Source organism: Cavia porcellus, unplaced genomic scaffold, assembly GCF_034190915.1.
Source record: "Cavia porcellus strain 051 isolate PalLab524CR breed Dunkin Hartley unplaced genomic scaffold, mCavPor4.1 scaffold_6, whole genome shotgun sequence".
In the NCBI taxonomy this organism is placed as follows: Eukaryota; Metazoa; Chordata; class Mammalia; order Rodentia; family Caviidae; genus Cavia; species Cavia porcellus.
This window is the reverse complement of record NW_026947489.1, coordinates 56753734-56824892: the sequence shown is the minus strand read 5'-3', so window position 1 is coordinate 56824892 and position 71159 is coordinate 56753734. Positions and strand designations below refer to the sequence as shown.

General features: G+C 42.2%; 2 protein-coding genes across 6 annotated transcripts; one reads left to right on the top strand and one right to left on the bottom strand.

Moving 5' to 3' along the window:
• Positions 1-33682: 33682 nt before the first annotated feature.
• On the bottom strand, positions 33683-37543 carry Tmem176a (transmembrane protein 176A). Of its 2 annotated transcripts, none has more exons than XM_005003487.4 (7): positions 37370-37543; positions 36770-36959; positions 36350-36460; positions 35222-35278; positions 34865-35074; positions 34271-34381; positions 33683-33961 (listed from the first exon to the last, which is right to left on the bottom strand). In XM_005003487.4, exons 2-7 carry the CDS (start codon positions 36947-36949, stop codon positions 33887-33889), a joined length of 744 nt encoding a protein of 247 aa, XP_005003544.1. In that variant the 5' UTR covers positions 36950-36959; positions 37370-37543; the 3' UTR covers positions 33683-33886. The 2 variants fall into 2 exon arrangements, with proteins under 2 accessions (XP_005003544.1, XP_003469808.2); XM_003469760.5 differs by having other exon boundaries at positions 36770-36955; positions 37370-37521.
• A 227-nt stretch (positions 37544-37770) lies between these two features.
• On the top strand, positions 37771-46333 carry Tmem176b (transmembrane protein 176B). 4 transcript variants are annotated; one of them, XM_063250733.1, is made up of 9 exons: positions 37796-37938; positions 38073-38166; positions 38570-38692; positions 40496-40704; positions 42600-42710; positions 43046-43102; positions 43432-43638; positions 44023-44142; positions 44527-46333. In XM_063250733.1, the coding sequence occupies exons 4-9, from the start codon at positions 40501-40503 to the stop codon at positions 44617-44619; spliced, it is 792 nt and encodes a 263-aa protein (XP_063106803.1). In that variant the 5' UTR covers positions 37796-37938; positions 38073-38166; positions 38570-38692; positions 40496-40500; the 3' UTR covers positions 44620-46333. The 4 variants fall into 4 exon arrangements, with proteins under 4 accessions (XP_063106801.1, XP_063106804.1, XP_063106803.1 ...); XM_063250732.1 differs by lacking the exon at positions 38570-38692; XM_063250731.1 differs by lacking the exons at positions 38073-38166; positions 38570-38692 and having other exon boundaries at positions 37771-37938.
• Positions 46334-71159: the final 24826 nt, after the last annotated feature.

Here is a 71159-nt window from a genome sequence, read left to right as displayed (position 1 = left end):
AGTAGGAGCTGTGGGCATCTGGAACACTTTGTGTAATTAGTGTACATGTGTCAAGAGGACCTGCACGGACCCTACCACATACACACTACTTCTGTCTGATGGTGGGCACTGCTGTGCACACCCAGTCTATGGCTTGGAGATCACATAGCCCTCGTTTAAAATGCACAGCTCAGGTCATATGGTAACTGGTGGCCTGAGGTCAAACATCCAGTTTCTGCCGGGTCTTACTTACAGGCAGAGAGGTATCCTTTAACAGGATAATGCAGGGCCTTGTTCCCAAACCGTAAAGGCCTCTGCCTCAGTTTACCTGTAGGGGCCTGCCAAAGGCTCTACGTGGTGTCTCATCTGCTGTGGACATGTCAAGAGCTGCTGGATGGTTTGGTCTGAGGGAAAGAGAAGCTTGGACAGTGGGCTGTCCCTGTTGCAGAGCTGTCTCCTGTTCTGGTCCCACTCAAAACAAAGCGCTTCTGAGTTACTGGGTAGGTGACTCAAAGTGGTAAACCTAAAGGAGGAAAGTGTTGTCTCCAAAATCAAACCACACCTGCTGGGCAAGGTGTTTCTTCTCTTGTTTGTAGGAGTGGGCAGATGGAACAGCTTATCTTTTACCATTGAGGAGATATTTTTATGCTCCACCTGACTGATCTTCTAGACATTTCATTGAATTTTAAAAGTTCCTGAACTTTCGATGGGTTTATTTCCCACTCTCTGACCCTTCATGGCTTGCTAATCAGTACATCCATCACTTCACGCTACCTTCATTCCGGGTCACGTCATCAGTGTGACAGTGGACCTGTGTGACAGCCTGTGGAAAGGAAAGGCGACCAGATCCCTGAGCACTCAGGCTAAGAGGTGATAGAAGCCCGAGGTTGGGTAGCGAAAGTGTATCGCTGGCTTCACTCACTGAAAGCAAACTGCTTCTAGCAAGCTCTGCGGACAGGATAAAGAAAGAGGCGTACATATCAGTAGCTGTAGCCTGGTACCAGGGATGTGATGATCAGCTTAAGCAATGAAATCACATCTGGCACAGCAGCTGCCATGGGAATCATGGCCGGTTAAGCTCGTGGTAATCCCCTGTCCTTCCCCAGAACCCATCTGTCTTCCCCACAGGCCAAACAGGAGATCTGAATGGGGAAGGGGTGGAAATCACCACCATGCACTTTTAAACCCTCAGTGGTGGTGCTAATCTCCTCAGTCCTTCGGGGATGCAGTTTTATTTTTGATTTGCTATTTTCCTAGTTACAGGCAGCTCTAATGAGTACTGTGTGGCTTTTAAATAGCCAAAAGTCAAAGAGCCAATGTTGGGATTTTGTGAGTGGCTAAAAATGTCTATTCTAGTCACGTATGGAAGAACTGGACAGATGCAGAGTGTTGCAGTGATATTTTGGCCTCCTAGAATCAGTGTCGGTTCAGAGCCAGAGTCAGGTACTTCCCAAAGCTCTGATTATTCCTCCCCACTCCCACCCCAGTTATCTTGGTGAAATGCTGTAGGTCACTTTAGGGAAGGCCAAGAGGGTGGCATGTGTTGGCACTGGGGTCCTTGCACTGGACGGGTCTCAGGTTCCCCGTTATTCAAAGAGTTCTGGGTCTATAAAGTGGGTCCAGTCTGGATGGAGGGGGAGTGATCTTTCCTGTTTTTATGATTTGAGTTCCACTTTGGTTGACTTGGCTTGGGACATTTCCGCTTATACGGATCAGGCAGTGGTTTAGTAGGCTTCCTGTTTACTTCACCCTGGTAACCCCAGGTACTTGTCAGTGATGCAGGTCTTCAGAAATTAGATAGTCAGACTATTCTGATTGTTCTGTTGCCTTGGGTGACCTGACTATTTCAGGGTTACTCTCCTCCAGCAGTCCATGGAAAGGGGAACCCCACTGTAGGAGAGGAGGCCTCCGATATGGGGAGAGAGGGATCACTTATGTTTGGAAACAGGGCTCATCAGAGCTTAGCTCTATCTCCAGCCGCGTCAGCATCTTCCCACATATTTCCACCCACAGCCAGGATCCCTTTTTTCCCAGCCAGAGTTCTCACTTTGACAGTGTGCATCCCCAGAGGTTTAGAGTTCACCCCTCATTATCATCCAGTCCATGACATGATGAGGTCTTGTGTTTGATTTTCAGTAATCTCAACTCCCTGAGAGAAGATCCTGACTCAGGATTCACTTAGAAACTTTTAGAGTTTTTATTTGGAGCTGGAGCCAGAAACTGAACCTTTGAGTTCCTTTTTTTCTTTAACATTGTTGTGTGATGTTAGAAGCAACCAATCAATGCTGCACTGTTCTTTAATTTTCTACAAATATTTGAAAGTACCATATGTAATCGACTTCCTTGTTGTTTGTAAGCAGTAAATTCAGAATATTTAATACACTTACATTGCATCTCTATAAAGAGTTCATATCATGGACTATCATTCCTTATTATTTTCAGGTCAGATGAAATTAGGACAGCCTGTTCCAGAAACCCTAAAATGAATTAGGGAAACTAATAATTAAATTTGTCTTCCTCTAGAACTCTGTTGGTACCAAAATCTGCAGTAGTTAAGATTTATCAGAGAGGTCTATCTACTCATCCATCCAGCTATTTACCTACCTGACTACCACTATTAGAAGGAATCACATAAAAACATTAACGCTGGTTATCCTTGAAGTGTGAAATTATCCGTGATTTTTGTCTTTTGTATTTTCCAACTTTCTTCAATGGGTCTGTATCTTTTATTTTTATAATAAGAAAAATGCAATAGAAAGTCTACAACAAAAACACTGCACTTCTCACACAATCAAGATCAAGCAATGCAAGTTCTTAATGAAAATTCTACTCTGACAAAAATGGTGTGAATGTGCCCCAGAGCTCCTGAGTGGCAGGAGTGGTCCTGGCTGATGCGCTGCTGGAAGGCAGAGCCTGGGTGGGCAAGCTGCTCCCTGAGGATGCTATGATCTTGAGTAGTCTACTAGGGCACCAGAGGCTTTCCTCTCTCTCTCTCTTTTGCTTCCTGGCCATGATGGATGCTGCTGTGCGATGCCATGCACCTCCTGCCATTCTGTTTCCTTGACACAGGCCCAGAGTGACAGGGCCAACTGAGCATGGACTGAGACTCTTTGGAGTTATTTATCTTAGGCACAGTACTGTGTCATGGTGGTGGAAAGTTAACAGATACTACATATGAAACATGGGAATTACATCGGGATATTCTTCATAGTTGTTGCCAGATTGTTTATAAGAAATAAAAATGAGAGCAAAGGAGGAAGACTTGCTCAAGGACAGGCTTTGTTTGAGACAGAGACTCTGAAAGGCCAGCACAGCAGCTCTCTCACAGGGTGAAGGGCTGATAAGGAGGAGCAGAGGACAAGGGAGGTGGAAACTTTGGAACCACTCATCTGTCTTAGTCAGCGGCCCCTGGGTCCATTTCCGGTGTCTATAATGTTTGCAATTTCTGGAACTGAGGGCCTGTTGGTCTGGAATGGTCTATTGTACACATAGGACTCAGGCCAGTCAGTGCAGTAGGGGTTGTGTTTTTACAGGGCTGAAACCCTGTGGGGAAGGGTCAGGACTCAGAGGAGGATGCCCTCTGGACTTTTCCTGACATAGTTAACCTCTTTAGGCTCCAGATTAGCTAAGAATGAGAAAATGTAAGAACCTCAAGATCTACTTTGGAGTGAGTCTGACACTGAAAGTCGAGATGCCATGCAGCAGGTAAGGACTCTGTGCTGAGTGGGAACAGCGATACTCAGAGAAGCCAGCTTCGATTCTCTTCCTGGCCTGCTGGTTAAGGTTTCTCAGACATTGATCTAACTCTGCTCTTTATCCAAAGAGAAATGGGTTCCACGTTACCAAACAGTGACCCAAATAAGATGTGAATAGAAGTCATGAGCTTTAGCTGAGCATGGTGGTGCACACCTGTAATCCCCACACTTGGGAGGCTGAGGCAGGAGGGTTAGGGTTAGGGTTAGGGCTAAGTAGAGTTCAAGTCCAACCTGAACTGCATGGCAAGACTCTCTCAAAAACCAAAAAAGGTATCAGTTGTGAAGTAGGGAGCTGAGTCACTCCCTGTATGTCCCTTGGTCCTGCTCAAGGGATTTCAGAACAAAGCAATTGTCTGCCTCCAGTCAGCACAGGAAGAAACCAAGGCTTTGCAGGCCAAGGGCCAATCAGATCATACAGAACAAGTTCCTCCAGTTGCTTCTTCTACAGCCAAACATTAAGACTGAGTCTCAGCCCTTGCTCTGTGCCAGGGACTGCACAGACCACATCTCATGTCTGGTTTATCTATCCCTTGTCACCGCCCTACTAGAGCCATCCTTTCACAGATGGCAGTGCCAGACCTGAAGTGTGCAGACTGAGAACCAGACCTCCCTGATTCTTGCCAGAAAGGCCACTAAATCCCAGAAACAAGAGAGGGCTTCAAAATGGCTGGGGACAGAGAGCCATGCCTGTACCAGGCCTCGAGGACAGAGTGGTCCCCTCGCCCAGCATGGGGCAGTGGTTTGTAAAGTGCTTCCCAGCAGGGTGGCCTTGTATTGCACCCCATGAGTGGGCCTGTGAATGTGACCGATTGTGAGTGGGAGAACAGACCCTGGGTGCAAGGAGGTTATTGCAGATCACGGGAGAGGGGCAAGAGCAGGCTCATGAGCACAGTGGTTGGACAAAGGGCAGAGTCCTTAGGCAGAGGAAGGTGGCTAAGCAGACTGGTTTATCCAGCTGGAACATTATTCAGCCACAAAAAGCACAAAGGATCAGTAAACAAGTTGATACCAGTACATGCAGCCTGGCCAAGTCCTAGGCACTTTGTTCTAAGTAAAAGAAGCCAGAATCAAAAGGTGAAGCGCTATGATTCCATTTATGGAATGTTCTGAAGAGCAGAAGGGACAGGGGTTGTTTCTGGGGATGGGAGTAGAGAAATGTTCTACATCTTGATGACATGTTCCTGTACCATGTGCTGTTTTGTGTGACTGCGTTGGATAGTGTGTGTCACAATTTTCCATATACCACAAACATTCGCCAGTGCTAAATCCCAAAGTTACAAGAGTGCTTTGGATAACTAGTGCTATTTTAAATCAACCTGTCGGAAAACATTGTGATCCTGCCTTTCTTGGGGACAAAAATTTTACTGAAGCCAAAAATGGAAATGAATCTCTAGATAGATGTATGGGCAGAGTTATAATTAAAATACTGCCCTCAATGCTCAGTTTAAAATGAGACACAAAGCAGCAGAATGCACCCAAGATAGTTCCGAGTTATCAGATCTCCACTGTTAAATATTAGCGAAAAAGAACATTCCTGTGGAATTATTCATGAATTCCATGTTCCTGGAGCACATCCAGGACACACACACTCATAGTGCTCACTAAGTGTGAATTTGAACACAGAGCACATATTCTACTGCTCCACTGCTCCACAGGTCACATTGTGGCTGCTCCACAGCCCAGTGACAAGTGCTGTTTTACAATGTCCAGAGGGAGGTGAAAATGCCCTGTCCAAGATGCCCCTCTTTCAGCAATTATAATAAAATGTATTTATGAGCTGACTCATTCACTGAGGAGCTCTACTATTTGCTGTAGAATGTCACTTCAGGACATTTGTAAGGTTAGGCATTGTACAATATAGTGTAAACTTTGCACAATAAACCTAAGTACTTTACAGGAATGCCACACACAGATCTATGATTATGATCTAAAACCGGCTTCCAGACATGGAGGAGCTAGCGAAGAGCCCTTCCTCTCCCCTTCCCTCATTGTCTGTCCAGTAACTATGTTCAGGACCAGGTGTAGCTCACCAAGAGGCTTTAACAGAGGTGACTTCCAGAGCACAGTTCTTCCTAAAACTAACAAAGAACATTCACATGATCATAATTGACTGCTTCTAGCATAACTTGGGTGTTAAGGCTTATTTTTTAATACACAGCAGTATTAACTAAGATGTACACAGAGAACAGTGGCTGATCTGATCGCACATAATGGCGAAGAGCACAGCTCTCCGTGCTCCCACCCACCTCATGAGGTGTTAGTGTTCTCCCTGAGACACCAAGTTTAATCACACCATTCTCAAAATACAGTTGTTCTTGTAAAATAACCCAGAATACTTAAAGGGTGTTACTTTTGTCCTTGACTTTTACTTGTGTGCCTTTAAACATCTAGAAAAATGAGATGTTTCCAACAAAGACTTGAATTTCCTATAATATGAGTAAATGGCACACATATATTTTTAACAAAGGCTGCAATCTGAAAGCATCTTCTAAACAGGAATACTCTGGCCTGGAGTTCTTCCTCCTTCATATTTCTATCAACTCAGAGGACAGACGTATGCAAAGGTGATGCTTAGAGGGTACTTCAACACTCTCCATCCTAGGTGGTTTTAAGGACCGTTTAAGGGTTGGAGAGTGTAATGGTCCATGCACTGTGTCAACCGGAGACACTCAGAAGTTTAAGAAAGTGACTCAGCTGTGAGCTGGGGTCCTCATTTTGTAAACATCCCCAGCCTGTGCAAGAGGAGGACATGGAGGTGGTGTGGGTGCTGCACCGGCCCTGGGGGCGGGTGGCCTGCTTAAAATACCAGGGAGGAAAAGAGGTTTGCTTTTGTGGCCTTGGCTGTCTTTTGCTGCTTTGAGGTGTTGTTCCTGTGCTCTACCACCCTGCCTTGAAACCAGCTGTTTACGGATGGAAACCTCTATAAACTGTGTGTCAAATAAACTTTTCCTCTAACTTTGGGTGTCAGATATTTTGTCCTAGGAGCAAAAAAAAGTAACCAAGACAGAGGGAGAGAACAAAACAAGAAAAAGAACTAGGATGTGTTATGTACATGTATAAATTCCCCACAATGAATGTGATAATTTTGTACTGCAAATATGTACTAATAAAAAAAAAGGAAAAAAGACAATCTTTCCTATGGATTTTAACACAAATGTACCAGCAGGTTAGTTTATTAACTACCTGAGTCACATACTGGTAACCCCTTTAATATCTAGAAAGATGGGGTAATGTAAATTAGGATTCTGTTGTTCTTTACATACAACTGCATATTTGCAGCAGAGTTAAAAAACGAACAGGCATAAGGGATAGTGGTCAGTCTTGCACTTTGATGAGAGTTCTTCCCACTTCGGTTTCTACTTGGAGGGTATCTACAAAATGAATCATTTCCTACTTCTACTGTTAACGTATTTTATGGCTCTAAATGTCTAGAGAGATTAGATTTTTTGAGTATGGGTTCGTTGGTCCATGATCTACACAGAAGAGTTGAGTAAACCACATACAAGTAATGATGGTTATATCTGAAACTGTACCCTAAGAAGGAACATTTAGGCCGCAAACCCTTCGTTTCTTCTGGTTCCTTCTTGCTTATGTAACATCGGATGCAGGCACGTGTGTCACTAGACGTGAAGTTACGATTGCACTTGTAAAAGTGCTTTTCCGAAGAAGCCTTTCTGTGGATTTCAATACAAAGTGTGCTTAGTTTGTTACTTCGATAGCTCTACTCTTGTCTTTGATATCTAGTGACTAGATATTGTAAAATTAGGACTCATTTGTCCATCATGTACACAACCCGTGCAGTACAGCAAAGTCAAATGGATTACATGTAATGTAAGGGAAATGAATAAGCTGAACTTTTCTAGATAAACGCCTTTTGTAATTCCTCTCTTCTTACTTCCCTCGCCTCGCTAGAGGAAATTTAATGATTCTCTTTCCAAACACAACAGTTCCTGTCAGTTAAAAGCTATTTGCGAAAAGTATCTGTATAGTACTCTTACTTTTAAATGTACTAAGTATCTCTAAATGTCAAGAGCAAGATTTTTCATATAATTCCTAAACACATACTATACAAAATACAGTGATACCACAGTATCACTGATGCTGGTTGCAAACCAAACTGGAGAACTGAATCAAAGTCAGTAGTTAGGTTCAGTGTTGACCTTACAGGGAAATTTGATTCAGTTTGAGACTAGTTTGGTTTTCAACCGGAATCATGGAAAGAATTAAGTTTTTGTTTTTTTGTTTTTTTTTTTTGGTACCAGGGATCGAACTCATGACTGTGCGCTTTGCAAGGCAGGTGCTTATGCTGCTGAGCTAAACCCCCGCCCACGAATTAAGTTTTTGAAACAAGGTACCACTTGTATGCTGATTTTATTGACTACTGTGTCCTTCAGTGCCAACCTTCTTAACATCTAGGGAGTAGATGTTTTCAAATTTGGATTCATTTGCCCATGATGTATACTACATACACAGCAAAACAAAACCCATAAAACATACAGAAAACTGTCTAAATATGTCCAGCACGAATGCCCCGACTTACTACCTTTTATAATGGCTCTCTGTCCTCCAAGCCATGGGACTAATACTACGACATTGGTCCCAGAGGCACTATAGCAATTGCATTCCCAAAAGACAACATTCTGTGCGAATGTTAGCAAAGCAGTCTTTCCACAATGACATTTTGTTACCTTTATGTTTAACATAAGGACTGCTAAAATATAGATGAGACTGACTGTTTCAAGGAAGCAGTCTGACTGCCTGTTACAAACTGCACAGAGCAACAAGAGTTATAATTTGAGCGTCTCCAAAATAGGAACGTCCTGACCTACCCCTGTGTTCTTCTTCATCAACCCCCTGGAGGCCAGAAGGTTCAACCTGCCACAAGACAGCCTCTCCTGGGAACTTTAATCCAAAAGGTTGCATTCATCTGTTTGGAGTTATTGTTACAGCATCACTGATACTTTCATACAAAATGTACCGAATTTATTAGTTTATTCACTCTACTCTTGTTGAACAGTGACAATCTCTTTAATATCTAGGAAGACTAGATGGTATCAGTTAAGACACGTTGTCTTTTACATGTACCACACATACAACAAATTAATACTTCCTTTATTTTTATGAGACAGAGTCTAACTATGCAGTTCAGGCTGGCCTTGAGTTCATCCTGTACGCCAGGCTGGTCTCAAACTCGTGGCAATCCTCCTGCTTCAGTCTCCTGAGTTCTGGGGTCACAGGTGTGCAGCACCATGCCTGGCTCCTGTGAGTTTTAACAAGAGAAAATTGACTAAATGTATTGCTTCACTGCTTCTATTTTTAACCTACTTCAGGCACTTGAGAACACTGAGAAAGACTGGATATTTAAAAAGATACAGGACTTGGGATTTAGTTCAGTGGCATAAGTGCCTGCCTGGCAAGCGCAAAGTTGTGAGTTTGATTTCTGGCACCAAAAAAATAAAAAGGTACTTGGTACTGTTAAGATATAATAATGGGGAAGTGATAATGAGGATACGGTGAGGATATGATGATGAGGAAATACGATGCATTGTCCCAAATGAAGGTTATAACACCAAAAACGTCTTCTGTCAGCCTGGTACAGGGGCTTCTCTTTCATCTCGCAGTTTTCTGTTCCAGGTTCTCTGAGCCTCTGAACGAGCGTGATGAGTATGTAGGGATAGTGGTATTCTTAGCTGCTTCACATTAGGGACTGAGCCCTTTCAGAGGCCTCTGCATCTCAGCAAGCAGCAGAGAGTTTGTGGCTTTGCCGCCTGCCTCTGTGCAGCTACATCGTTATCCCTAAGCCCCTCTTTAGGCTACTCCTCCCTAAATGAAAGAAAGAAACAAATGAACAAAAATTTCCCTTCCAAGTGCCCTGTCAGCTCACTTAGCCTGGCCTTTAGAAATGAGTTGAGTAACCAAGAGTCAAACCTCAAGGGGGTGGAGACGGGACCCCTATCCTATAAAACAGGACCACAGCCCCCAGTTCAGCCCTGTCTCAACCCTGAGCACCCTGCTCCCTCCCTGGTGTGGCTTTGGGCTGTTCCTTGCACTGCAGTACCTGCAGTAAAATTTGCATTGTCTTCTCCGACTCCCTCTCTTTCTGTATTAGAGAGGCAAGCCCAGTGAGGGTAGTCTGGGGACCCCTAGACCCCAGACCCACTGGACATAACAAGTGTTGCTTCTAGAGAAGATCTAACAATTGCATTTCAAAAAGTCACTTCCAGATTTTTTTTTTTTTTTTTTTTGTATTAGGGATGGAACCCAGGGCTTTCACATTGAGCTATGTCTTCAGCCCTTTTTACTTTATTTTTCATTTTTGGGATTGTGTCTGCTAAGTCTCTGAGTTGCCTGGGCTGGGCTCTGCGATCCCCCTGCTTCAGCCTCCTAGAGGGCTGGGATTGCACATGTGTATGAACGCACGGGCATTTATAAGATGAGTGATTTTTCTAACTGTACATTAACATAGGTGAGCAACCTCTTCACATCTACAATGTCTAGATGTAGTGAAAGTTTTAAAAGGTTGGAGGAAAGTTGAGAGCAGCTTTGAAATATCTTTATATCTTGATCTCGACCTCTATCTCTTTCTATCTCTATTTTGTACAAATGACCAGGCAATCTTCCCACAGGGCAGATGTATCATGTCACACCAGCTTTCCCCTCTTTTTTTTTTTTTTTTTTTTTGTCTTTTTCGTTTTTTATCGGTACCAGGGATCGAACACACGACTGCCTGCTTGCAAGGCAGGCGCTTATGCCGCTGAGCTAAATCCCCAGCCCCTTTTCCCCTCTTTTTGAGAAGACCAACCACTGACACCCTGCTGTTCGTCCCACCATGGTCCTCTGGGGCTCGACTCAACTTTTGGGACCAGGAAGGCATTAGTTCAGGCCGTGGGAAGAAGTGGCTTCCTGCAAGTGGGACAGGACAGTCCCCCTGGGATCCACATCTGTGCAGCACCGTGACTGAAAGGGGCGGCCCAGCTTCCCCGTGCAAGACCACCACCTTCTCTATATTTAATGGGAAGTGAACATTTAGTGCAAATTGTTTTGCTTGTTTGTTTTTCTTGTTTGAAATCTTTCGTGTAAAATGGAAGGGGAGAAAGGCAGAAGGGTGCCCCTCAGTGGTGAGTTTAGGACTTGCATGAAGTGGACCCTGTGTGCCGCTAGAAGCATGCAGGAGGTTGAGAAGGAGATGGGGGATTCACACTCCATCCTGCAGGGAACATGGAGCCGGGGGAGCATTTTAACTGGACTTACATAACAGCACTTCTGTATTCACTTCTCAGGACACGTGTGCCACACTAGACTGACAGCTGCTGACGTGGATCATTTGGAATGGCACACTAGAGTCATTAGTCAAAGAGGCTCCTAGTCGTTCCCCAGAGGTAGGAGAAAAAGCTCAGGGATCTTTCAACAACAAACAGACCTGAGAGTGGACAGGTGGCAGAGAAAGTTAATGTGAGCTTGTTTTTAAGTGCAATGGCAAACAGAAACACTGAAACAACACCCAGGATTTGGAGGGAGATTTATTTCACATGGATAAGCACTGATGGGGTCATTCCCCAAATATCAGGCCCTGAAGGCTCAGGGATGGAAGTTTTTATGGAGTTGCAAAGTGGGAAATATAGAGATAGAGTACTTGCCTGACTTTGACTGGTTCTTACAATCTGCATTATAGTGACCAACTGTAGTAACAGGAACTGTAACAGAACTGTAATTTGGGCAACTAATGGACTGGCTGGGGGATATTTTCTGCTACAAAAGGACTACCTGCTGTAAAAGGAAAAATAAAGCCCTGCTATAGGCTAAGTAGCTGAGGTGTTTATTCACTGAAATGATGAAGAAAAAGCCCAGGATCAAAAGTTAAGATTTTCCAGATTCAGGTCTCAGGAATGACATTTCATAGCCATGTGGCCCTGGGACAAGTGACTGAACTCTGAGCCAAAGGTTCTTGAACCAGAGCCTCCTAGGATGCCATGAGGCTGTAATAAATGAGGCCAAAGTGTTATAGGCAGCTGAGTTAATTAGAAGTATTATAGGCAGTCAGCCAGGGCGGGGCCGTCAAAGGAGCCAGTGAAGAAGATCAGATCCTTTTTTTTTTTTGGTACTAGGGATCGAACTTACAACTTTGTGGTTGCCAGGCAGGCACTTATACTGCTGAGCTAAATCCCTGGCCCTAGACCAGATATCTTGTAACCTTGGAGGAGACAGAGGGTCAGACCTCAAAACAAAAGATCAAACAAATACACCTAGTTCTAAGGATTGATATTTTAAATAGGTCTTTATTACCTTGAGGAAGCCAGGAGTCACCATCCCAATCCCCTACAGAAAGTCACTGCTGATTTAATCAGTTTTACCTGAACAATTTATCTTATTGGTTGACAATAGTTCTATCCCACCTCATTCCCACCTGCCTTGGGATTCCCATTTTCCCCCACTTTGGATCCACCTCACCTCATGGTTTTTGCTCTATAAAACTTCCTAAAAAAAGATAGTCTTTGGCAGCCTACTTAGGACTCCTTCTGTTTTTCTCTCAGATAGAAACTTACTTCTTTTAGTAAGTATATTCTGCTCTTAACCTCCATTGCTCCTGAAATTTATTCTTCAATTTTAGAGAACATGAACTCGTACCAGACACCTAATAGGCTGGGAGTTTCATTCCCCTGCAACAAAACTGTTCACCATGAAATACCAGGTTGGGTGCCCAGCAGTGCTCAACAATGGTCAGCATTATCACGGCTACCTGTTGACCAGCTTCACGAGTAGCTTGGGGATGCTGGGAGATAATCTGCACTCTATGTCATTGTTCCAGCATTTGAAAGTGGGGATTCAATGCATACCTTTCGTTGCTAGACCCCTCTGAGCTCCACTCCATGACATTTTCCTCAGGCTAGTTCTCCTTCAGGTCCTCAGCTTCAGCAAACCCTGAGCAGAATATCTTGAGTTTACAGGGCTCTGTGTCCTTCCTGTACCATGGGGAATGCTACCAAGGCCCATTCTGACGGAACATCTAGGAGTCCTTCTTCCCTCCCAGCCACACACTATGATTTCCTCTATCTCCTCCAGGCCGCTGCCCTGTTGTTTTGGCTTAAGGATTCCTTGTTTGACCTAAATCCATGCAATGGACCCCACTGGCTTCCCTGCTCCCTAACTTGCCCCGTCAATCTCTCTATCCCAGCTGGAATGACTTTTCCACAGTGGAAGTCTCATTTGTGGCTGCCCTGCTCTGGTACCCAGGGACATGTTGGCTTACATAGGCCTTGGTGGCCTGCCTTGGCACCAGCCCTTGCAATGCCTGCTGCTTGCACCTCTGGTCCCTGCACAACCCTGTGGTCTAGAACATCTCATACTCCGCCCTTTCCTTCGGTCTCTGATGCTTCTGTTAATCATTTCCCTTCCTGGCTGGGCTCCCATCTGATGGTGACTGCTAATGACCTTCATCCTTGCCTGCACCACCCAGTGTGTAGATTGGCTGTAACTTGGGTTCTCCTCTCTGCGTCCTGGTGCTAAGCTTAGTGACCAGCATACAAAGCAATTCAGTTTGTGTTTGTACAATAAATGGAGGTGGTTCTAGGTTCAAAGGGGAAGAAGATTGAAGAGAAAGAAATAGATGACACTCTCAGAATGTCTAACAAAGAAAGTTAAAAGAAGCATGCATTAGTCACTCTCCTGTCACTAGGAAAAAACACTTGACACTGGCAACTTACAGGAGTAAGAGTTTCCCGTGGGTTCAATCCACAGGCAGAGATGGCAAGACAGAGGGGTTGGCAGAGGAAAACTGCTCACCTCATGACAGCCAGGAGACAGAGAAAGAAGGGAAAACCCAAGGGCAAGAATGCATCCTTCTAGGCCAGGCCCACCTCCAGCCTGGCCCCACCTCCTAACAACACGTGCTGCTATAAACTCATCTGTGGTTGGATTCAATGATGAATATAGCACCATGATCCAAACATCTTCAAAACACAAGATGTTAGGGACACCTTTTGGATCTAAACCCCAACGAAGACTCTATTTACAAAGATGAGGCCAAGAGCAGTTGAAGTCATCTTCCTCACTGTATGGGAAGAGGCAGGGTGGTGGTGATGGTGGTGGTTACTAGCACAGATGAGACTTGCAGGACCTGATGAGATCTGTGGCTGCTGGCCACAGGGTCATGCTGGATGGCACAGAAAAAGACAGAGGAGTGAATATTTCGCTGTTATTCACCTGCCAAAGCCATTGAAAGCCTCAGCTGAACCCATGTCCATGAATCCAGCCCCCTAAGGCCAGCTTGCCTTGCGTGAGGGCGTAGGGCGTGGGGAAGCACCCCGCATATCTGTGTCTCTATGTGAGCATGGAGGAAGACAACCACACAAGTGGATAAGAACAAAGCACCTCCCTTGTCCTGGGGTCACCTCTTCAACTGGAAAAGTTGAGTTTGGAGTTAAGGATGTTGGGGTACACTCATGCTTTGGTACAGATAATTTCTGGCACTCTGCTCTTCTCAGCTTAGTCCATAGAGATCTAACTCCCAGTGCTCCTCTCTGTAACCAGAAGCTTCGACTGGGTCCTTTTGCTCCTGATGGTCACAAGTGACTATGTCTGCTGAAACTTTCTCCCAACTTTCTCTTGTTATTGTCCTCCAGTCTGCCCACATGCTCTGTTAGGAAGAAGGCTCAGACACAGAGTCCCCAGGGCACACTCTAATTGCTCTCCACATCTTCTATTCTGAGCACATAAATTCAATCCATTTGTTCAATCCATTTATTCTGCCTTCAGGCAGGAAGCCTCGGTATAGAATGGTGGGCAAGACTGCCCTGACCAGACTCTAGTCCCAAAGGAGTTGTGTGTCACTTGCACACAGCAAGACCCTTTCCCAGGCTATAGGAAGCTCATTTCTGCTCTGGACCGGAGCAGAGAACCGGCCTGACTTAAGGGTCAGGCTGAGCTGAGACCCATTAGTCAGGACGTTTCCAACAGGGAAGGCTGGGGCAGGAAGCCTGCAGGGAAATGCAAACGCTTTATTTCAAGGGGTCTGCAGCTTGCTCGGCTGGGAGAGTCAGGCTGCCACAGACAGCCAAGTACACACGGTGCCTCTCCGGGGAGCACATCGCTGCCCCACAGATCAGATGGGGCGATCTGTGTCCGCGGGGACGGAGTCTGAGTGACAGCACAAGCTAATGGCAGGGCGACACCTGGTCACTAGGGGGCAGCTGCGGGGTGGAGAGATCGCACCTCTCTCTAGCCCGATCCTGAGACGAGAGAAAGAGTGTTCAGGTCAGGTCCTGCCCAGCGGGCGTCACCGGGGAGGGCAATAGGGTCCAAGGCACCAGTGGGGGCGTCACTTGAGGCCCTGTCCTGTGGCATCTGGATCAGCGCCGCTTCGCCTCTGGGTCCCTAGCTCCCGCCTATGGCCTCAGGGTTAGGGGATCAAAAGTCCACAGTGTTTTGGGAAGTGTCTTTTCTGTAGGAGTAGCCATATCCTCGTAGCTAATGGACAACCTTCCTGCCGCTCATGCTCTATCAGCCAATGAGAAAGGAGCTAGGCTATTAGCTCTATAAGTCCCGCCTCCCGCCCTCTGACTACAGACAGCGCCACCTCGTGTCCTTGTAGTGCAACTTCTATGAGATTGAAAAACCTACCAGTCTGATTTGGGGTTCATTGGACAAATATACTGTAATGCGTATTTACTTTAGGCAGGCACAAGGCCATGTGCTAACCTCCCCCTCAGTGGCATGACGTGTGTCCCCTAAGCGCACAGAGCGTAACACCAAGTTTCTGAATTCCTCCTGTCTCATCTCTAGACCTCGAGATCCTTTATGGATTCAGCAGTGGATGTGGATGGGAATTGAAACTTCCCCAAAGGTTCTGTTCTTCATTTGTTAGTCTTTATGTCTGGCCTCAGCTTTATTTACCGTACTTTCTATTTTCTGGTTTTAAACCTTTGTGGTATAAGTGACATCCCTGATGTTGGTTTTACTTTCTTTTCCCTAGAAGTTCTGCTCCACGACCATAAATTGTGGTGTTGCGGGAAAATTCCCAAGCCAAGCCAAGCCAAACCGAAAAGAAGGCTCTTTGCACCAAAGAGATAAGAAGGCGGCATTTCATCTTCACACCAGCGGACTGTTGGATCACATCAATGGACTGTTGCAGAGATGATTCCTCAAAAGCAACCACCCTAAATTTAGGAAAAGTTATATAGAATTTAGAAGTGGGAGGTACAAAGCAAGTGACAAAACTACGTAATTGGTTACGTATATTGAGTCATATAGTGACAGGCAGGCTGGTCTTGAAACAATAGAAATACTCCGGGAACCAGGGGAGGGGCCCTTGAATCAGCCCAGGATTCCTTAAGGTGTAGGCAATCACTCTGACTCTGTGCTCTTCAGAGGTGTGCAGTTGGGCTGCAGACACTGTCAAAGTCAATTGAATTTAGCAGAAAATGCAGACCAGTAACTTGGTCTGAGACCTTTAATTGATCATGAAATATCTGTCAGTATGTCATCTCATAAATGTGTTCCTACCCAGTAATTGTGCACCAACAGTAGTTTCTAATTTGGGGGACTGTGCTAACCGCTTGCTGAGTTTCTTAGAGTATGTGATTGGTGCTTGGAGTATGCTTGTAGTACTACTAGGACACCAAGAACACCAAGAAGACTTGAATCATATCATTTTGATTTTGAGGTCAGGTTATGATCCATGACCTCCTACTGAGATACTGCACCACACCAATGGAATTTTCATTTTCTGTCTTTAAGATTTGTCCACAGATCTTTATCCTGACCAAATTTTGAGTTACTTTTCAACTGTCAGATGTAACATAAATATGAACATTAGACATATAAGTATGGTTGTATGAATAATTACAAAGCAAGTATGTATATCAGCAAGCCAAGAAATGTTCACTGGCCCAGTTAACTGAATCTCTTAATGCATCTCCTCACTTTCTCCCTTATACATAATGACCCACACAGTGACCCCTGTATAGCTATTTCTTTGCTTTTCTCTAGAGTGGATTTTGCCCTCTATGTTTGTATTCTTGAAGAGTATAGACTGGTTTTGCCTGTTTTGAACCTTAGTGTTTTATGGATATTTTGATGAATTACTAGGGATTGTCCATTGATCTGTGATTTTCTACTCTGGGATTTGTAACTTGTATAGCTTGCCTACTGATGTTGGATATTAAGAATGTTTCTAGCTTGGGAATTTTATAAATAATATATCTGTGCTCCTTTTTTGTGCATATGTGTACCTGAGTGCAATGAATTTGTGTACTCAGGTGCAATGGTGCAGGTATCAGTGGTGTATTTCATCTTTATTATTATGTGCATGTTTTTCAAAATGGTTGAACCAGTTTAGAGTCCTACCAAAATGGAGAATTTTCATTGCTCCTCATCCTTACCAGCACTTAGTATAGTCAGACTTTTTAATTTTTTGCCAATTATGATGGATTCCACTTGTGTTGTCTTATTATGTTTTTAACTTTATGTGGATGTTAATGAAATTGAACACATTTCCTATATTTATTGGTCACTTAGATTTCCTCTTCTGTACATTATCTTTGGCTAATTGTTCTGTTATTTGCCATAATGATTAAAGAATATAAAATATTCTCACAGACATAAGAGTTCCTTCATGATTTATAGGAATCCCTCAAATTAAATTGCTGGTATTCAACTATCTTTGACATAAAAAAGCTATTTTCATATGATTTGAATCAACATCTTCTGGGCACTGCTCTTGTAAAGATGTGTTGACCAATATCTTATGACATTTTATGGCTTATCTTATTTGTCTTGCACATGCTTTCTCTTTTTAAAATTCATTTTATTTCAAGGATAAAAAGAAAGAAAAGAAAAAGAAGAAGAGGAAGAGGAAGAAGAAGAAGAAGGAGCAGGAGAAGGAAAAGGAGAAAAACTATGATAAAATTTTAAAACATGTCAATTAGGGGGCAATAATGGTACCTACACTGCACATTGCCATCCTCAGGTCACAAGGATGCATGTGACATCTGCCTCCAATTGTCCAAACAATACTAGAGCAACTCTTTCTCTTCAGGAAACTCAGAGAAATCAGTAGTATAACTTTTTATGTAATATACATATACATATATATATAGATATATATTTTTTCTTTCAGCTTCTCATACTAATGAAACAATACATATAATGTTTACACACATGTGTCTTATTTATTTCACTCATGAGTATGATCTCGTTGCATCCATTTACCTCTAAAAGTCTCCAGTTTATCCTTCTTTATGGCTGAGTACTACTCCATGGTATAAAAATACTACATCTTTTTTTATCCATTCTTCAGTTGATGGGAATTTAGGTTATTTCCAAAATCTGGTTATTACAAACTGTGTTGCTGTAAACAAGGGTGCATTTATATCACTGTGGTATGATGTTCGTAATTCTTTTGGGAAGATACCCAGAAGGAGAATAGTTAAGTCAAGTGAGACCTTTAGTCATAGTTTTTTGAGGAATCTCCACACTGATTTCCTCAGTGGTTGCACCAGGCTGCATTCCCACCAACAGTGGAGAAGGGTTCTTTTTTCCCCACAGCCCCTCCACCATTTGTTATTGCTCGAATTCTTGATAGTAGTCATTCTTTCTGGGATGAGGTAGCATCTCAGTGTTGTTCTAATTTGCATCTCTCAAGTGATCAGTGATGTTAAATATTTTTCATATATTTATTTGCTGCTTATATTTCTTCATCTGAGAAGTGTGTGTTCATCTCAGATGCCCATTTTTGGATTGGGTCTTCAAATCTGGGAGGACTTTTTTTTTTTTAGTTCTTTATATGTTCTTGATAGTAATCCTTTGTCTGAGAAACAGCTGGCAAAATTGTCTCCCATGTTGTGGATTGTCTTTTCACTGGGTTGATGGTTTCTCTTGCTGTGAAAAAGTTTTTCAGTAGGGTGAAATCCCATTTGTTGATTCTCTGTGACAGTTCCTGTGCAGCCTGGGTCTTTGCCTTCACCAATGTCTTCAAGAGTTTTACTTACTCTGTCTTTCAGCAGATTTAATGTTTCTGTTTTAATATTAAGATCTTTGATCCATTCTGACTTTAGCTTAGTACATGGTGAAAGATATGGGTCCAGTTTTAATCTTTGGCATGTGTAGGGCCATTTTTTGCGGTACCATTTAGTAAAGAGGCTATCTGTCTTCCAGTAAATATGTTTGGCACCTTTCTCAAAGATAAGGTGGCTTGGTGTGTCTGCAGTTGTTTCTGCATCTTCTAATCTATTCCATTGCTCGTCTGGTCTGGTTTTTGTTTTTTTAAATCACAGTAGCTTTATAGTGTAGTTTCAAATCAGGAATTGTGATGCCCACTATCTTGTCTTTGTTGCCCAGGACTGCCTTTACTAGTTTAGGTCTCTTCTGGTTCCAGATGAGTTTTAGGATTTTTTTCTCTAACTCTGTGAGATATGCTATTGGAATTTTGATTGAGATTGTACTGAATCTGTATAGCAGGTTTGTAGGTATGGCCATTTTCACTATATTGGGTCTTCCTATTCAAGACTACGAAATATCTTTTCATTTTCTGATGTCCTCTTCAATATCCTTTTTCAGACTACTGTAGTTTTCAATATAGAGGTCGTTTACATCTTTTGTTAGAATGATTCCTAGGTATTTCATTTTCTGGATGCTATTGAAAAAGATATTGTGTCCCTCATTTCTCTCTCTGGGAGTTTGTTATTGGTGTACAGGAAGGCTACTGATTTGTGAGCATTGACTTTGTAACCAGCTATGTTACTTAATGTTTATTAAATCTAGAAGTCTTTTGGTAGTTTTTGAGTTCTATGTAGACTATTATGTCATCTGCAAACACTGATAGTTTAACTTATTCTGTTCCTATGTTTATTTCCTTTATTTATTTCTCTGGTCTAATTGCTTCTGCTAAAGTTTCCAGGACTATGAATAAGAGTGGAGACAGCAGACATCCTTGTCTTGTTCCTGATTTTAGAGTGAAAGCTTTCAGTTTTGTCCATTTAGTATGATGTTGGCTGTTGGTTTGTCCTAGATGGCTTTTATCAGATTGAGATAAAGACTATTCCAATTTTCTGTAGGATCTTTTTTTTTTTTATCATGAATGGGTGCTGGACTTTGTCAAAAGCTTTTTGTGAATCTACTGAGGTGATCATAAGATTTTTGTCCTTGGCTCTGTTAATATGATGTGTTACATTTATGGATTTACATATGTTAAATCATCCCTGCATCCTTGGGATGAATCCTACTTGATCATGGTGTACAATCGTTTTGAGGATTTGCTGCAATCTGTATCTTATTGAGGATTTTTGCATCAGTGTTCTTTAGTGAGATTGGTCTTTAATTCTCTTTCTAAGTTGGGTCCTTCTCTGGTTTTGGAATCAGAGTAATGCTTGCTTCCAGGAATGCATTTGGGAGTATTGCTTCCCATTCAATTTCATTAAAGTGTTTGAGAAGCAGTGGTGTTAAGTCTTCACTAAATTTCTTGTAGAATGCAGCAGTGACTCCATCAGGACCGGGCTTTTCTTTGTTGATAGTTTTTTGGTACCAGGGATTGAACTCATGACCTTGTGCTTGCCAGGCAGGTGCTTATGCCGCTTAGCTAAATCCCTGACCCTTGTTGACAGGTTTTTAATTACATCTTTGATTTCATTTATTGATATTGGGTTATTTAGGATTTTTTTTATCTTCTTGATTCAGCTTTGGTAATTCATATGCATCTAAGAATCTGTTCATTTCCATCTTAATAGAATACAAGTTTTCAAAGTAGGTATAGATGATTTTCTGGATTTCTGCAGGGCCTGTTGTGATTTCACCTTTTTCATTCTTAATTGCATGGGTTTGAGTTTTTATTTCCTTCTTTTAATGAGGTTGGCTAAAGGTTTGTCAATTTTATTTAATGTTTCAAAGACCCAACTCTTTGATTCATTGATTTTATATATATGTGTGTGTATGTATGTGTGTGTATATATATATATGTATATATATATATATTTGTCTCTGGTGTGTTAATTTCTGCTCTGCTCTTTATAATTTCCTCCCTTGTACAAGCTCTTGGTTTAGTCTGCTCTTCTTTTTCTAGAAGTTTGAGGTTCAACATTAAGTGATTTATATGCGCTTGTTCTGTTTCCCTGATATGGACATTTACCGCTTAAGACTGTTTTCATTGTGTCTCATAAGGTCCAGTATGCTGTGTTGTCATTATCATTCAACTATAAAAACTGTCTAATTTCTTCTTTAATTTCATCTGTGACCCATTGGTTGTTCAGTAGGGCACTATTTAATTTCCATGTGTTTATGAAGTTCTTGTGGTCTCCTTTGGCATGGATTTCCAATGTCATTACATTGTGGTCTGACAGAATGTATAGGATAATTTCAATTCCTTTAAATTTACTTAATTATGTTCTAGGAATCAGTACATAATCTATTTTGGAAAATGTCCTGTGTGCAGCTGAGAAGATTGTGTATCCTGATGTTGTGGGGTGGAACCCTTTATAGACATCCACTAAGTCCATTTGCTCAAAAGTTTGATTTAGTTTTAATATTTCATTATTGATTTTTTTGTTTATTTAATCTGTCTTTTTGTGACAGTGGATTATTGAAGTCTTCCAATACAATTGTATTAGGGCTTATTTGATTTTTCATGTCTGTTAATAATTGTTTTATTTATCTGGGTGCACTGGTATTTGTTGCTTATGTATTAATGATTGTTATCTCTTCCTTTTAGATTGTTCCCTTGGTGAAGATATAGTCATCTTTACCTCTCTTAATCAATCTTAGCTTGAAATTCACTTTGTCTGCAAATACAATAGCTACACTTGTTTTTTTCTGGGTTCTTGTTGAGTAGAGTATTGTTTTTCATCCTTTGATTTTCAGGCTATGAATTTCTTTTTGAGTTAAATGTGTTTCTTGTATGCAGCATCTTGTTGGATCTTGCTTCTTGTTCCATTTTCCCAGTCTGTGTCTCTTAACTGAATTGAGACCATTAACATTGATGGTTACAACTAATATGTATTGACTTATTCTTGTCGTATTATTTTCCTGTTTTTGGCTCCTCCCTTTTTTTCCTTCCCTCTAATTGTTTGCTTTTCCTGGTGGATTCCTTCTGTTGGGGTTCATGGTGCTGTAGTCTCTTTCTAGAATATCCTTCAGAGCACTTTGGAGTGCTGGTTTGATGGTCATAAATTTCCTCAGATGTTATTTGTTGTGAAAGTATCTTATTTCTCCATCAATTTTGAAAGATATAAAAAAGAAACATAGTTTTCTGGAATATGTCAATTTGGGTTGAAAGTTGTTTTCCTTTAGAACTTGGAACACTTCAAGCTCTCTTTGACTTGAGAATTTGTGCTGAGAAGTCAGCTGTGATTCTGGTGGGCTTTCCTTAATAGGTGATTTGTTTCTTTTCCCTAACAAGTTTTAGGATTCTATTTTTGTGTTGAGTTTCTGGAATCTTGACTGTGATATTCCTGGCTGTAGATATTTTTGATCATTGCTAACTGGAGTTCTATATCCCTCATTTATATGCATGTCAAATTATTTTTCCTCTAGTAGGAAAGTTTTCTGTCATGATGTCTGTGAATATTAAAAAATGTGATTTGTGGTATCTCCTGCTTGTTCATTGATTCCAGTTAATCTTAAGTTGTTCTTCTTTGTCTCTTTTAGCTGGATTGATTTCTCATGATCCCTTGTTAGTTTTGAGAAATTTTTCTTTTCCTGGTCATTAACTGCAAACCTGTCTTCAATATCTAAGATCCTGTCCTTCAATCGGCCTAATCTGCTTCAAATATTTTCAGTGGAGTTTTTATTCTCATGGATATCTACTTAAATCAGCTTTATGGATCCCATTTCTTTCATATGCTGCACTTCCATAATTTGCTTAAGCTTGTCTATTTCTTTGTATCTACTCTAACATTGCTAAGCATGGGGTATATTTTGGTAATCTCCATAGTTATCTGAGAGATTATTTCTGATTTCATCTTTTCCAGAGCCTCACTGAATTGCTTTGTTGTTTGCACTTCAGAGAGACCTTGTGGGGGGATTTCAGATTGTCCCACCTCATTGCCTGTTGGGTTTTCCTTTGGTGAACTGGATGTCTAGGGTTGCGTCTTGTTTAAATGTCTTCTCATTTCTTTTCTTTCTTTAGTTTAACTCCTGGAGTGATGTCTGTGAGCTGCCTATGGTCGGTTGCTTTATTGGTAGTATTTAGAACCCTTAGGTGATGATTACTTCTCTGAGGTATTTTCTGGGTATAGCTGGCTTTTGGGTTTTGAGTCTTGGAAGATCCTATCTTTTCAGTTTGTTGGAGATGAGAAGTTGTTGCTTGTTTGGCCCAGTCCTTGGTTCTTTGGCACTGTGCCACTGTATTTTCTGTGACCCTTAGTTAGTCTCAGTTACGTATTATTGGGGCCAATAGCAATTTAGAACAATCATGTCAGTTTTGGCTATGGTGGTACCCCAATAGTATCAAACACAGCCTAGAAAACAACGAAGTGAGCTAACACTTCATTTGCAACGTTTTTTTTTGTCTTTTTCATTTTTATCGGTACCAGGGATCGAACTCACGACTGCCTGCTTGCAAGGCAGGCGCTTATGCCACTAAGCTAAATCCCCAGCCCCCATTTGCAACTTTTAACCATGTGAACTAGATTTGTGATGACAAAATGTAAAACAAACCAGGTAATTATATGCAAAGTGTAAGTCTATAATGTATTAATTTTTCCTTGAGAGGTTAAAATTTAAAATGAGTTAAGGAGTAAAGAGAGAAGTGGAAGAAGACAAAGAGATTACAAGTAAGATTGGAGGACAAAGATGGGTCATGCCAACTTGGGGAAACTGGTGCAGAAGACTGAAGGAAAAGAGAGTGGAAGAGATAAAGGAAGAACAGAATAGAACCACACCCACAAAGAGGTTAGGAACCACTTTCACACTCGTAAAAAACAATGAAGGAGGAAAAGTAAAGGAAAACAAAAACCTAAAAAGAAAATTTTAAAAAATAAAAAAGAAAAAGAAAACCAAATAGTCCACTTCCAGGATTCTCTCTGGGTTCACTAGGAGACAGTCTTGAACCGTGCCATTGTATCCCAGCAAGCCATTGCTTTATGGCAGAGTAGTGGATGATGACCTTAGCAGGACTGCCTGAGACCAGACCCTTTGGGGTTACCACAGTCCAAGCAATTTCTACCAGTCTGCACCCAGCTAGGAGCTGCTAGAGGAAGCCAGCAGTAGTCCTGCGTTCTGGGCTTATCTGGTCTGACTCCAAAATGGCTCCCGGTCTGTTGCTTTCTTCCCATGGCATGACCATGTGGCCCCAGGTTCGAACAGCTTCTCTCACATAGTGAGTCCCATCTCAAGGAGAAGACATCATCTGCTAACACCTTATTCCTTGAAGTTTTCTTTCTACTTTCTCTGTGGGATTCAGTTCCCACCCACTTCAGCTTCTTCCTGGGTCCAGGGGACACACTTCCTTCCTTCTTGTCTTCCTCGTGATGCCATATTCCAGCGTCTAGATGGCGACTCTTAGAGAGGCTGTTTTCTCTGCTGCTTATTGCTCTGCCATCTTCCATATGGCGTATCTTTTAATCTTATTCCTTTATTTGCTTTTTGAAAAGTTTTAAAGTACAACTGTATTTTTCAGTCATGTCTTTTGTGGATAGAACTTTCACATCTGGTGCTTTTGGTGACTTGTAGGAAAACTGTGTCTGTTGGGCTGCAGGTAACCACACTGTGCTGAGTGGCAGGGAGGGGGCTGCCTGTGGGCTCCATTTGAGGTGGTGCCCATGTTTCCAAGTTCATCCTTCAGGTTGTTTCCATGCTCTTCTTTGCAGTGTGTTTCACTGGACCAGTGTCCGAGCAGGTCTCAGCTGTGGTCACTGTGGATGCTTGAGCAGGGTGGGCTGTGATAGGAGTGATTCCAGCTCAGAACTGGAAATAGTGCTTCCTGAATGAAGTGGGGGAGAGGAGAGGAGAGAGAGAGAGAATGAGAAAGAGAGACAGGGACAGAGACAGAGACAGACAGAAGAAACAAGAGGAAGACAGTGAGCAGCTGGGAAAACCCTACTTCCAATCTAAGCCTGAAGTTGGCCCATAGAGGCACAGTTCTGAATAGCTGGCTCATGTGGAACAAGTGGTTGGGGCCACTCTGATGGATCAGGAGGATGACATCATGTCTCAGCCCTTTCTCCTTAATTATACACACTCTTCGTTTAACAACCAAGTTCCAGTTCTGTGGCCAGGTCATTAAATGAATCAGTTGCTAAGTGAGGAATAGTATATAGTATGTAAATTATAATATTCAGAACAAAGAAATGGCCAAAATGAAATCCAGCTGGATGACTTCGCTTTTATTTGTATAATCTTACATGCAGTCCTGTAGTGTATAACAGAAAATAAAACTATACTGCACTATACAGCAAATCAGCAAGAGTTACAGTTCTGTATAAACAATCTGTGCTATACAAAAACCTAGGCTCTATCAATGAGATTTACAGACCTGTGAAAAAAGATGCATTGTAAGTTGCAGAGGCTGATTGGAAGTCTGAACGATGCACCCTCGTTGTAGGTCTGGATAGTCATTAAGCAGGAAGATTGTTAAGAGGGGGATATGTATGTTAGACATTGTATTATCAAAATAGCTCAATAAAATGATTTGCTTTTCTTAAGAACACATATTATCCAATGATTTTAAAGAAAAAGTACAGCAATCATCAGCAAATCATCACATCTTCTGGATTCAGGCAATATCGACTCCTTCTATGTCAGGAAAGTCAGGAATGAAAATTGTTCAGGATCTATCATGATATAGAAAGTGCTCACCGATAATCATGAGTGCAAAACAGATGTAGCCCAGATCCACTTTTTAGGACATCAGTGAAACATCTTTTCCTGTGTTTCCTCACATGCCCTTTCCAGGCGTCCTAGTAGCAAACTCCTCAAGGTTACACTGATCGCACAGTTAATATTGCTGGAAGCTGTGTTTTAAATGTGCAATTTTGGCTCAGTGATGAAGCTTCTGCAAGGAACCAATGACACTAAAATATTACTTGTAAGATATCACAGAACCATGAACTTACCTGACTCTGTAAAAACCACTGGAAAGGCCAGAAATCCTTGTCAGTGAAACTGGCAGAAGTGGAGCCACTGCTCTGTCCATCTCTGGTGAATACCTTGGAGGATGAAAGGCATATATATGATCCAGTAAAGGAGACTGATACCCAGGAGTGTAAGATAAAAGTTAAACACACACAACAAGTCCAGAGCCAGAACTCACAGTGATAATTAATTTTTCGATTGTTTCCTGTGATCTTGAAGTGTATATACAACCATTGAGAAAATATGCATATAGAGAGCCCTTCCCAGACTGTGTCTCGGTCCAGGAAGTTTATATTTGTAATTTCATGGAAAAGTTACTGGAATTCCTGGAAGTTAATTCCAACCTACCATTTATACTGCAACCCATGGCAAGAATGAAGACACTAGGAAATGTTTATAGTCATGAGGGGCCAAGGAGGTCTTAAGTCCAGCCTAGGTCGTGGTTTGCCAGAACAAAGGCCTCAACCCAGGATCCAACTCAGATTTTATTAATTTGTGAAGAAGGGAGTGGCTTGAGGATGAGTGTCTGAGCAAGGTGGGAAACGTGTGAGTACTGTGAACTGGGCTAGGTGGGAGACCAGAAAGAGTAATCTGCATAATACAAATGAAGTAGCATTTAACATCTTGGGGCCAGTGCTCCAGTTCTGATGTGTAAACTTTTCTGCCCTGGGAAGTCAGAGCCTATTACCTCGAGACCCCATCCCATTGACAGCAGTAGCTCTTCATCCCTCCTGGCTCAACCATGTTTTTGGGAGTCTTGGGGCAGGGAAACAGTGACTGTCACCTCGCTCCAAAGATTACGCATCAGCATCTCAGCTAGCCCTGTTTACATTGCTTAGAGCCAATGGAGGGGATAAGGAAATGGCCCAGCCAGCTCTGGATATATCAGTACGTGGAGATAAGGCCAGGTCTAACCAAGCTGGAGATAAAACTGCTCTTTATCCAAAGAGACTCAGCCAAGCGGTCCTCCACATATGCCATCATATGATATAAGACATTTCTACATATCAAAACATTTTAAAGATAATGTCTCTTCTAAAGAGTTGCTTCTGTCTGAGAATTGATTTAACTTCAAATGAATCCGTTTTATTATCACTTGAGCAGCTGTTAGAAGCTTAGAAGTGAGCCCAACACAAAGTCCACTGATGAATCTTTCCAGCCCTTTTGCATAACTGTTGTGCCTGGATCCGATGTGATCAGTAGGTCTCCTAAGACCATGCTCGCAATCCCTCCCTTCTGCATCAAAACAGCCAAACCACCTATTTTTGGATATAGCTTATTTTCTCAAGTGTCAGACATAGAAACAGTAAACATTTTGAAGGCATTTGTCTTTTCATGTCTATTAGTACATCATACTTAGTGAATATGCTTAAAGTGCAATGGGATAAGGTCCCCTTGTCTAGTGACCGAGTTCCATTCCTGAGTCCAGGTCCTTCAGCGAAGTGGTTGTAAAATGAGGGTATGTGCATCGTATGAACATTACAGTATGCAGAAATGCTCAAAAGAAGCTCCGACCTGATGGCTTTGTTTTTCTTTGAGTAACTCTTACACGCGGTACTGTAATGTACTACTACATAAACTACAGTACTATACCGTACAGCAGAATCAGTGAAAGCATGGTAAAGCAAGGTGTGCTTTTCCAAACAAAGACATGCAGTTTTTATCAACAAGATGTGCAGAACTGGAAACTAACAAACAAACAACAATGGACCATTAGCCTGAGCGGTGTGTCCTCAGTCCAAACAGCATGCCTCAGTCTCAGGTGGAGACAAGTCATTTAGCAGGCAGAGGATGTCGGTACTGCGGGGACTAGCGGGCAGGAGGCCATCCAGCCTTTTCTCTGCTGCATCTTCGATACCGGCAGGGAGTGCCTGCCGCATGCGCAGTTTAGTAGTATTTGTTCAACTGAATATTCTCTGAAACGTTCCTTGGCTTTGGTTTGTTTTTTTCTTGAATTAAACTTTTTATAACCACTAGGTGGCGGGGCTCGTTTCTAGATGGTTTGCCAAAGAGAATTCTAATACGCAAGCAGGCCCTTGAATTTAATTTCAGCCTTTTTATAATTGTTTTTGAGCTGGTTAATCATGAAGTCTAAAAACCATATGGTTCTAAGAAGCACTGTAGCATAAAACTGAAATAAAGACAGTGGTAAATTTTTCCTTTCTCAAGCTAAAGGTGGTACAGATTTTCTTCTACAGTATTTCTAAATCAGTCCTTTTATGGCCAGATTGGATGTAAATTCTTTCCGCTCTTCATCCAGATAAACTACTGTCAACGGAGTTTGTCTTTCTGCTCAGAAGTGACCTTTTACTGTCAGGATCTGGCAATTTTCTTTGTTTATTGCCTCTGGAGAAGCTGAGTCTTAGAGAAAAGTTCCCCTCTGCCTGACCTGGCCACCCCACCCCACTCCTGGCCTCCACTCTGCCCTCTCTCTTATCTCTTTCTTGAAGGCAGCCTCAGAAAGGTCCAGATCTTTGGTGCTCTCTTCTGTAGTAAATAATATCGCAACAGCCCTCCTTTTCATTAAAAAAAAAAAAAGTAATTTATGTATTTGAAACTACAGCTAAAGCCGTGAATGTGGGGTTCCATGTGTTGGCAGGGAAAATGAATGTACACAACAGGAAACAACTTTTTCTTTTTCTTTTTTTGTGTATAATCCTGTGCATTTTAACATGTATGGATTTGTTTAACCAACACTATGGTCAGGATCAAAAACCACACCATCACCTCCCCCAAATTTCCTTTTTTAGTCGCAGCCTCCTCCCATTCCTAATCTCAGGAAACCATGGATCTCCAGTATTACAGTTTTTACTTTCTGAGAATATCATATAAATGGAGCATGAAATACATACCATTTTGAGACCAGCCTCTTTCAGCATACTGACTTTGAGATTCATTTACATTGTTGAGTGTAGTTTATTCTTATTGCTAATAGCATGCTAGAGTACAGGTGTTCTTACAGTTTGTTCATCCATTCATAGAAGGATATTTTGAGTTATTTCTAGTATCTGGTAATTATAAAGAGAAGGGTCAATCCCTCGTCTCTGAACGATCAGCATTCACATGAGTTTTAATTTTTAGTATAAATACCTAAAGATAGGATAGCTGAATGTATGTGTGGATTCAAATTTATAAGAAGTAGCCTGATCATTTTTCAATTTGGTTGTGTGTCACTTTGCTTTTCCACCGATTTCTGGTATTGTCTGTGTTTTCTATTTGACCTGCACTGACCGTAGTTTTGATTTGTATTTACCTAGCACCTAATGACTCTAAACATCTTTTCATGTATTTATTTGCTATCTATTATGGTTTATGCCTAGATGTCCCCCCAAAGACCCATGTGGTCATAGTCAGGACTTTTGAAAGGTGTTGGACTGAGAGCATTGAGGCTCAATCACTGTTAGGCAGAATCAGGTCAAAAGAGGTGGCCACTGTGGGTCTGACCTGGCAGGGTTTATCTCCCTATCCACCTCCCCCCTTCACTCTGCTTCCTGGGTGCCATGAAGTCAGTGGGCTATTCCTCTGCCATGCTTCTGTGAATGCCATCCTGCCTTGGGTCTAGCTACTATGGGCTAAAACCTCTCAGACTGTGAGCCAAAATAAATCTTTCTTCCTCTGGGTTGCCAGTGTTTGATATTGTATCTCAGCAACAAAGACAGTGATTAAAACCGATTTTGGTGCCAGTGAAGTGGGATCATCTGTGATGTCACCTGACCTTGTGGTTCAAAATCCTTTGGAACTAGTTTGAGGGAGAAGTTTAGAAAGATTTGGAAGTGATGGCTGGAGAAGCAGCCCTAGAATGTTGCAAGCTGAGCTGGATTCTGGTTGGAGATAAGAACACCAGAATGTGGACAGAAATGCAGATGGTAAAGACAAGGATTAGGAGACTTCAGTCCGTAATAAGAACTTCATTGGTAGCTGGACCCAGGCTATGTGTGTTATACTCCGGTGGAAAGTTGGTCTACATTTTGCTCATGTCACAAGACTTTATGGGAGACTGAGATTAAGGGTGGAAGACTAATCTGGGAGAGGAAATTTCAAGACAGCCCAAATGTTGAGGCCATGGCAAGAATATATTATTGGGAGCTTTTATTATTGCCCCATCTCTGTTGAGAATAAGGAACATATGGTATAGATTGGTTATTTTAAAAGTTTTGAGTTTTGCCATAAAGGAAGCTTCTATAAAGTCAGGGCCTGTAAATTGGATGTAGTGGTGAACACCTGTAATCCTAGCATTTGGGAGGCTGAGTTAGGAGGACTGTTGCAAGTTTGAGACCAGCCTGGGCTACAAAGTGAGCTCAAGGCCAGCCTGAACTGCATAGTGAGGCCCTGTCTTAAAATGATAAAAAAAAAGTCAGGGCCTGTAAACTTGGAGCAGAGGAGAGCTTGTTTTTTTTAAAAAGATGAAAAAGAAATCAAGTATTTTATGTCAGGACAATAAGAAGGATGCCTTACGGATGCGTGCAAGAAACCACCAAGGTCCTATAGGTTTAAAATTGCAAAATTGAAAGACTTTGCATTGAGAAGCTAGACCCCAGGGCCCTGTGTCAAGAATGTCTACCTGGGGAATTGGGTCCTAGGTTCCATGCAGCTCAGTTCATAGTGCTCAGCCATCTAGGCATTTTGATAGTCTGTGGCCATGATACAAGGGAGCCTGGCTACTGCTCAAGTTGTCAGTGGACTTTGCTGTCATCTACATGGTGCTGGTTTTACTGGCATACAGAAGCATGATTTGTGGGGTCACAGAGGCTTTTACCCAGAATTCAAAAGGTTTAGGAAGCCAAATAGTGTGCCCCTGAAAGGTAGTGTGTAGAACTGTAAAAGTAAAGCTGAAAGTGCAGTGAAGAAGTGGGAGAAGCCAGGAACATGGAAAGCTTGAGGAAAGCTGCAAAAAGTGAGCAAAGCCGGCCTAAGAGAGAAGTCACGAGAGCTACACCTACCGGCAATGCTGTGAGAGTGACCCAAGCCCTTTGGAGTTCACATCTCATCACAACTTATCTTGGTAATGGACATGGAACTGTGGGATTTAATGTTTTCCCAGGTGGATTTTGATATTGCTTAGGTCCCCCCTATTTCTTCCTTTTAGAATGGGAATGTTTATCCTCCACCACTGTATACATTTAACTTTCTTTTTTATTTTAAGAGGGGCTCACAGATATATGTTTGCCTTAAGTGTCAGAGGAAGCTTTAGACTTAGACTTTCCGGCAATGCTGACATTGTTAGGACTTTAGAAACTCTTAGAGATGGACTAAATGCGTTTTGTATAAAGAGATGTGCACAAGTCTTTTGGGAGCCAGGAGTAAAATGTTGTGGTTTAGATCTAAAAGGGCCCACAAGCCCTCTTGTGTTTGGAAGGTGATTAAATTATGGGAGTGGTATAGCTGGCTTAGTGTGGCTAGGGAAGACAGATCATTGAGGTCATGGTCCAGAAAGATTTATTTACCATTTCAACTCCTCCTTTGACTCTCTGTTTCCTGGCTGCTGTAGTGATTCAGATTTCCTTCCATCATGCCAGTGTGCTTTGCCATTAAGCCTCAGAGCCAGCCAACTATAGTCTAAAACATGAGCCAAATCTACACTCCTCTTTTTTCTTTTAAGTTTCGGGTGTCGGATATTTTGTCTCACTGATGAGAAAAATGACTAAGACACTCTCTCTATATGCTCTTTGCTAAGTGTTTAAGTCTTTTGCTCATTTTAAAAAGCTGGTTTTATGTTTTCTCTCTATTGATTTCTGAGAGTTCTTCACATATTCTGAATACAAGTCTTTTGGTAGATACATGATTTGCAAATTTTTTTTCTAGAGGTACTTATCTTGTACTTGTACAATTTTTGGCAGGCCAAAAGTTTTAATTTTGAGGAAGTCAAATTTATTAATTTTTTTCTTTTGTGAATTATGTTTTTAATGTCACATCTAGGAATTATTTGCCTTAACCATATGTCATGAAGATATTCCCCTATGTTTTCTTCTACAAACTTTATATATATATATATATATATATATATATATATATATGCTTTATATTTAAATCAGTTATATCTTCTGAGTTAGTAGTAGTTGGAATTTTACCTTGAGTTGCTAGTAATATTTCTTTAGTATCCTTTTAATGTCTATAGGACTTGTGATTTCTGTATTTCATTCTGTTGTTGGTGATGTGTGTTCTTCCTCTTTGCTGGAAGTTTATTAATTTTGACTTTTTTTTAATACACTAACTTCTGGCTCCATTGATTTCTCTCTCCTATGTTTTCCAGTTTCTATTTGTTTTGTCTTGTTTCCTTAAACTAGAGTCTTGCCGTGTTCCTTAGGTTAGTCTCAAAGCAAGCTTTTTGTTTCTGTCTCTTAAGGAGCTGGGACTACAGGCATGTATAACATCTGTATTCATTTTCTATTTTTTTTTTTTTTTGTCTTTTTCCTTTTTATCGGTACCGGGGATCGAACTCACGACTGCCTGCTTTCAAGGCAGGCGCTTATGCCGCTGAGCTAAATCCCCAGCCCCATGTATTCATTCTCTATTTAATCTATTTCTCTTATCTGCTTTGTTGTTCTTGGTGACTTTGAGCTCATTTTGCTCCTCATTTTCCTATTTTCAGAAGTGAAATTTGAAATGGTTAATTTGAGAACTTTCTTCTTTTATACAGGCATTTAATACTATATAATGTCCTTCAAAGTATTTCTTTAGTTTTATCTGTCAATTTTCAAGGATAGAATTTTCATTTTTGTTTTATTCAAGGTCTTTTCTAATTTTCTTGAGACTTCTTTGATCCATGAATTATTTAGGAGAATATTGTTTAACTTCCAAGTATTTGAAAAACTTCCCCCCCATTATCTTTCTGTTTATTGATTTATAAGTCGATTTCATTATAGTTAGAAAGTACATTCTGTATAAATTCAATTTTAAATTTGTCAAGATTTGTTTTATGGTCTCAACATGTGGTCTGTTTTGGTGAATGTTCAATGAGTGTTGAAAAGAATATGATTTTGGGATTATTGAGAGTATTATGAACAATTAGATCTGATGATATGGCTCAATTCTTTTGTGTTCTTGTTAATTCCTAAGTACTTAAGTTGTGTGTTGCTGAGAGGAGAATCCCTAAGTGTCTTCTACTATAACTATAAATTTCATGGTTTTTCCTTTCAGTTCTGTGCATCTTTGCTTCATGTATTTTGAAGTTCTGTTGTTAAATGCGTATATACTTAGTATTGTTGCATTTTGATAAATAAAAATTTTAATCACAATGTAATGACTCTGTTTATTCCTGGTATTTTGTTTGTCTTGAAGTCCACTTTGGATGGAATGAATATGCTCTCTCTCCCTCTGGTACTTTTCTAGTAAAATTATTGTTGGTACTAGGAATTGAACCCAAGGCCTTCCCAAAGAGTTATATATCTAGCCCCTTTTTACTCTGAGCCAGGATCTTGGTAAATTGCCCAACCTGGGCTTGAACTTGTGACCTATGATTTTTAAAAATGATTGCATCTTTGTGGGTTTTTTTTGTTTTTGTTTTGTGGAGGGATACTGGGAATTGAACTCATGACCTAGCACTTGCCAGGCAGGTGCTTATGCCACTGAGCTAAATCCCTGGCTTCTTGGCATTTTGTTGTCTATGTCTTAACATTGCCAAACAGTCAAAATGAAAGTCTATACTTTCACTTTCTTTAATCTGATGGGTAGGGAGCATGGCTGAGTCCCAGGCCCTTTGTAATTTGTACCAGGATTTTGGACCTGAAGCCACAGACCAGCTTTGAAGGGGTCTGGTTTTGGGGTCAGCAATTCCAGCTCCTGGTAGGCATTTGGAGCCATGGCAGGGATCATGTTAGGTCTGCTGTTGGCTCATGATCCACTGCCTCCTCTGTCAGACAAATTCCTTGCATTTGAATAATGAAGCAAAAACCTGGGGCCAATCACATAAACATTTATTGTCAAATTGTCACACAAGAAGGGCCATGAAGGAGGATGAAGGCAAGCAAGAGATAAGCAAGGTCAGATGGAGCAGGCAGTGGTCCTTAGGGAAAAACAGCTACAGCCACTGGAGGTCTCTTGTCCTGATCTGGTTCTTCAAGGAGGCAGATGCAGAGGCATTCAAAGCAGAAGGAGCTTCAGGTGTGAGTGCCCAGCAGAGGCAAGGCTAGTACCGGCTCCTTCCCAGTGGCTTCTTTTGGTTGCTCTCTTTTCTAAAGGAAGGGCAGGGCAAGACAACCCCGAATGGGGTGGGGAGAGAGAGAGAGAGAGAGAGAGAGAGAGAGAGAGAGAGAGAGAGAGAGAGAGAGAGAGCAGATTCTCTCCTCTAAGGCAGCTAAGTAGCCAGATAATACACCAACTACGTGATACTTGATATACTGACCCTGAAAGCTAAGTACAGATGTGGATCCCCCTGGCTCCCTGCAATCTTTGGCTGGGGTCCCTTGGTTGGGACCAGTGTCTGTCTGGGCTTCGGTAGAAAGACTGGCATGACTTGGGACCCCAAACACACAAGGGCTCACCTTTTTAATGGAAAATCTTCTCCAGCAGTACAGACACAGAGGGGCTAGCGATGCCAGAAGCAACAGGACCCACACACCCAGGAGCATGGACTGAAGGCTTACAATCAGGTTCTGGGGACAAAGGCGAAGGTCATGGGCACCAGAGTAATGGTCACTTTTGTGCCCTTTCCCATGCTCTTCACTGACACAGAACTCTGTCCACCCTTCATCCCTAAGGCTGTGGCTTCTGGAGGGGCATCACTGTGCTCAGTGTGCAGAATATAGCACCCTGTACTCATCTGCAGAGAAAGTTTGATTTGATTCCTTAATGGCTCCCTAGACTGGAGAGGATCGAGGAAGGGCACCATTTAACAGGTTGGTGCCACTTGGGCAATCTTGGCACATTGACAGTGAGGATTTCAGTGTTTGTCTTTCCCTCTCATCTCTAACATCTCCACTGCAGGAGCTGTTTCTGCCATGCTCAGAGCTGCAGCTTTAGTGACATTCGTCAGGCTGGGTGAGTGCAAGGGGCACCTGTTTTGATGGCGATCTTTCCTCTTATCTGTCCCCACCCCTCTTTAACCGGTTGCCCCACCCTCTCCCCTGCCCACTGACCTTCAGCATATTCATCTGGGAGATGCATAGGTGCAGCCTCTCAAGTTCAGGACGTGAGGTGCTGGGAGGCACGGTGGGCCAGTACGAGTCTTTACAGTTGTAATCACTGCCCATATCATAGCGGTACTCATGGAAGCTACCAGCTCCAATCTTGATGGCTGCAACGGCTGTGCAGAAAGCTGCCAATGTGAGAAGAATCTTCAACAGGGCCTGGAGGGGAGGCAGTGGAGGGAGACCTTAGTGACTCTACCTTTTCCAGAGTCTGGGTTTGGGCAAAGAGGGCAGTGCCTGGTAGGACCCATGTGTGACCCCCTAACATGTGAGCCTGATTTCTTCCCTCGCCTTCTCAGAACTTACCCAACAGATCCCACCTCGTTTATTGTACACAAAGGCAGCAGCTCCAGCCAGCACAGCCTGGAGGGAGACAGAGACAAGAGCAGGGTCAGTGGAACCTCAAGTCGCCTCCAATCACCTGCCTCTCTTTCCCGAGTGATCCCTTGCCAGCCATTAGGGCGACTCTCCCCAGCACACTCCAGGTATGTCCTGGGTTTTGTGCTTTGTTGTTTGTGGTAAAATAACTGTGGAGAGTGCTGAGCTTGGATCATACCCCTGAGACTGCAGGATGCTAGTATAGTGGCATCTAAAAGTAACTGTGGTTCATCTAGGTGTGAGCTCGCCCTCCCGTCTCCAAAACTTTTTAAAGCAATACTGAGTGCTTCATGAAAGTTGTAGGGATTGGGGAGGTGTGGTGGATCTTGTGGAAATCCCAGGTTGTTGGAGAACTTCTCAGTACAAGATGAGTCTTTGGGCAGTGTCAGGTCCAGATATCTGTCCTAACAGCTCTGTTTCCATCAGGCCAGCAGGAAGTCTGGGGCATCCAACTGAGCAGATGGGTCGGAATCTTGTTGGGTGTTCTGTAAGTGATCCACGTGTCTCTGCTGGGGGATGGATGAGGAGGGCTCCTTTTGTCTCTTTTTTCAATACATGCATATTTTGCTGTTCTGAGATAGTGGAGAGTATCCCACGGTTCCCCAGTCCCACCATGAACAGGTTTTCATGTATTCATCTGTACTCACCTCTACTCCCACTGTTATGCAGGGGACAAGGGTGGAAAACTGGGAGGTGACATTTCTTCTCTGGCACATTATCTTCCCACATACCCCCATCCCATCCCTGGGGCAGCGTCTGGTGGTGAATGGATCCTCAGACCCTTAGGTGCTGTTGATGGTGGGTACTGGTAGCCATCCCAGGGTGGGAGGGAACCCTAGGCAGGGGACCAGAAAGCTGACCCTATGACTTTGGGCATGCCACTCTTCTAGGCTGTTCTCTTAACTATATGAGCAAAGACATGGCCTACATCATTAGCATTTTCTTGGCTACTAACATTCTGTGGCACCACACTGATGGTTGTGATGTCCAGGCAACACTGAGGGCAACATTCCTGTCCCCTCTGACAGGAAGGTGACAGTCATCTGCCATACTCACCACGACCCCAGTCCAGAGGGCGGCACCTGAGGTGCACAGGGTGCGGCACTGGAAGATGTAGAGGAATCCTCCCAGGACCCCGCTTAGGAGTCCCAGCATGATCTGTACCACCTGAAAGATACAGGAGCTAAGGACTGACCTGATGCCTGGGCATAGAGAAAGCTCCCTGTCCCCTGCCCTGAGATGTTAGGGTGGCTTGGAGAACCTGCTGCACTTTGGGTATACTGGCTAGAACAGAGAGAGAGAGAGAGAGAGAGAGAGAGAGACAGACAGACAGACAGACAGACAGACAGACAGAGAGCACGCTATTTGGAGAGGTTGGGGGAGAGCATGTGGCCAGAAAAAGAGGAGCCTTTCCATGGCCTGAGGTGAGGAATGGGGTGTCCCTCCCTGGCTCTACAAGGCAAGCAGCCCCCTCACCCAGGAAGCCACCAGCAGCCGGCTGGTGGCACTGGTAGCTGAGGCTGGGAGCCGCAGCAGGGAGCATCCGGTCAGCAGGATCTTGGCCAGTGCTGACTCCTTGTGGATGTGCACATTGATGTGGGTGGGCTGTGGGCCCTCAGGGGCCACTTCGTTGCTGTCTCCTGTCCCTGCGTCCATCAATGTCTGTCTGGGGAACACAGGGAAGATTAGGGAGGCAGGGCAGGCAGATTTCCTTGGGTTCATCAGAATTGGGAGTTCAGGAGCCATGGGGCTCAGAGACGTAGAGTGGCTGCTCCTGGTCACAGAGCTGCTTCCTCCTGAGTGATGCAGGGCAGCCCATCTCCGCTGGGGCTCCCCCATCACCCCAAGTCTGCTTTGTGCCCTCTTGGTGCTCTCAGACCCTGGTGTCTGGCTGGAGCAGTGCCCACACATGTCACTTCTCCACCCCCATCACTGACTCTGGGTATTCTTGTCTCTTGTCTCTAGAGCCCTGTGACCCCAGAACCTGACTGCTTCTCACAACCCCCTGGCTACCATTTGAGCTTCCATTGGTGACTGTGAGGGGCAGGGGTCTCCCCAGGAAAGAGGCTGCCTCACCTTCTTCTCTGAGAGCAGGGAGCTGAGCACAGCAGAGAGGAGTGTAGAGGTACTGGCAGGAGGAGCAGCTTGGTCAGAAGAAGCTGAAAGCCAGAGGGAAGGGATGTTGAGGGCTGACCAGACTTTCACCCTTCCCAGTAAACAGAAGGGTTCTTTTAGGGCTTTCCAGTCACAGGGGGACTTCTGGGCACTGGGGAGCCAGAAAGAGGAAGGGGTGGACTGTGGGGTGTCAGGTACACAGTCACCCGGCCAGGACTTTCTTAGCAAATGTGGGTCTGTGTTGTGAGTGCATGTGGTTCCAGTGTGTATTATCTGAGTAGGTGTGTGTGTGTGTGTGTGTGTGTGTGTGTGTGTGTGTGCATTCACAAGCCAGCCTGATCATCTGCTCACAATGGAACCCCCCTAACAGGGCCCCTTGCTCCTAGCTGCTTGCTGGGAAATGGTAAGGCCAGGCCTCACCCTCTTCTCACTATCCCTTTTTTTCTGATCTCCTCCCTCCAGGCTGCTATCCTCTGCTCCAAATCAGCGCCTCCCAGTTCTGCTCTGCTCTGGCTCCTGGAGGACAGCAGGTGAGGCAGAGCCCCATCACCCAGGCAGGCCCTTCCCAGGAGTCTCTCTGGCTGTGGACCCTACACCTGTCTCTTGAACCCTACGCCCCTCTGTGTGTAAGATGTCCTTCTTCCTCTGTTCTGCTGTCCTGTAGGACTCCAGGGAAGGACTAGAGTAGGTACTGAGAAGACAGCTGACACCAGTTTCTAGGAAGGAGATAACGTTGGCTCAGTGTCCTTTTCAGAGAGGTTGGTATGAGTATGCATGTTAGAGGAAACCTGTAAACCTGGAAGTGGGGGTGGGGCTGGGGGAAGGACTATCCTGGCTTCCCAAGCCCCCACTCTGGGTGGCGATGGATGGGGCTCCTTTGGGACAGAGCCCTGAGGTAGCATGGCTATGGCTTGTGGACAGCAGGAGTGCTCTTTCTCCAAGTCCAACACTGGGAAGAGAGTCAAAGCAAAGTGTCCAAGACCGCAGAACCGAGCTCACCACCGAGCTTGGAGTAGAGGGGAGGCCAGGAAGGTCTGCTCTTGGCTTCAGATCCTGCCCTTAGAAAGCACAACAGGTGGGATGGGGGACGAGGAGGTGGTGTCACCTAAGTGATCTGGGAGAGCCTGGGTCCAAAGTACACCAGAGGACCACACTTTTCAGATGGCTCCTAGGACCCAAGGGAAGATCGGGAATCTAAGGTGGGAGTTCCTTTGCTGAGCCCCCTGAATCTGAACCTCCTGCAGACTTGTCAAAAGCCTGACCTTTGAACTCAGAGGAGGCCAGGTAGGTGAAAGAGTGAGACAACTCTGAAAGGAGGGTAAAGGAGAAATTCTATCAGGGTGGCTGTCAGTACTGGATTTGAACGGTGATACTTAGGCAGAAGGCACATTATTGTCATCTCTGGGATGTCTGTTGGAGCCAGGTAAGTTGATTTTCAAGTGTACATGGAGAAGTAATCTAGCAAAAATGGCCATAACAATTCTGAAAAGTAAGATACAAGAAAGTCAAGAAGCAGTCCAATTAGATATTAGATTCTACACTAACTAAAATTGTAGTGTTGAGGCGTAGCTCATTACAGACAGACCAACTGGCAGGATATGAAGACTGGAGGACAAAAATTCCAGTGGGAGCTTCCTGTTTGCTCAGGAGAGCATCTGAAATCAGTGAAAGAAGACGTATGTCACCAGTGGAAGCGATCCTGCAGAAATTCACTCTGAACAGCAGCAGCAACTTGGATCTATGTCTTTTGGATTATGACAGGAATTCCAGAGGGATCGGCATTAAAAATGAGCACAGAAAGCGTGAAGCCACACAGAAGAAAACACAGATGAATTACTCTGACCTAGAAGGGGGCAAGTCCTTTTAAAGTGGAAAATAAAATCTTCCCAGCATAAAACAAGAGAGAGCTTTTCTAAACATAAGCTCTACTTTTTAGAGTAAAAACTGTACAAAAACACAAGCAAAGTCAAAATATAAATCAAAGTTGTAAAAAATATTCAGAACTCATATAAATGGTAATTTTTGACTGTACAAAGCACTTCTGTAAGGCAAAAAAAAATAGAACAGGAAGGACACAGAATATGAAACAAGAACTTAAAATAAATAAAAACGGCTTTTCACGTGTGAAAAGGCGATCAACTTCTTTCGTCCTAATTGAAACTATGGAACTACTCATAATAATTGAAATACTGATTGAAACTATGCTGACCTAGTTAGAGCTGGAAGATCAATAATACCCATTTGGGGATTTACTGTGGTAAGTTCTTTGGGGAATGTTTACAACAGAGAAATATTTTGTATCTTGATTGTAACTGTAGTTGCATACTGTTATAAATTTGTCAAAACTTATTGAGATACGCATTTCAAACAGTATTTTATTGCATAACATTTAAATTGGTTAAATGTCTGTTAAGAGGGACCAGTTAAATAAATGACGGTAGGTTCACATGCTGGAAAAATATAGTTATACAAATGACTCAAGAAGGTTTTTATGGACTACAGCAGGGTTAATTCTTAAAACATGGTTCTGTGACCACAGCATTATGAAGGACTTTGTCCAGCATGGGTAGTATGCTACCATTTGTGGCAAAGAAGATGGAGAAGAAATCTTTTGTGTGCAAAAATGTCATTGGAAGATATGTAAGAAACTGATCATATTGGTGTCTCTTTAAAATCTTTTGAACAGTTTTACTAGTGAGAAAGTTTTGTGTGGTTCTTATACAGATCCACTAAAAAATGTATATAAACTTCAGAGTTTGCCATACTAATAAATGTCTGGAAGCTGATGGTCACCACTTTGAGCACCTCTTGTAACTGCAGAAACCAAAGGTAACTTGTATTGATGTCTCGATAATTTAGTGTTAATATATTTATACAGGTTTTTCTTTCCCTGATATATACATTTTTTGGTGGACAGCAGATGTGTGTGTGTGTATTTGCATTAAGATAATTCAGATTCCTTTCTTTGCTCCACTCTGGAGCCCAGACAAACTGTATCGTATCACGTTGGGAAGGCATGCCATGCTCCCCTTTGTCACATTACCTGCTCTCAGACTTCAGTAACTCCGCCTATCATCTCCCCTGCAGGCAAGATGGCCCAAAACATGGTGACTGTGAATGGAGTCAGGGTGGCCTCCACCTCATCCCAGCCCACTCACATCAGCATCCATATCCACCAGGAATCCGTGCTGTCGCAGCTGCTGAAGGCAGCGGGTTCCCTGAAGAGGTTTCTTTCTCAACCTGGAGACACTGGACCTTCCAAGGCCAGGACGAGCAAGGAACAACTAGCTCTCGCAGTAAGAAGGTGGTTGGGGGCAGTTAATGAGGTGACACAGAGGGGCGGACCCTTCTTTTCACTTCAAAGACATTTTAAACAATTTAATACTTTACTAGCTCATGCTGAGTACGTTCATCATGGAGCTGGTGCAAGTACATAACAGATTTTAATTCTTTTTATGGCCCTTCCCGCTTCTCTCCCTCCAACCCCTTCACTGCTTGGTCCTCTGCCCATTTGCAAAAGATCTACCTCCCTTTTCCTAGCATCTTTTATTTTGCTCCTTAATTCACTTATACTTTGGGTTTCTCATATAAAAGAAACCATAAAATTGATACTTAAGCTTAGGGGTCTAATTTACATCACTTGACATTGTGGTTTCAAGGTGCTTGGGTTTTCCAACAATTCTGCCTTTTCAATAGGACCCACAAAGAAAAGTAAGTTGAATCTCTGCGAGAAGGGACATCACATGTAAGAAAGTTTTGGAACTTTGCCTGCAGAACTTGGGTGGAAAGGACTGGGCAACCTCTTCCTTGGTGCAGAGGGTGCAGTGCCAGGCAAACTGGGAGCAGGGAGAAGAATCTCTAGAAACTGAAGGGTTTGGCTGAGCCCATGGAGACTGAGGCTGCTGGTGCAAAGCAACATGCTAGGCCCTCCCGGTCTTATTCCCCTGAAAAGTGCTCCATTTCCACCTGAAAGGGTGACACGGAATGAGTGGACTTCAGGCTGGGTCAGCAAGACTTGCACCTGACATCCCGGTAGGCAGGAGCTGGTGCTTGAGATGGACCCTGTTGATGGAGTGGATTCAGGCAGACAGTGGTTGGGGACAAAAGAAAAGAAACTGTAGGTTACAAAAGGAAAGACACAGCAAGGGGGAGGAACGGCAGAGAGGCAGGAGAGCTTCAGCAAGTTTGTTACAGGAGAGAATGTGCTGAGGACTGAGAAGAAGCCTTGGAGGAGAACGTCCTGCCTCAGCATCTGTGGCAGGTGGCCGTTCATGGATTCTGAGCAGGGACCTGGGCTCCAGCTGCCTCAGAGCTGGAGGCCTCGGGGTAGGAAATACGAATGGTCTGCATTTGTGTAGACAGAGATGAAACGGTGGAGGAAAAGCGGCATTAAAATCCTTTGTGGATAGTGGCTCCATGGTTCAGGAGTGAACGGGCTTGGGGTGTAAGAGAAGAGACAAACCTAAGACTGCACAGAGGTTTGGGGTGTGGATAATCAGGAGATGCGAGCCCTGGAGGATTGGAAAGGGGATTTAATGATGACAAGTCTCAGAGGACATCCAGGAGCCTGTGTGAGTAGGGTTTTCCAGGAGGCAGACACTGAGTCCAAGATAGAGGTACAAATGGTTTATTGAGGGGCAATACATGCAATACGAGACAAGAGGGGGCAGGCTAAGGTTGGGGGCCTCTGGTAGACTGTCCGTTACCACAGTTCCACGGTGGCAGGCTGTGACTCAGCCACAGTCCTGCTCAGTCACTGACTTGGGGACCATCACATCTTTTCTCAGCTGAAACACAAGGTCCTCCTTGCTGGGAGCGGGTTGGGGATGCCAATGGCACATCTTTGGGTCTATGACAGAGCCCTCAAAACTACACACCTGAACCTGAAGAGATATATCAGAACCGGAAACTGAGGGTAGACGCCAGATTTGGACAAAATGATGATTCCTAAGGGAGGGTGAAGAGAAAAAATAGGAATTACCTGGTGGGATCATCATAGAGTTTCTTTTGAAAAAAAGAGCAAAGGATAAACAGCCAAGCCTGTAAGAAGGGTAAAGGGAGAATCAGACCAGTGCAGCTTGAAGGTAGTAAGGACACAGAACCTTCTGGAATCTGAACTGCAGGAAGGCCAGGGCAGGGGAAATGCCACAGGGGTGGGAGCTGGGCTATTGATTTTCACCCTGTCTTGCAGGTGATGCAGATAGTGCTGGGGGTCGTGAGCTGCACTCTTGGGGTCAGTCTCTCCTTTGGGCCCAGGACTGAGCTGCGTGTTTTGGGCTGTGCATTCTGGGCAGGATCTGTGGTGAGTAGGGAAGGGCTGGGCACTCAATGGGAGGCGGGCAGGTGACGATGGGCAAAGAGACTCCAAATAGATGCTTAGGGGAAGCCACCGAAAACCCAGAGGCTGCCTGCCCCACTTTTCCTGGGGCTGGGACAAACTGTCTCCCATTTCTTCTGTCACAAGGCAGGGGAAGACGGGACAGTGTAACTGGGGGTTCATCCATATGTGTCGCTTCTTTGCTGATCTTTTGAGTCTTGCCTCTGGATTCAGTCCTACAGGAGCTCTGGGTGGAAGGGTGGTGAGAGGTCAATCAGGAGAGCAAACCAGAGGACAGTTTTGGTGTCTTCTCTTTCCAGGCAATCGCAGCAGGAACAGGGGCCGCTGTCCATGAGAGATGCCGGGGGAAACTTTTAGTGAGTCTTGGCTGTTGTCTCTCCCTAACCTTGTCTTTCTTTTTTTGCAGTTCTGGGGATTGAACTCAGGACCTCAGGCTTGCCAGGCAGGCGCTTACGCTGCTGGGCTAAATCCCCAGCCCCCTGACCTTGTCTTTCAACACTTTCTGGGATTAGAATTTCCCCTCCATCTTCTGTCTTGTGCCCGAGGACCCCCAATATCCTCAGGTCATTCCTGGAAGGTTGCAAGTGTTTCTAGCCATAGAAACTGGGGAAGAAGAGACAGTTGAGGGTGGCACCCATGTGGCCCTGCCACTGATGAACCTGCGTCTTGGACCTCTCTCTCCTAGGGCTGTGTGTCTGGTCTGCTCACTCTGGCTGGCATCGCTGCCGCTGTGGCTGCAGTTGTCTTTTCTGTGAGGAGCATCATCTGGCAAAACAACGATCTAAACTACTCCAAGTTCAACTCTGTGTGTGATAATTTAGACCCTGTGGCCACAACCACTTCGTACGAATGGAGGACAGAGAATTGCAGAAACTTTATGAAAATGACCCTGGTAAGAGAGAAGAATCCAGTCTTCCTGGCACCCTTCACAGCCCGTTGTTCCCAAGAAAGTGGGACATGGGAGGGAAGAGAAGTAGGCTCCTTGCACTTGGACCTCGCCTGTCCTAGATCTTCCTTTAGGCGATTTTAATTTAAATGGCAGGCATTTCTCAAATTGCAATAGTCTCTCCAAGAGGCCCAGGGCTTTACTGGCATAGCAACAAGGTGGGGGCACCGTGAGCATTTGAACAGGTAAGAGATGGAAGCTTCCAGGCCAGTTCTGGCCTGCCCTGCGCTGGCCTGGTATCGGTTTATTACCCAAAATAAGCGTGCACGGCCTGAGCCAAATCAGAGGAACTGACGCCTGACTGTATTTTTTTTCTTCTTTTATCCCCAGAAACTCTTCTTGGGATTCTGTATCCTGCTCACAGTGGTCTGTATCCTGAACGTTATTGTGTCTTTGGCTTCCCTGAGATGGTGTCTTCGAAGTATGAGTGGCCAGAGTTCCCAGCCCCTGGTGAGGTGTCCAGAGGCAAATGGGAGGGTCTGGAGGTGTGGGTGGAGGAGTGTGGGAGCTGGGAGGAGCCCTGGAGCCCGGATCCACCTTACCGGAAGCCAGGCCCACCCCTCTGTCCCCTCTACCGTCTGGGGTGTGCGGCTCCATAGCGTGTACTGCTTTGTGTCTCTCCACATTTCCTGTCCTCTAACTTCCCGCCGTCTCCTCCTCTCTGTCCAGACACTTGTCCAAGTCCCCTTTCTTTGTCACCTTGCCTGTTTGGCTGGATCCCTATTTCTGGGCTTTTTTGCTTTCCCTCTTTCCTCCCCTGGTTTCAGGTACTATATGGCTCGCTGCACCCTCATTCTCTCTGTCCCATTGGCTGCTCTTCCTTGTTTTTTACAGGATGAGGAAGGGTCAGACCAGAAACTTCTGGGGGAGAATCCAGAGTCCCCTTCCGCTTCCAAGGAGGACACCTTAACTGTCATCAACCTCTGAGCTGCTGAAGACCCTGCCAGGTTCCTGACTGCTCCTGTCAGTGCAGCCCAGGGCCCGTGGGGATGACAGGAATTGCCCCCAGAAGCCCTCCTGGCCCTGCACCTGCACGCGCCTTTGCCACAGCAGCTATGCAGCCCTCCTTCTTCTCTTCCTGCTGTCCTCTCCCATCATCCCCTCTCCAGTGCCTTCTGTTCCAGGAAGAACTATCGTCACATTTCCCACAATGCTGATTAAACAGGAAAAAAATTTTTCTCAGGAAGATGGGCTTCCGCTTTGTTTACGTATGTCACATGGGAACGGCCTCCCCTGTGTGAGATGTGTGCTCTCCTTACCTTCTCGAGTCTGCAGCCCACTGTCAGGAAAGCTTGAGCCTCAAAGTACTGACAGTCCCCATCCCCAACTCAGGAGAGAAGTTAGAAGTGCAAAGAAATTTAGAACAACTTAGTTTCAACATTTATTTTACCCCAGCAATGGAAAAATGGAAGCCCTTCGTTCATCGATTTTCTATCACTATAACAAACGCCAGGTATAATCAATTTATAAAGAGAAAGGGTTTGGGGGGCTGGGGATTTAGCTCAGCGGCATAAGCACTTGCCTTGCAAGCAGGCAGTCGTGAGTTTGATCCCTGGTACCGATAAAAACGAAAAAGACAAAAAAAAAAAAAAAAAAAAAAAAGAGAGAGAGAGAGAAAGGGTTTAGTTTGGCTTGTGGTTTTGGAGGTTTCAGTCCATGGTTTATTGGCCTTATTCCTTTAGCCCCATGGCGAGGGAATACATCACGGCAGAAAAATATGGTGTAAACTGCTCACTTCATGGCCAGGGAGGCTGACAAAGGCAGAAGAATAAGTGGCCAGCATTGCACTGTCCCCGAGAACCTCTTATCAGGTACCGCCTTCCACAGGTTCCTTAGCTCAGTAGTCTGCTCCTGGGACCTGCCCAGCACACATGCGGAGGGAGGGCACTGCCCAAGAATCTGTGTCTTGAGACCGGTTTCTGAGTTACAAGTGGCCCCTCATCTTGACTCAGGGGTTCTGCACCTTCTACCCGCATCTATAAAACAGTATCAGGTCAACATGTCGTTCCTATGTCTTGCCGTATATAAGGTTTAGGGTACCGAGAGACCTCAGATCTGGTTGAGGAGTTCATAAGCTGAACAGGAAGAGAGGCATAAAAACTCTATCTTACAAGGAAAGAATATTTATCACACGACTGCCAGATTTTTGATACAGCAGGCAGCAAGGTGGTATGCTAATGACTGTTGGATAACGACAGCTACATCATGAGGCGCCATCAGAGCAGGTGGTGGTGGTGGGGTGAAGATGCCATAGGTTTTTTGAACCATAATATCTGAGTTGGGACTATGTCTTGTGCCCAGCCTCCTGTGGGGTGTTAGTATGTATTCACTGAATGAACAAATGAAGTTTCTTTCCTTTTTGGGGGTGGGAGCTAGGGGAAAGGCTGATTTTTGTTTTCACTTCTAACTTCTGTAGAAAGATTCTGGTGGTCCCAACTTGTGCTGTTCACAGTGTGATTCACTGCTTGACAAATGGGAAATATCAGGAGCTTGCCAGAGAAAAAAATATCCACCCCCCCAGATAGGCCAATGGCATTTGATTGTCCCGAGACCCCAGGTCTTGTGTGCCTGGGAATTTTTTAAATGCTCTGATGTACACTTCTTGATGGCCTGAAAGAGAAAATAAAATTCACATGTGGAATTAGGTGCTTTGGGTTTTATTTCTTTTAATAATTTAACCTGTTTTATTCCTTTTAATGATTTGCTCACTGTGGGTTTTTAGCAAGGAATCTCAGTGCAGCCAAACACAAGTGGAGCTGAGCCCAAGGCACTGGTCAGGAGGCTTTGCTGCTGACCCTGCTGGTTTCTGTCCTTCTGTGTCTCTACACTGGTCAGGTTAGGTAGAGGTTCTTTTCTTTTTTCATTCTGGCAAATGGATATCAGGTTTGTTTTGGTTGTTTTTGCACGAAATGATCTGTGTCAGACTCTGGTAGCTTCTTTCTTCCCCTGTGAAGTTTCGGAATTTGTGAGGGAAGATGGGCCCCTTGTTTATGTCTGTCTGGTCTGCCCTCTCCCCTCGAGAATAGCCTAGAAACTTCCGGGTCTCTCTTCTGTTCTTCCACAAATGGTGCCACTCCGCCCTCACATTCACTTACTTGTAAAAGCCAACTTTTGACTGCGTAATTCTATCTTGGTGGTGAAACTGTATCCACAGATGCAAATAATCACCAGTTGTTTATGAATGCTGTATTTATCTAGGATTTAAACCACTCTGAACATAAACAGGAAATGGCTTTTTCCCTCTGATCACTGCTTTTAACTCCGTGTTGTTAACCTACCATTTCCTTACTAGATCATGGGTCCTTTCACATCAGGACCAGACTCTAAATTCTATAACTGGCTGCTAAGAGGCTCCCATTCGGTGCCTAAGGCCAATCCTGTTCCTTTAAAAAACTGCAGTCCTCAGAGTTTGCCCCGTCCCCCACCCCAGTAGACCTGCTGCTTGAACAGGAAGGGGACAGGAAGGAAGGCTAATGGGTGTGACATTCTTCCTCCCCATTCTGTCCCCAGTGGTCTTTTCTCTGCACTCCAGATGGGACAGGGAAGAGAGCAGGGCAACGTTGTAGCATTGAGTGGAGTGGGGTTGGCGCTCCTGGCTCAGCCTCCATCCAGCTGATGTTTGTGGTCTTTACATGCAGTGGGTAGTGGGCACTCCTGTTCCTGTCGCTTAGTCTGGGAAGCACCTGGGGATTTCTCTGCCCTCCCTGTGTTACCTGCGTGGGTCAATCAGGAAAATACCTGGAAAGGTATACTGGACACCAAAAAGAGAGAAATACGAAATGTAGAGGGAGCTTTCCTGTAGCAGGAATGTGATATATATATTTCACAAGACCCCAGAATTGTCTTAGCAGATGCTTCTGCATGATGGGGTAAACTCTCTAACTCTGCAGAGAAGATTCCAGAATCTCAGATCCAAAGAAATGCTTGCAGAAAAACTGCATCTAAGTTTTAGGCAAACTAATTGTTACCAAAAAATATTTAAACTAGGAATGTTAGCTGCTAAAGAGGCATTTTGGGAGCAATCTCCTTTACTTATCGAGCAAAAATCTAGCTTTATTTCTCTCTCTCTCTCTCTCTCTCTCTCTCTCTCTCTCTCTCTCTCTCTCTCTCTCTCATCCTGTCCTCTTCTCTCTTAAGTAAAGTTCTGAGAGAAACACACAAGAAACTAGCTAAAGACTTGGAATCACCTTGATTCATTCTTTTTAGTGATCTACAAGGGATTTGATCATTTAATAATACATTCTCCAAGCAGAAGGGTTTAAATCTGTCCCCCACCCCAAGGACCCTATGACCTCTGCCTGAGCGTGCTCAGAGATGTGCTGACCTTTGCATGCAGCGATGAGCCTCACCTACATGAATGTGTATAAGTGCTTCCAATAACAGACCCTCCTTTTTTTGTTCAAGGGGACCCCACTTTGAGAATTATCTCTAGCACTGTCTTTACGTGCTGTGAGTAATAAGTCTTTGCTTTTAATCTCTTGGTCATATTTGTTGGCTTTGTTGGTCAGCCCGTCCTCTGGCCTCGGGTAGTAGGAAGACGGTATTATAGTTGCCCATGGCCCTGGGAGCTTGTAGGAGCAAGTTCAGGGTTTGTCCACTCTCCAGTCCCCACTGCCTCACTGTTTACCATCCCCTCGCCCTCTTGTGTCTGGCTCCAGACAGCCCCAGTGTGCAGTATACGCAATTCTAGCTTCACAGTATTTTCTCGGAGCACTGTAAGGTTCCACTGCCTGTGGATGCCTCTCATGGGAAGTCTCCTCCTCTCTCTGGTTGCTTTTAAGAACTTTCCTTCGACTTTGGTATTTTGAAGACTTGCTTCAAAATCTGTAGGTATGTGTTTGGATTTGTCGTCCTCTGACATTCCTCTGACGTCCTCTGACAATAATTCCAGAGGAATTATTTTAAAGGATTTTTAGTCTTAGACTTTATGCTTTTCTTAAGTTCTATACAAGTCTCTGAATTATCCACTTCAATATTTCTTTCCACATGCACTCCAACATCCCATCCTGAAATTCTCACCAGAAGTAGGCTGGACCTTCTTACTCTGCTTCCTCCTAAACCCTTACTGTTTTTTCATTTTTCATCTCTATATTTCTTTCTGTTATATTCTGATTAGGTTCTCCATAATTATTTTTTGAGTTTGCCAACTTTGGCTTAGTTGTAGATAATCTTCTTTTAAACATTCTTTTAAACTAAATTCCATTAAAAATTTCTGGGTGTCATATAGCCTTTTTTCAAATATTTCTAAATTTTGATGTTATTTTACCCCTGAATCACAGTGATAATCTACATCTTAACATGCTTTAAACTTACTACATTCTTTTATTTTCTACAGGAAATAATATGAAATTTTGGTAGCTTCTACAACTCTAATAATGCTGCATTTATTTATAGTTTAAATTTTTATTATTAAATTGTTGTGTAACCATGACCATGATCCATTGCCAAAATTTGTATTATCCCAAACTGAAATTCTGACTACAGCGGACAATACCTAATTGCCTTCCCCCTCTAGCCTTTGAATAACGATTATTCTGCTCTCTCTCTCTGGGATTTTTACTATTGGAGGTAACTCATAGAAGTGTAGTCATATACTGTTTGTTGTTTTAGTGTTGACATTATTTCTTTTTTTTTTGCCCTCCCCACCCCACCAACATTATTTCACTTAGCATAATGTTTCCAAGGTTTATCTTTGCAGATATATCAGAATTCCATGGACTGGGGATATGGTTCAGTGGTAGAATTCTTGCCTTGTATGCATAGGCCTTAGGTTTAATTCCAAGAACCACAAAAACAAACAAATAAACAAAACAATTTCATTCACTTTCAAGTCTGAATAATATTCCACTATATGTACACACCATCTTTTGTGCATCTTCTGATGGACACCTGGGGGTTCTACTTTCTGACTATTGTAAATAAACCTGCCATAAGCACTGATGTGTGAATCCCTCTTTGAGCGCTTCTTTGGGGCACATGCTCTGAAGTGGAACTGATGAACCACGCAGTCATTCCACGCTTGAATTCTGAGGAACCACTGTGCTGTTTCCCACAGCACCTTCCCCATGTCACTTTCCCTAGCAGCTCGCCAGGGTTCCATCTTCACATCCTGGCCCTTTCTTACTATTTTCTCTTTTTAGGTCCATGGGTGTGTGTTTTGTTGCTGTTACTAGTCAACCCACCATGTGTGAAATGGGAAATCACTGTCATTTTGGTGGACTTTCCCTAGTGATTAACGGTGTTGGACATCTTTTCATATGCTTATTGGCAGTTCACGTATATTGCTGGGGAAATGTTCATCCAAATTCTTGAACTTTTAAACTTCGTTGATGTTGAGTTGTGGGAGGTCATTGTGATTAGCGACCCCGTCCATGGTGCCAGTTGTTGGAGACTCCTGCAGTGGCCCCCAGTCTCCTGCAAGGTATTACAGTACACAGCTAGAGGGAAAAGAAAAAGAGGCAGAATGCACAGTAACCAGCATCTGGGGTGTCCAGTTGTTCTCAGGGAACAAAAGGCTACAAGGCAGCCGGAACCGTGGTATTTACTGATCACATTCGAACTGGGGAAATAGCTAGACAAGGGGGGCTAGGGTGGCGAGGCTTGTAACAGAGGGAACAAAGCGATCTCGTGAAAGGGACGGAGCAGTTAGATTTAGGTTATGGCTAACGAGTACCTTGTTTTGTAGCAGACTCTGGGAGGGAATTTTCCTCTGTAGTAATGCAGGCTTCAGCAGAGATGACATCTCACATCTTAGCCCCCCAGTGTTAAGACACATCTATCTGACCTCAGCCATGGCGGCCAGTGATGAACAATACTGGTTTGACACCAGCCTACTTTCATGACACGGCCTTGGCCAGATTCAGGACTTAAATTGAAATCTCCCTGAGGGAAGTCACCGATATACAGCCAGTACTGCTCACCAGGGAACACAGTCACACTTAGGGGAAGGGAGGGTGACATGGTGGTATCCACATATTATATGATTGGATATCAACCCTATGGCATACATGATTCACAAATATTTTCTCCAATTCTTCGGTTGAATTTTACTCTGTTAGTATTGCCCATTGATGCACAAAACTTTTACATACTGACAAAGGCCAATTATCTGGTCTTCTGCCTGTGTTTCCTGTGTTTTTGATTTTCATGTGTACTATGTTCGGAATATGATTTGACTCCCAAATCCAGCTCATGGGCTGGAAGCTGCATTCCTAGTGTGATGATGTTAAGAGATGGTGGAACCTTTATGAATGAGACCTCTTGGAAGACAGTCGGGTCGCAGGGCTCTACCTTCGCACCAGAGCTTAGGTCAGCGCTTTCCCTTTGGAGTACATCAGCTCTCTTCCAGCACTTTCTTTGGGAGGTTACAAGTGTGTCTGGTGCCTCCCTCAAATTTCTGTTGCTTCCTCTCTTGCCATGCGACCTCTCTGTGTATGCTTGCACAAGGCTCTAACCAAAACCAAACACACAACAGCACCATGTCTTGAATCTCTAGAACCATGAGCTAAATAAATCTCTACTTTGTAAAGTACCCATGGGTGATCATCTTGTTATGGAAACATAAAACAGACTAAGATGATGACTCATTTCCCAGGTAAAGTTCCAGCAACACCAGGCTTAACAGTTCTCTGTCCTGCTCCCCATCCAAAGATGGTGAAGAAAGAGAAATCAAGTTATCCAGTTTGGCACCTTCAAGACAGATTCAGCTTTTTGTATCCAAAAGTCAGGAGCTCGGGATCCTAAATTATCTGGACATAATAATTAGAAGTTATTTAACTGGACATGAATTAATTAGAAGTCAATAAAAACAAATTGAATGCAAGAATTTTTCCAGCAATGTAATATCCAAAAAGCCTTGAAAAATGTGTGTGACCCAACTTAGCTCAAACTGTAGATCATTTCTCCTGTGCGGTGACTGAGGAGTGGAACATGACCCAGATGGTCACATCAGAGTAAATCTAGGGCTTGTGGATTATAGTACCAGAAAAGGCTTTTTCTACTGGACTGGGAACCCACAGAGCAGGAACTCTTGCAGCCTTTTGTCCTGACAGACTTTCACTTAGAGCTACCCAAGACCACTCAGGAGCTGGAGCATGGAGACCTCTGCTGAAGCGGGAACTGCAGCAACCACCCCCCCCCTGCTTGAACCCTGAATCCAGCAGTTTCTGAAGTCAGACTGATTCTTAATCACTGCAGGATTGTGATCATTAAATAAATTTTGTTTATACTGTTTACCATTGAGTTCCTAATGAATAGACTGAAACACTAGGATATGGCAACTGGCATTTATTTGATTCCCTCCAGAATCTCTAGGTCCTGGTCCTAGAGGGTTCCTGAATGGGGTACTGTGTCTGGGGTGTTTCCAGATGTACCTGACAGCCTGGACCATGAGGAAATGCCATCACCTGAGGACAGGGAAGTGGAGGGATTCAATTAATTAAATAAATATATGGAAATATATATATGACAAAGTCCAGGTGGATTATTGGTTGTGGAGGCCTCTGAAGTCTTGAAAGGTACCTGAGTGCAACAGCAGAGAAGCAGAATTGAATCGGAAGGCCAGAGCTCATTTTCTTACTTCTACTTGTACTATGAAGCTGCCGAAAGAACGAAGAGGCTTGTGTACTTACCTTATTATTCAAAAATAAAAGCACAGCACAGAGGAGGATGGGTAATGCGCTATTTATTTTGAAACCTGGGGTGGTTTCGAACAGCATGGAAATTTCTACTACAACATAGGCACCGCTGAAAGTTTTTCTAGCCCTTTAACTATCACGTTAAATGTAACAGAGCCACCAGCAGGTCAAGGTTGTTAAATGAAAATGGGTACACTTTGTGAAGAGGAGGGCAGAAGAAAAAGATGTTAATAAAAAATATTAGCACCATGAAAAGCTAATTCTGTATAAACACAGCGAGAGCATAATAAAATCTCTCTTCATTATTAAAAATAAAAGTATACTGGGTTATGCAAAAATGCGCAAACATCCTGGAACCTTGAGACTCCTCCAATGCCCAAGATTGATCCCAGAGGAGGGAGAGTGGGCGTCACATCTAGTCCGAGGGCGCCACCTACCGGTAAAGACTGAACAGCGAGCTTCGCATTGGTCTGGTTTTGCGTTGGAATAGAACACAGTACCAGGAGAAAATAACTTACCCACTTGTGTGGCCTTGGTAATCCAGATTTCCTACAGGATAATGCTGTGTTAGAAGGACCATGGCAGAATTTGGGTCACAAAAGCACATGTGGCTTAATAAAGTGTATAGTCTTTGCAGTGTGTGCAGAATACACACACATACTAAATACTATATTTATATTTTTGTTTAGGTATAGAGTCATTTTGGAGGGAAATATCCACTAGCAACAGTGACCCCTCTAGGGAAGAAGCTGACCATCTAGAAAGTGAAGTGGTGGGGGCACATTTTTCATCGTATACTTATTCTTACTCTTTAAATATTCTTTAATCAAACAAGTAAAGGAAACATTAAAGACATTTTAAAAATTGAAGAAAGACTTCCTCCTTGATCCTACCTCCTCTCTAACCAGCACTATGAGCCCGCTTTGCACAAAATCTATCCACTTTGGCCATTTTTACCAACATCCACCGAACGCAATGAATCTAGCAGCCAAAAAAGCCAGAGTAGGTCAAGCTAAGACAGAAAGCCTTTCTCTAAAAAAAGTGAAGAGTCTATCTGGGGTGAACTCAAGTTTCACGAGGGCCTAGGCACTGCGAAGAAAGGAAGCCTTGTTTGGATGGTGAGTTGAGGGGCCCAGTCGGATAGACTGAGTCAGACTGAGTCAGAGGAGAGAAGCCCAGTGGGAGGAAAACACTGTGCACAAGGGCAGAGGTGACATGTGTCCTATGTCAGGTGGAACTGCCTATTTCTTCAATCATGAAGTGTGGAAGGAAGTACAGGGTCACCAGACTCATGGTGACCCTGGAAGACCAACATTAAAAAAGCGATTAAAAAAAAAAAAAAAAAAAAAAACCCTGAGAAAACCAGCTGAGGTTAAAAAAATCCAAACAGCATATTCAACAAGATCGAAGCACTGCCCCTATAGACCATAAGAGGTACTGTGTACAGGAAAAATTGGAAGAACTCTCATTCTGTGCATGGACAAATAATTATTGAAGTTAAAAACCCAAGGGAAAGCAGGAAAATTCAATAATGAAAAAGAGAAAGAAGGGGCTGGGGATTTAGCTCAGCGGCATAAGCGCCTGCCTTGCAAGCAGGCAGTTGTGAGTTCGATCCCTGGTACCGATAAAAAGGAAAAAGACAAAAAAATAAAAAAGAGAAAGAAATATAAAATATGGGAGACAAGGTCACAACCAAAGAGGACCCCACACAAGGTGGAATATCTTGGATAACAGTCTTTGAAAAGGGGGCAGAGCAGGAAGAAAAACACGAAAAGAAATTCACACAGAATGAGAGAACAGTTTAATTTGCAGAATGGAAAGGACGATGGGGTGCTAAGTACAATATGTAGGAAAAATACACACACTCCTAGTTCCGTAGTTATGACAACTTATGCCTGTTTATAGTTTTGTTCCAATTTTTTAAATTACATAGGTTTATTTCTACTGAGGTATAATTGATGTACCATGGATTGTATGTGCACATTTAAAGTTGTACAATTTTGACATATAACTTATCTTCCACAACAACATCACTGTAAAGATCACACCTCTTAGAGACATCCACAAGGGCTGGGAATGTGCCTCAGTGGCACAGTACCTATCTTGAAAGTGTGAGGTCCCAAATTTGATGCCCAGTACCAAAAAAAGACAGTCATGAGAGAAGACCTCCAGAACTGCTTCAGAAAGTGGTGAGAATGATGAGAAAAGTGGATTTGAAGTGAACGAGAGTTTTTTGAGGGGGATTAGTGGCAATGCACCCTTCACTGTAATAAACTTTTAAAATATTCATTCTATATTTTAATTCCCCCTTGTATATACCATATTTGGAAGAAGGTATATTTTTATTGTGGTAAGTACATTTCATCCAGGAACACGGTATGTTTTTCTACTAGTTTGGGTCTTGTTCTATGCTTTTCAATATGGTTGCAATTTTCTAGCTAAGTATATCATACACATATAGGACTATTGTACAGCAGAAAGATCTGCGGAGAAAACACCCATTTCAAGAAACAAAGCATTGCTCTTGGAGGCCCCCACCCCATCTCCAAGAATCCCCCTTTGATTACCACACCTTCCCCCTCCCCAAGCTGAAATTATTATCCTGTCGTTTTATTCCCTGCCTTTCTTTATAGCTTTGCTCCAAGTGTTTGTTGTTCCAAACAATAAAATTATTTAGTTCTTTCCAACTTTAGCAAAAATGAGATCATATTCTATTGGGGGGGGTGAGGAATTATTTGTTTAGTTCAACCTAAACCTGTGTGTGTAAGATTTATCCATGTTAATGCAGGTAATTGTAATTTTTCATTTTTATAGCTGTTCTGTGAGTCATTCTATCACTGAATTGGTGTTTTATGACTCCATTGTTGGTGAGCTTTTGGGTTGTTTCTGGGTTTTTAATACCATAAAAACAAATCCTCATGCAATTCCGTAAGGGTTTCTGTAGGGCGATGTTCTTCAGACTTTTTGCTTGTTTATGCACTTACAAGGATTTCTGAAAATCTAGGTATTGTTTTAATGATTTTAAACTGAGCATCTAACATTTCTCATTATACTTGTAAAAGATGTAATTTCTAGTACAATATAGATATTTTAACATAAAGGGCGAGTCGCTATTCTGGAAAACATTTCCTGTAACTCAAACAACATCAGCTACTTAAAAAATACATAATAGACAGGAATTTTACACTGTTCTTTTTTCTCCTTGGTCTTTGTTTCCCCCAGAATTCTACCTTTTAATGGATTTTTATGCTCTAAAAATCTTGATCACCTGAGTATATATTTCTTCCACACAAATATATATGAAAATAGGAAAAAGTCAGTGGCTGCAGGGTTTTCAATATGAACTTTTCTTCTTTGTTACTTGTAATTAAAATATCATTAGTGCATATTGATTGAAGCAACATAAATATATCACACTTGGAACATAATTTATGGGCAACTTTTTAACTTTGTGAATGTGTCTGTTGATGTACAGAAGAACTTTCCATAATTATTTCGTATGTGCCTCAATGATGTGCCTGAGACCGAAGTAACAGTCAGCACCAATTCTATTTCTACTTTTTGTTTTAATCAGTGTGAGCACTGAGAAATCCTGTTCACATAAATAAATCAGCAGTCAGAACGATTTTGTTATGGGAAAGCCTTTCAATTCTTTTTTCTTCCAAGAAGAATGCCCCAAGCTTTGTAATGATCTGTCATTAATTTTTAATTACTTCTTAATGGATACATCTGCCTTCCTTTCTGTTGCAAACAAAGTAGTGGATACTGCTTGATTTGCAAAAATTTTATTAGCCAGCCTTTTACATCATTCCACTTCTCAGTATCCGGAAAGTACACCAAGATGGCTTTGCCAAGCCCAACCAAATATCATAAATCCTATCTCTTATTTTCTCACTGAGAGCTTGGAAGTATCCCATATTTAAACCAATGTGCCTGGGATTTTGGAAAAATTGGAATAACGTACATTTTGATAAAACTGTTCATTTATTTTAAAAACCTTTAAAGTGGAAAATTATAGACACAAGTAGAAGAAATAATGAATTGAACTCAGTGTATCCATAATTAGGTGTCAATAATTATCACATATGGACAGTCATTTCATTTTCATTGTATCCCTTTTACTGAGATCTTGAGAGTTTAGTGTGTGATTTCACTGACAAACATTCCAGCATGTAAATCTAACAGAGCAGAACATAGCAGAACTCTCCCTTTATTCTTAATCACATAAAAAGTCATCAGACATTTAGGCTGGGTTCACAGTTACCCAGTTGTTTTATAATTATGTTACATCCTCTTTGTTTGAACAAGACTCAGATAAAGTTCATAAGGCATGTGGTGTGGGTGAACAGCTTTGTTTACCCCATGGCCAAGATGAGAGAGAGAGAGACAGAGAGAGACACACACAGAGAGAGAGAGAGAGAGAGAGAGAGAGAGAGAGAGAGAGAGAGAGAGAGACAGAAAGAGATAGACAGAGACAGAGACAGACAGACAGACAGAGACAGAGAGAATGTGTGGGGGTCCCATAATCCTCTTTGAGGCACACCCCCAATGACTCAAAGACCTCCCATAAGCTCTGTTTCTTAAGGGTTTCAGCACCTCCCATTGTAATCCAAAAAAACATTGTATAGCTCTTATGCTTCTAGATTTGTTAAGGTTTGTTTTCTGGCTTAGAATACAGTCAGTTTGGATGAATGCGTCCTTGGCACTTGAGAAGAACCTGTGTTCTATATCTGAGAGTTGCTATAAGCTGGTTAACAGTTCTGTTCAAGTCTTTTGTTTACTTAGTGATTTTTTGCTTACTTGTTCTCAGAGGAAAATGTTGAAATTGCCAACTATCACTGTAGGTGTTCAGCACCAGGACCTTTCAATTCTTTCGATTTTTCTTTATGGGTTTTGAGGCTCTGTTACTAAGGATGTATGTGTTTAGGATTGTTATATCACCTCAGTGAATTAGCATTTTTGTCCTTGATAACTGTTTTTGTTTTGAAGTGTATTTTTCTAATAATAACAGAGCTACTCTGCTTTTCTTTTGGCTCTTATCTGATAGTATAAAATATAACATTTTCTTATCTTTGACCTATTTATAGCTTTATTTTCAGTGTGGGGTTTAAAGGTGTCATGTAAATGAGTCTTGTTTTTTCAATGCTTCTTTTGGGCTCTGGCTTTAAATGTGTATTTTATGATCCAGATTTACTGTAGCTATTGATATGGTCTAATTTAAATTTTGATCTTGTAAATGCTTTATTGAATCAACCTGTTCTTTGTTTTTGTCTTTCTTCTGCTTTCTCTTATGTCAGTTGAGCATTATGATTCCATTTTTAGTTTCTCTATGGATTTATTATTTGTACCTCTTTAAAATAGTCATTAGTCTATAAATTATACATTTTTAAGTAATCAGAGTATCAATACATAATGTGCATCTATTTACACATAGGTTTTTTTTTTTCACCTAGTAGTAGAGATTGAATTTAAGGGTCTTGTGCAAGCTAGGCAAGAACTTTACCACTGAGCTACACTCCCAGCCACACATAGGTTCAGGCTTCAAAATGTCATAGTCCTTCTCTGCAATTATATATATATATATATATATATATATATATATATATATATATACTATATGTAATAGATTTCAATGTGTCTATTGCATTTTAGTAACAACTAATAACACTTCATTATATATCATGTATCTTTGTTCTAGTCTGCAAATTCACTGAGAAATACAGAGAAATCAGAGACAAGACTTAAAGCAAAAAAGCTCAAGTGCCCAGATAAAGAAAACAGGGCTGGGTGAACCAATAAGAAATAAAGCCTTCACTATGACCCATGAAACTTGTATAGGGTAGCTGTGGGAAGGATTATCAAAGTCTTCTACCAGAATGAGACTTTTAAATTGTTGCAACTTTGGGCCAGAGATTTAGCTCAGTAGTGTAAGCATCTGCCTGGCAAGTGCAAAGTCGTGAGTTCAATAACCGGTATCAAAAAAATTGTCACATCTTCATATTATTCAGATCATTTATATCAGATAACAACTTAGTTATCATGGCTGCCTCTCCGACTACCTGTAGTTCCTGGAAGGAGGGCAGATGCCATATGCACATGACCCTCGCACCTCCTGCCTCCCTGTTTTCCTCTTCTTTTTCCCACTCTTTTCTCCTCTTATTTCTTTTTACCTCTTTCACGCTCTCTTACTGAAGCTCACCTCTTTTAATCACCTCCCTAAAGTTAATAGAGTTTAGTTTTAGAAATAGTCTTAGGTTTACAGAAAATCAGAGCGGAAAGTACAGAGAGCCTGCATACCTCTGCCTCCAGTTTTTCCTAGAGAAATATCTTTCCCTGCTGGGTATATTTGCTGCAGTGTTGATAGATTCTTCTTAAGTCTACAGCTGTACATTAGGGATCAGTCTCGGTGCTGGACTTTGACCAATGTACATACCCACCACATGTCTACCATTGCAGTGTCCTATAGAATGGCTTCCCTCTCTAAAACTCCCCTGTGCTCCACCTACTCAATCTCATTCCCTTCCCCAGAGTCCTGGCAAGCAATGATCACCTTACTGTCTTCTTTTCAGAATGTCCTAAAGTTGGGATTATATAGTACGTAGCCCTTTCGGATTTGCTTCTCTCACTTTGTAATATATGTTAAGTTCCTTTAAGTATTTTATAGCTTGTTAGCTCACTGCTTTTTAATGTTCAGTACCATTCCACTGTTGGCATTTGGCCAGTTTATTTACCCGTGCAGCTATTAAAAGAGACCTTGTGCTGGTGACATAATGGTACACACCTGCAATCTAATCACTCTGGGAAGTGGAAGCAGGAAGATCCCAAGTTTAAGTCCAGCTTGGGCAAGTTAGAGACTTAAAAAAAAAGCCTATCTTAAAATAAAAAGTAAAAGGTCTCAGAATTTAGCTCAGTGCAAAGACCCTGGGTCCAGTTACCAGTACTGAAAAACAAACAGAACATCAATTGCTTCCAGATTCTGGCAATGATGAATTGAGCTGCTATAAACATTCATGTATGGACTTTTTGTGGACATAATAATATTTTCAAACAAGGATTTGAGAAAGGAAGGCTTTTGAAGACCCACAGAAGCTATGAAGAAATTTATTGGAGACATCACAGTAAATTTTTAAAAAAGGTGTGACATGGAAGTGTGTAACAACCACGTTTATGTTTTAGGAGTATTTTTATTGATAAATTATTAGTTATAATTATGTTTTATTGTATTAAAAATTGTGCACTTAATAGGAAAATAAAATATAAATTTTTAATATGTATGGGTAGAATAAACATCAACATTTTCAATGTCAACTGTTTACTTGCTTACAAGATCTATTTTTTAGATCTAACATATAGCAGCAAAATAAGTTCCTATGTGAAGTACAATGAAACTACTAACAAAAGTCTAACACAGGAATAATCTTTGTTCCAATTGTTACAATTAAATCAGTCTTCACAAATGACAACAGTGTGAGCCATACACTGACAGCACATGTGTTTAGCTTTCCTCTCCTGTTTGGCAGGCCGTTCTTGTCACCTCTTGTCTTCCTCTTTGGTCAGGAGCTGCCTATTATATTATGCAGTGTGCACCTGGCAGGAAAATGAAATGCCAATAAAACAAAATATCAAATACATAATGAGTGCTTAGAATAAACATCAACATTTTCTACATCAATTGTTTGCTTACTAGATCTAAAGCATAACAACAGAAATAAATTCCTAGGCGAACTATGAGGAGAATACAAATGAAACTTTACCACAAAATTCATCTTTAATGATCACACCTACGGCAGTTTTCACACACGAGAACAGCATGTTCCATATATATGTTATACTGATAACACATGTGTTTTGCTTTCCTGTCTTCTTTGACATCTTGTGCATACATCAAGTACATACTTGACATCTTGCTTGACATTTTTCTGTTTCTTAGGAGGTTTGTTATGGTTTGTGTTTGGATGCCCCCAAAGCCTCCTGAGGTCATGGGGAGGAGGGTCTTTGGAACGTGGCTGAGTCTAGTGTTTGTGATTGGTTCATTGTCTAGCTCTGCGATTGGGGGTGTGATTACTGCACCCACTCGGAGGCAGGTAGCTGGCATACAATATAAGGGAGGGAAAAGGGCCTGCTTTCCCCCTTTTTCCCTTTTCCCTTTTGTCATTTGTGGCCACTATGAACAGTTGTCCCTTAGCCATGTCACCCTGCCTTGGAGCCAGCTGAGTATGGACTGAAACCTCTAAAAACTGTAAGCTAAACAAACCTTTCCTTCCTTCATGTTGGGTGTCAAAAATTTTGTTTTAGCAATGAGAGAAAAGTAACCAAGACAAGGTTCTTGTGATGTTTCACCTGACTGTTCACCAGTCTACTCCAGAATTCTTTTGCAGAGTTCTTTGGGCAGATACTTTTTTTCCTCATTGTAATTTTTTTTTTTTGAGACAGGTTCTTGCCTTGTGGTTCAGGTTGGCCTTGAATTCACTGTGTAGCCCGGCTGGCCTTGAGCTCACAAGGATCCTCCTGCCTCAGTCTAATGAATGCTGGGATTACAGGCATGTGCTACCATGCCCAGCATCTCTGTGTGATTGATGATTTATTAATTCCTGTCTCATCCTCTAAGAGAATTTCTCTGTGATATTTATGCTTATTATTTTTTGTGAACTATGAAACTGCTTATAACTGATCTGTTTAGGATCTGATAAAATACAATCATTGATGTTTTGTGTTTTGAGGCATAGCATACTTGCATAACTCATCAATAACATCTATTTCACCATTTGTTTTGTTGTAAATTGTGACCATTTCTGGCTTTGTTTTTATTGAGGATTTACTATCAATCTTTTTTTTTTTTATGAGATAGGGTCTCACTGTGTGGTCCAGTCTAGCCTTGAGCTCACTAAGTAGCGTTAGCTGACCTTGAACTCACAGGATCCTCCTGCCTCTTGCTCCAAGTGCTGGGGTTAGAGGTGTTGGCAGAAATAAGTTCCCAGACTCAAATTATTGGTGCTAGAAAGAATGCACTCAGATTTAGGACAAGAGATCTTGACAAGGGAAGTTTTTAACTCTGGAAGGAGGTGCAGGTATGAGACAGTTGGTGCAGGACAAAGGCGGGCTGGCCCCTTATTCCTAATTCAGGAGAAGCAGCTGACCTTTCCCCCATTGACTGGGTTGAAGGCTCACAACCTATTCCAATTGGTTAGCTTAAACAGGACACAGGAGAAGGAGCTGAAGGATTGTTTATAGTTTTGATAGAAAAGACCTTGTTTCTTACAATTTTCCCCTTTATATTTTTGTTTTCTTTTTCAAACTCCATTGCCAGGGACATAGTCGAGGTATCCAGCTGCCTGTATGAGACATGTGGTGAAGGGTAAAATAAAAGACAGAGACAATTTTAGTAATGCATGAAAGGGGGCATGGGAGGTCAGCGCCTCAAAATGAGCAAAGACAAAAACTCATCAAGCTCGCCATATTGATTGAGCATATACACAGATTTGGGGGGTAGTGTGCTTTTCTTGGAGTAGGGTGGTATTGCTCTGGCCTCTGAGAAGAACAAAGTCTTTTTGCTAGGATGAGACAAGGGTCAATGAGGAAACTGTCTTTTCCTCTAGGCAAAACCTTTACTACTTCTATTACTATTTTACTGCTACACTACCACTAATTACACTATCACCAATACTACTGCATTGCTTGAAAGACCTTTGTTACCCTCAGCAGGTTCTGTGAGTGCCAATGTCACAAGCTGAAAGGTGTCAGCTGTGGCTGGGAGAAAGTAGTGAATTTTTGTTCCAATTTGGCTGATAGGGAAGGGCAAGAAGGCTCTTGAACGTCCTCTAGACTCCATTTATAATTTGTGATCTCCAAACCTTCATGAGCAGAACTTCACCTCTCTGTCGTGTTCCTCCGTTAGGAGCATGTTGCTGGATAAGGGAGGGGACACTGATAAAGGGCAGTCTCTAGGGAACAGTAAATAAACCTTAAAGCACCCACCCCCAAAGTAGGAACACTAGAAAGGGAAGCAGAGTGGGGAAGAAGTCACATCCAGATACTGTTTGTAAGGGATTTAAGTGGTAATTGTAACCAGTTGGCTTCTAGGGTCGTTTACAGGTGTAACCAGAAACTGTCAACTGGGGTCAGTGATTGAAGCCCCTTTTTGATGTTTTGCCTACATTTTTACTACTTTACTATGTCTTTGGCTAATTCTTTTTTGTTGCATGTCCAAAATCAAGTTAAAGGGAGGTCAGCATTAATCAAAATTAACTCTAATTGGCCAAATATCAAGGCCAGTTAAGGTTTTCCAGGTGTTATTTGTAGGACCACATGTAGAGCCTCTCAACACCTCTGACAGTGTCAGCCACTAGGATGGGTCATAATCCTGCTTGACCATGTAGCTTCCTGTGGGAGCATAAATCACTTTTCACTTTGGTGATTCTCCTTTCTGGCACACTGTATGTTGGTTGATTCCCATTCTTTAGTGGTAGTAGAGGGATGTTTAACAATATCCTTGCTCAAGAGGTTGGGTGACTTACCAAAGTTATAGGATCCCATTGAAAAGGTCTACTCATGTCTGTGGTTCTTGATGATCTTGGAGGGATGGAGCCAAAATATTGGCTGTCTTCCTTTTCCAGTTTTATTTTTAGCTTTGGTCTTTAAACTTTGGTTGTTGAACACAGAGGAGATCAGTTATCTTTTCTAGATATCAAAATATATAGTACGACCAGGGAACTGTTATTTTTACCTGTCATTGTTGTCTTAGAAGTTGAATTCCTGCAGGTATTAATAGACAACAGTTACAAAGTTTTACAGACAAAATCTGAGATTAAGGGCAACATAACACATTGTCATGACAAGCACAATGGCATTATTCTATTAGAATCACTAGGTTTTGTTATTATCTCTGAAACACATTTAAATTGTGTTTTATTTTTTTGTACTGGGGATTGAACTCATGACCCTGTGCTTTCCAGGTATGTGCTTGTGTTACTGAGCTAAATCTCTGGCCTATATATTTATTTTGGTATAAAACAACTTTTAAAAAAAATTTTATTTAAGGAGAAAAAAGAAAAAAACAGAAAAAGGGTACAAGTTATACAGAATTTCAGAAAAAATAAACAGTAGGAAATCACTAGTTAATAGATTACATATTGTCATCTTAGAAATAGTTGTTCACCTTGAAAGCAGGCAGTTGTGAGTTCGATCCCCGGTACTGATAAAAAGGAAAAAGACAAAAAAAATTAAAAAGAAAAAAAAGAAATAGTTGTTCAAGTTATAAAATTAAAGCATATATAGTGGACATTCAAACAGTGAGACTGCAAACAGTTCTGTTCAATGATCCAATAAAACTCGGTAATATGGTTACCTATCTTAAATACTTAAATATATATGCAGTTATGTCCTTTAGAACACTTTCTTTTCCTCTCTTTTGTACAATGACAATTACACATTTTGGGTTTTGTTGCTCCCACACTTCTTATTACTTTTTTGGAAGAGAGTAAAACCAAATGTGACATAACAGAACAGAGTCAGTCAAATCAAAAGGGTGGACATAACAGATAATGTAAAAGCATAATACAAGGTGATCAACAATGGTTACCATAATGCCTCTTGCTATCTTAAAAAGAATTGCCTGTTATCATCAGTTATAATAAAATTGAACAAAACAGTAAAGAACAAGACCAATAAAACCAAACATTGGAGACATTAGAGGACTTCAAAAGAAGATAATCAACCAGAGTGGGCATCATATTGAATCTTATTGTCTTCACAGTTGTTGCCAATACTTTCGAACTTGGTACTATCAAGCAAAGCAGAATAGAGGAAAATCAGTCAAAACAAGATGGTAAGAGCAATACAGGGTTTCAAATCAAGTTAACAGGAAATCAATGTGGGTTACTATAATATATCCTGCTAGTTTTTATTTATTTTTCCCTTAATTAAAAGGATAAAAATGAAAAAGTAGATAATAAAAAGGAGATTGAGATAAAAGAGGGCATAACAACAAAACAGTGCAGGTCAAAACATAGCCATTTAAGCAAATAGTGTTTCACCACAAGATAATCCCGACATAAAAGTAGTTAACATAGTGTCTCTTTCCTTAAAATCTTTGGGTATAACTGCGTATACTGTAGCATCGAACATATCAAGACAATGTAAAACCGTTCAAGAGAATGACAGTATTACAAGCTATTTAGAATCAACTAACAGAAAATGAACAATGGTTTCTGTAAATCTCCTTGTCTATAAAAGTTTTTGTTTATATTATCACATATAATAAAATCCAATAAGATACAACATGTTAAAACCGATGCAGACAGAAGAACAAAAGCTTGATGGGACTTCAAATCAAGATGATATTAAATCAGCACTACCTATTATGATGTCTCGTTTTCTCCAAAATGGCTGTTCCTACCATCCAGCCTTCTCTGCCTCATTTCTGTTGAGCTCTTTTTCTGTCATTAGTTGTCAGTTTGTCTTCTTCATTTTGTTTTCTGCTCCATTCATTGTGGCCTCTCTGCCACTGTTTCTGGAATCTTGGTATTTTTCATTTTTAGAATATCCTGCAGTATTCTCTGTAGAGTTGAATTGGTGGTTGCAAATTCCCCTAGTTCCTCTTTATCCTGGAAGCACCTTGTTTTTCCATCAATTTCTAGGAACAGTTGTGCAGGATATATCAACCTTGGCTGGAGGTTATCATCTTTCAAAGCTTGAATTATTTCCCCCCACGCTCTTCGTGATTTGATGGTTTGTGCTGAGAAGTCTGCTGTAATTCTGATGGGTGTTCCCTTGTAAGTGATCTGATTCTTGTCTCTGATGGCTTTTAATATTCTGTTCTTATATTGGATTTCTGGAATTTTGATTATTATATGCCTGGGTATAGCTCTGTTTGGGTTGTAGGTGGCTGGGGTCCTGTATGCCTCATACATCTGAGTATCTTTACCTTTTGCTAAATTAGGGAAATTCTCCTGGATTATTTCTGTGAATAGCTTTTGTAGTTCATTTGTTTGTGTCCCTACTTCTTCTTTTATGTTCTTAATTCTTAAGTTATAGATCCTCTTATCATCTTCTAGCCTTTGTATTATTGCTATTTGTTTTCTTGTTATTTTTAAGAAGTTTTTCATTTCATGCTCCCACCTTACAAATCTGTCCTCCAGTTCTGATAATCTATCCTTAGTTTCTTTCAAGCTGTTATGCCAGCTTTCAATAGAGTTTTTAGTTTCCTGGTAATCTCTTTGAACCTGCTTCACATATTCTATGTTTTCTCTATTTTCTTTTCTTTTTTAAATTTTATTTAAGGAGAAAAAGAAGAAAAAACCAGAAAAAGTGTACAAGTTATACAGAATTTCAGAAAGAATAAACAGTAGGAAATCACTAGTTAATAGATTACATATTATGTTTTGTCTATTTTGTCCATCAAACAATTCTCCCCTTTTTTTCTGTTCTTCCATTCCACCATCTGTTTTTTCTTGGGTGGTGCTTAGCATTTATCTAACTATTCTACTTATTTCTTGCTTTATTTCATTAAGTACTTCACTTTTGAACTCATCTATGAGACTCCGGAGATATCGCTTTATGTCTATTGGTGCCGTGTCTGACATTGCATGTTTTCTGTCTTCATTCTCTTTTGCATTTACCTTTCCTGGATCAGTGGTCTCAGGATTGGGGACTGAGGACTCTTTCTTGTTCCTCCCTCTTCCCATACTTTTTGTTACTTCCATACAAGTATATGTAGGAGGCCCAGTTTTTTTTTTTTCTCTTTGTTTGTTACAGTTTGTTTGAATCTACTGGGCTAGGTGTTCCCGCCCACTGCAGTGTACTAGAGAGACACAGACCTGGGCAGCGTCTGCTGGGCCCATCCCTTCAGGTCAACCTAGTGAAGGCTTCACTGCTAGGGTGCACCGCCAGCCGCAGGGACCTGGTTTGGACTAGCCTACTGGATCTTAGTCCACAGCATCACCAGGCCAAGCACTCCCTACCAATCTTGCTTGAGAGGAGAATATGTGACTACAGTCACTGCAGCGCCCTGTTCCGGCTAGTCTGCCAGGTACGAGAATGTCCTCTGTTGAAGCCTCCTAATCTATGAAAGAGTCCCCATTTCTCTCACTCACTGCAGGTCAATGCAGGGCTCCCTGCCAGTCCTGCTCTCAACTCTGTTTGGTTCACCGATTCCCACTCTCAGAGCTTTCATGCGTCTCTCTCCCTGCCATGCTGATTGGGACAAAGTAGCGGCAGCAAGAAATTCAAATCGCGGCTCCCAGAGGTGCGGGTTCCAGCTTCTGCACTGAGATTTTTATCTGTTCCTGTTATAGCAGCAGGATTGCATTTCCAGTTGGTTTCTCTCAGCTTAGTTTGTTCCTGGGTTGGCAGGGTATATCTCCCCTTGCTTAGGACTCCTCACACCGCACCACTCCTGGATTCTAAGCTGGTAATCTCACAGAGCCTCTGTTGCTGCTGTTATTTGTCTGCCATGTTCTCCCAGAAGTCTATAAAACAACTTTTAATCAGTTACATTTATCTAGTTATAAGACCTTAAATCATATACAGGAACTTTTATCTAATTTGTTATCTTTTAACTATTTTTTGTTACCAGAATGATATGTAAGTAGAATGTACTTTATTAAATATTAATGTCTAGTCTTTAATCATTGTAATAACATCATCTAGACTGCACAAAGGTGTCAGCACATCAAATTAGTGTAACATACTTATATAACAATCACATAAAAAGTCCATCATGATGAACAACCATAGTTTGGAGGTTATCAGTATGACAAAATGTCTCCAATCTAGCACCTTAAAAGACCTATACTCTTGGAAAAACACAAATGTATTTCATATTCTATGAGATTTGTAATAGTTAGCATTACAGTTATATAGATATCTTAGAGCCTTGTTGTTTTAGATATAGAGAGTTTAGCCTTTTATTTATAACCAACGTAAGTATGTCATCATTATTTAATCATTATTGAGGTTCAGCACCATAAGACCCTGGGAAAACTGGACAAGCCACCCATCAGTGGAAAAATTGGACAAATTTTGGTCCAGGCAGCTGCCTTTTGTTTTTAAACCACTGAGAGTAATTTTGTCCAGCAGTTTTTCAAGTTTAAGGAGTTTCCACTTAGATACCTTAATAACTGCTTTAGATGATTCATAACAGTTAACATTTCAAACTATTTTTATAAATTATTTTGATCAAGGAAAGATTCTTAAGTTATTGCACACAGATAATAATTGGCATTGCATTTATGAAGCTAAATTTGGACATTATCTTGGTTGGCCAGGTTATCTAACAACCTGGATGGAAGCACATCACCAATCTAGAAGCTATCTTTATTTTTATAGATTAATTCACATCAGTATATGTTAACAATATAGAAACACACACCATTTAAATCATGCATATTTTTTGTATTTTCAAACTCTAAAGTTTTTACTGTAAGTACCCTGTGAGTTTGAAGACTGGTAACCCTCTTCATGATACTTAGAAGTACACTTAGCTATTTCTAAAAGTCTAGACAATCAGTGTTTATGAAGGAGGCCAAGAGAGTCAGAGGAAAAAAAAAAGGAAAAAAGAAATTGATATGAGCTCAAAAAGCTTCAATAGGACAGAGCTAAAGATGGAGGATCAGTAAGCACCAAAATACAGAGGCTCCCTGAAAGAAACAACTCAGATGCCGGAAAAAAACATCCTGGAGAGTGTAGGGAGCCACATGACAGCCCCATTGCTGCCTCCCTGCCTCTCTCTCTCCTATGGGCACAATGCGTCTGCCTACATTAACCATAATCCTCTCCTGCTTAGGTCACATACCCAGATGTGACGATGACGCTGTTGCATTCATCCCTGTAGCCTCTTCCTGTCCCACCAGCCTGCCCGTGGCCTATAAAAGATGTAATCACTTCCAGAATAAACGGGGCTTGATTGGACTCTCTCAACTTGCCTCAGTCTCTCTCTGTCTCCCCCATGTTTTTATTTAATCCCTGTTCCCCCTCCAGATTGGTTGGCCAGGTTATCTAACAACCTGGATGGAAGCACATCACCAATCTAGAAGCTATCTTTATTTTTGATTGATCCGCGGGCTGGATCAAGTGGCGCCCAGCGTGGGGGCTCCTGTCATGGGGGAGTCAACGAGGGAGCCGTTCGAGAAAGCGGGCTGAAAGTGAAAGCAAATTGAACCAAAGACCGCAGCAAAAGAAAAAACAAACTAAATCAAGACTAAGGCTACAAGCAAAAGAACATTAAATCAAGGATGGAGGCCTGCGCGGACAACTACCCAACGTACCGCCCGAGTCATGGTGAGTGAACGGTGACCCCATCCCCTTTCCCGGACATGGGTCAAGCATTGAGCGAACACGAATTCTTCGTGGGAAACCTTATAAAGGCATGAAAGACAAGAGGGGTAAGGGTTAGAACAAAAGAATTATTGCAGTATTTTCAATTTATTCATAAGGTTTTCCCTTGGTTCCCCCTAGAGGGTTCTATAGATACCAAGAGGTGGAAAAGAGTAAGAAATGCTCTAAAAGATTATTATAGTGTTTCCAGCTCAGAAAAGGTTCCGGTGACCACCTTTGCATATTGGAATTTAATCTCTGAGCTGCTTGCCCAGCGGCATGCAGATACTCAGATTGAGGAGACAGTTACTATCTGTCTGGCTTGTTTTCTAGTGATCTTTGTAGCCTGGACAGCTATTTCTAAAATGAAAATGTGTAACTTGTTAACTGTTGATTTCTTACCATTTATTTTTCTGCACAAGGCCCTCCGAGCTACACAGCCTTATAGTGCCCCTAAGATGGCACCTGCCTCCAGCAAGCCTCATGGGGCTCTTAAAATGCCTCTTGCCTCACTTCTGCCACATCAGCATGGGTCCCTCCCCAAAATTGCGTTTCCAGTGACGGAAACAAACGTACCTCCCCAAGATGGCACCGCACAGCTGCAAGACTGCATGAACACCACGCCGCTAGCTCCACAAGTCATTAGGACACATACACCATTCACAGTGGCAGCTTTAAAAGAATTAAAGACAGTGGTTGCCCAATATGGCCCTACAGCTGCTTTCACTCTTGCTGTTTTAAATTCTCTGGCTGACGGCTGGCTCACACCTACAGATTGGCAAAGATTGGCCCGAGTGATTTTATTAGGTGGGCATAATCTTTTGTAAAAATCAGAATATACAAAAAATTGCAAAGAGACTGCCAGGCACAATACACAGGCTGGCAATAGGTGGGACCTTAATATGTTAATAGTGAAAGATGCCTATGCATGCAGAAAGGCTCAAAAAGAGTTTAATCCAACACTTTTCGTTCAAATTCAAACAGCAGCTACTTGAGCATGGAGAAAGCTGCCTGCAAAAGATAATATGAGCTCCTCTCTCACTAGCATTAAGCAAGGCCCAGATAAACCCTTTTCAGAGTTTGTTGATTGTTTGATTGCTGCTGCTAGCAGAGTCTTTGGCTGTGCTGATGCAGGCACTGATTTTGTTGAACAGCTGGCTTTTAAAGGCACTGGCACTGTCTGCCGGGCTGCTATCAGACCTCATAAAAATAGAACAGGCCTAACAGGATATATACACCTTTGCTGTGGCACTGGAGCTGCTTGTCAGCGGGGCCTTGCTGTGGCTGCTGCCTTGCAGGGGTTTGCAGCTGGACAGTTCTTATCTCAAAAGCATGAACAGGACTGTTTTGCCTGTGGAGAGACTGGTCATTTTACAAAAAGACTCCAGAGATAGAGATTCCAATGTCAATTACTTTGACTCATTTAACTGATCGGAGTGATATTGGTCTAGTCTCTTGAGTTTAATTTCAGCATATGTAAGGAGGGGACAGCTGCTGAAAGGAGAATGAGAGACACTATGGTAGTTATTATTGTCTTCGCCAATGTCAGATCTTAAAAACCTGAGAAGCCTTCATCACCCTGTAATGATTTGATTAGTTCTATAATATGCAGCGTGTATTTAATGTGCATAAAGATGGAGAAAACTGTTTGGAGGAAACTAGAGACAATTAGATGAACAGTAAAGATCTCCAGTGGACTTGCTTTGAAATCTGTATTTCTTTAAATCTTTTTTAAAAAACTGTTTTGTTCTGTTTTGATATGTTTGATCTTGCCCTCTTTGAGATAAAAAACAAGTCTGTAGGACTGATAACCGTATTACTAAGTTTTTGTTGGATCATTGAGCAGAACTCTTGGCAATGTTGCTGTTTGAATGTCACTGAACATACTTTGGTTTTTGTAGCCTGGACAGCTATTTCTAAGATGAAAATGTGTAACTTGTTAACTGTTGATTTCTTACCATTTATTTTTCTGTAATTCTGTATTAAGATCACTAGAAAACAAGCCAGACAGATAGTAAAATATTGCCTTTCTTGTGCCAGGCACCTCCCAGTTCCACACTTTGGGGTTAATCCTAGAGGATTTATCCTCAATGCATTATCGCAAATGGATGTCACCCACATTCCTGAGCTTTGGAAGTCTTGGATATGTTCATGTAACTATAAATATCTTTAGTGGTTTCATTTATACCTCTCCCCAGGCTATGCTAGTTCTGCCTTTGCTCATTTCTGTCAACATCTTAATATTGACCATATAAAAGGCATACCTTATAACCCTCAAGGTCAAGGCATAGTTAAAAGGGCACATCTCTCCCTAAAACTCACTGTTGACAAAATAAAAAAAGGGGAATGGTACTCCACAAGGAGGACACCTAAAAATATTCTATCTCATGCCTTATTCATCCTTAATTTTTAAAATTTGGATGCTGCTGGACAGTCAGCAGCTACGCATTTTTGGCATTCTGAAAAACAAAAGCAATTTGCTTCTGTACTATGGAGAGACCCCCTGACTAATTCATGGCA

Coding starts and splice junctions, on each gene's coding strand:
- Tmem176a (XM_005003487.4), bottom strand. CDS start 36,949: ATGGACGCAGGGACAGGAGACAGCAACGAAGTGGCCCCTGAGGGCCCA. Junction 36,461..36,769: donor GGCTGCTGGTGGCTTCCTGG/GTGAGGGGGCTG, acceptor TGTATCTTTCAG/GTGGTACAGATCATGCTGGG. Junction 35,279..36,349: donor CCCTCTGGACTGGGGTCGTG/GTGAGTATGGCA, acceptor GTCTCCCTCCAG/GCTGTGCTGGCTGGAGCTGC.
- Tmem176b (XM_063250731.1), top strand. CDS start 40,501: ATGGCCCAAAACATGGTGACTGTGAATGGAGTCAGGGTGGCCTCCACC. Junction 42,711..43,045: donor CATTCTGGGCAGGATCTGTG/GTGAGTAGGGAA, acceptor TTCTCTTTCCAG/GCAATCGCAGCAGGAACAGG. Junction 44,143..44,526: donor GCCAGAGTTCCCAGCCCCTG/GTGAGGTGTCCA, acceptor TGTTTTTTACAG/GATGAGGAAGGGTCAGACCA.